The following is a 66,566-nucleotide window of genomic DNA, read 5'->3' on the forward strand; positions in this document are numbered from 1 at the left end:
ATTCCTGAGACAGCTTGCTGACTCTGTACGTAAGTTTGTTTGTTTGTTTGTTTGTTTGTTTTTAATAAAAATTGTATTTACTTAGAAGCATTCAGAATGACAACAAAACAGCCACAATTTTTTTTTGCAGTTGCAGAGTGATATTCAGTTAACAGAACAACAATTATCTTAGCATAAGCTGCTTCAGAGACAATGGAAGATGAAAAAAACAAACAAAAGAAAACCAAAAGCCAAAAGCCAAACTACTGTCCCCATATATAACCAATTTGTGCTGTGTACCATCAAAAATCTGCCTTAAATTTCCATGCCAATTTATAACCCCCAGCCTGTACCAGGCAAGATTAGCGTATATTGAAAATACCACCAGGGCAGGGCTAGCTAAAGACACATTTGCCAGTGTGTTAAGTATACCAAAAAAGACACCTACAGTTTAAAAAACAAATCTTACACAGCCTTTCAATTTTTTTTTTAGTCTAAAAGGAGTGAGTTGTATACAGGGGGGTTAAATGCTTTATAGACAAGAAAAAAACTGCACTAGAACCAACTTATTCATCATCATCATCTTCATCATCATCATCATCATCTTCATCATCTTTGTCTTCCTCTTCTTCCTCCACTTCCTTATCCTCTTCATCCTCCTCATCTTCTTCTTTTTCTTTCTCTTTTCAGCCTTGGCCACCCCTTTTTTGCTGCATCAGGTTTCCTTTAGCTCTGTAGGCAGCAATCTCCTTCTCATACTTCTCCTTCGGTCCGATAGCCTTCTCACAGGGCTGCTTGTCACCCCCTGCAGCCTTGTTCCACATCTCTCCTAGTTTCTTTGCACCATCACCAATGGATGAGCCAGGCTGCTTGCCTTTGATTTTGGGGTGGTACCCAGAACAGAACAAGAAGAAATTCCGAAGGAGGCCTCTTGGGTGCACTGGGGTCCTTGAATTTCTTTTTGTTCTCCCCTTTGGGGGGATGTAGGGTTTCATTTCTCTTTCATAATGAGCCTTGTCAGCCTTTGCCATATCTTCAAGTTTCCCCTTTTCTTTAGCAGACATGGTTTTCCACCTCTCTGAGCACTTCTTGGAGAACTCTGAGAAACTGACAGAAGCATCTGGGTGCTTCTTCTTGTGTTCCGGCAGGTTTGCACAAAGAACGCATATGAGGACATTTTGCCTCTCAGCTTCTCAGGATCTCCTCTGCCCATGTTTAGTTGATTTTCCTCCTCAAGGAACAGAGTTGCCCAGTGCCTGTCTGCCTCTCGCTTGCCCCGGCGCTCTCTGTGGAGCTCAATGGACTGCAAAGGCTGTGAGAGCGCGGGAGCCAGATGCGGCCTCCTCACTCTCTCCTCTCTGTAACATTAGTTACTCTGTACGTAAGTTTTAATAAAAATGGTCATTCCATGACACAGGATACTTGTTTTAGTGTAGAATGCTTCTCCAAGCCCATACACAAGGGAATCCCCTGCCCGCGTCTCCCCTCACACGCCTCTTGTCATGTATTCGTTACCTCTCGGACATGCCTGATGGAAGAGCGGGCACACACGCTCTCTGCAGTCACACCCTCTGGGTTCAGGTCTCATTAGCAATAACAGAATGACTTTGGACAAGTTACAGAGCTTCCCTGAACTTCAGGGGTTTGGCCAGCATGGGAGGGTATCAGTCACGGAACATGGTGGAAAGAGTCGTGAAGGCGGTGTAGTGAGCCATGAAAATGTACAGGGTGGGCTGGGGGCTGGGGGCTGGGGGCTGGGTAAAGCGCCTGCCTTGTGAGTGTAAGGACTTGATTTTGGACCTCCAGGACCCATGGAAAGGTGGACAATGCTGTCCATGTGTTGGGAATCCCAGTTGGTCCTGTGACAAGATGGAGGGGAGAGATGGGCGTTCCTGGAAGCCCCTGGCCCAGGCACACTCAGGGTGACCAAGAGACCCTGTTCAAGTGGAAATGATGAAGACTGAGGAGCTTGCTCCTTCTCTCTCTCTCTCTCTCTCTCTCTCTCTCTCTCTCTCTCTCTCTCTCTCTCTCTCTCTCTCTCTCTCTCTCCCTCTCTCTCTCTCAAGTGTTAGAGTAGAAAACCCATCCTTCTGGACAAGAGATGAAGAGTCTCTGGCCTGGGTGGAGACTGAACACTATTGCTGAGCTGGTCAGTTATGTGGTTAACAGGCCCCTCCTCACCCCTGACCCCGCAACCCCTGCCAGCAAGACAGGTTCACCCTAACTAAGCCACGCTTAAGAGTTAGGCAGAAGAATTACTCCTTCACTGATACCCTAGTTTTCCCTCCTGGAATCCCTACCCAGCACCACAGCTTAGCAGGCCATGGTCACACAGCTTTGTGAGTCTGCCCGCCCCTTTCTCCTTCCGTCTCCTTTCTAGGCATGTTCTCCTCACACGTTGGTTCTCCCAACATGCCAGGCTTCCTTACTTTTCCTCTCGCCTCTCCCTTCCCGCCATGTGGCCTCTCGATTAGCACGTGTGTGAGAGTTTGAATGGTACGACTCTTTCCTTCTCCTCTCATTTCTCCTTCTCCAGAGAGCTGTCGAGATTTTCAGATTTGCCTTCCCTGGAAGTTTTTCTTTTAACCTCTCATAGCATTGTCTTCAAGCTTCTGTTTGAGTTGTCTTAAGTTGTTTAATTAATGAGAAGAAGGAATTCCCTCCTCCTCAAAAGGGAATCCGATTCCTTGGTATCAAAAGGGTCCTTGTGAACTGTGGGTCAACCTGAACTAAGGAATTCCAGGACCATCCTCATGAGGAGATAGGAAAGGATAGCGGTTAATCATTCCTGGCTCTGACAGGGCCGGGTGAATGAAGCCTCATGGCAAATATTCTGTAGAAACGTTGCTGAACTTCCAGAGAGAAGTGGAGGGAAGCTAGGACTTCTTCAGGGAGCTGATCCGAACTCTTGCTGAGATGCCCTGCCTTTGTGCTCAGTCTGTGCAGAGCTGCTAGTGCTGAGCCTTTACCCACCTTTTCCTGATCTCTGCTCTGAAAGCCATGCATTCTCTTGGGTATCTGTTTGTCATTGTCACTGTTGGCCTCATTATCCAAACTGCACAGCTTTCGTGTGATGAACCTAGCCTGGCACCCCATGCAGTAGTATTGGGGATCAACACCTTTCTTGATTTGTCTACCTTGTTTGGTCCAATATGGGGCTGGTAACACTCAATCTTGGTTCAAAGGTCATGGGTCCATATGTTCTACAACACTAAGATAAAGTGCATCCTTTTATATTTCCTTAAGTCTTTAAAGAAACCCACAACAAAGGAAGTTAGAAAATGCAATCATATTGTGTGCCTGCAAAGAGGACAGCCTAACCAGCCTTGGGCAAGTCTTGGTGTCCCAGGATATCGGGGCACATCTAGCCCCAAGACAGAGGCTGGACTGGCTTGCCCTGGGAAGCATAGAGAACTCTTTTACTATGCTCAGAAGTTTCCATTTACCAGCTTGGGCCAGTGAGCTTAGCTGTCTGTGATGAAATCTATATAAAGGGTTTGAATAAGGGGTGTCATCACCCATTCTCTCTTCAGCGCTCTCAACAAATATGTCACTATCAACATCACATGTGGACCAGGAACTCCAGCCACAAAGACAGAAAGACTCATAATACAAGATCTAAAAATGCTCTTGGGATAGAATATGAGCCACAAAGACAAAGCAGTGTCTAGGAAATGGTGTGAAATATCTGTAAAGGTATAGGATTCTCCTATAGTGCTGAGCGTGGACCCTGGAAAAGTGGGGAAAGTCTCACAGATCTGTGTGTGATGAGGAGAAGGAGCAGAGGTGGGGATAGAGGATGGGAGGTTGCAAGTTAGTAGAACTTAAGGATGTTGATATTTATTACAAACAAAAAAAGGATTTTGAATAGTCTTGAACATCTGAGCCAGTCAGCTTTGGAGAAAAGTGGTGTCTCCTCATCACTAGCCTAGAGCATTGTCTTGCAAATGCTTCCTTCTAAGAGAAGGGCCCAGAGAAGGAGTGTGGATAACTTGGGCTCCTGAACAAAACAAAACAAACTTGGATCTTCCAAGGGATGCAGTTGGGGCAGATATAGTAGACTATTCTTCCTATAGTTGGTACCTTTCCCTCAAGGACCTGCTGGGTTTAGAAAACTTTCCACTGACCTCTAGTGGTCAAAATGGCGTCCAAACTGTCCCAAAGTTTCCACTCCTCAAGTCCACACCAAGTGGCAGCTGTTGAAAGCTTGGCTCTGAACAGAGCCTCTCTTCTTCCCACTTGTCCCGCCTCACTCCCTATGGGCTTTCCTCCCTCTGACCAGGCTACCCACGCTCACTCACAAGGCACAAGGGTGCCTTGGCATGGTGACTGCCCACAGATGCTGCTTCCATACCCTGAAGCCTCCTGGCTCCCAGTGGAGAATGTGTGCATACTGAAAGCCCCATCGCGCTGAAGACGGTGCTAGGGGCCTGGATCCTAATTTTGATCACGGTGCTTCATGGGTATTTGTGATGTGCCAGATGCCACAACAAGCACTTCACTTAAAAAATATTCCTTAAGAGTAGATCCTGTGGCTAGCCCTCATTTTAAAGATGGGGACTTTGAGGCTCCAGAAGGTGAAGTCAATAGCACAAGACGGCAAAGCATGCTGTGATGGATAAACCATCCAAGCCAGCCTCAATCTTGAGCTCTTACACGCCCCATCATGATCACCACCACCACCAGAATATCACTCCTTCATGGGACAGTTTGGTAAAAACTGGGAAAAAAATGACGCTGGATATTAGACCCATAGATTTGTACATGTCTGGTAAGTGTTCTACCACAGTAATATATCTTCCAGTTTTCCCATATTTATTCTAACTTTTTTGAGGGAGGGTCTTATTCTATAATCTAGGCTGACCTCAAATTCATGGAAATTCTCCTGCCTCAGCCTCCCAAAAGTGGAATTACAGATGTGAGCCACTGTGCCTCGTATTCATTCCTTATTTTTATTTTGAGACAAAATCTTACTAAGTTGTCCAGGTTGGTCTTGAACTTGCTGAGTAGTCCAGGCTGGTCTAGAACTTTTGACTCTCTTGTCTCAGTCAGTAGAATAGTCAGAATTGTAGTAGGATACCATCATGACTGGCAGTAAACTCTGATTTTTAATGTTTGTGCCAGATTTCTGTGCCCCCATGTGCCTTGTCTTATTAGAACTCACTGCTATTAATTCTGTGACAAACCCTAAGAGACATGAAATTAAGGTTAACTCTTCAGACTGTTGACCCACAGATGACTTTCTGTCATGTCCCTAGTCAGCAATGAGCAGGTGTAATGCATGGGGGAGGGTCTCCATCTTGGAAGACTTCAAGGGGTCAAGAAGGAAGTGGTCCATTTTTGTGCAAAAGTGAGGTGCTCATATACAGGAGCATCCAGGAGGTGAGACTGCTAGGAGAAGATGAGCCATGCTCACACCCAGTACTATAAGACCTTTCTTTGGAAAGGAAATGTCTTCCATGCCAACTTGAGGTCGTTATACCTGGCATAGCACACTTGGACTCCATAGAGTAAGACTTTAGTGTCTGTGGCTGCGGAGTGCTTTGCCTACTGCTGTGTACAAGGCCTGCTTTAATCCCCAGAGACCAAATCCCCAAATTCAAAGTCCAAATTAAGTATATTGGTGTTCTAACCATTGACACACACCCTCCAACAACTCCAGTCTGTTTTTCTTGGGGTTTGTGGCTCAGAAAGGCCAGGTTTTATCTAGGATTTAGGCTTCACTGGTGTTTCTGGGACTTAGCACACTGTACTGCTAGAGAGGCACATTTCAGCCATTCCTAGCTAGGAAAGGGAGAGAGAGCACAGCTCATGAAGTATTGCTAAATACCAGTTTCCTTCCAGTATTTGTCCTGATTCTTGGATAGACGTGTCAGCTGAACAGAAATCTCAGAGGTGTGGCAATGGTCTTTTGAGGGAGAAGTGTACCAGGGCACAAGACTAGACTACAAGAAACCTGGGGTTGAAAAGGGGACAGAGTAGAGAAAAAGGAGAGTCAAGATTCAGCATGCTTGTGCGTGTGTGTGTGTGTGTGTGTGTGTGTGTCTGTGTGTGTGTTACAGTTTCTATATTTACTTAGAGCCCACCTGCCTGAGGTCTACCTCTTCTGACTTAAGCTCTCTGTTGGGGAGGAGTGCACATGTGGACCCTGAGCACTCACGTCTAAACTGGGCCATGGGTGGAATCTCTATCTGAATCCATCTGTAGAGGTCAGCCCTCTGGTGACCTTGGCCTCTTCCAAAACCTGTTTGGCCAAGCGGGACTAAAGGTTGAGGGATTGTCAGGAGGCCAGATGGTGAGGCTAAAGCTGGGGCAGGAGTTCTACTGATGGGTTCAGAGGCCCTGGCTGGACTTCTGTCCTTGCCCTTAGCAGATCTCCCTGCTTCTGATGTGGGGGTGGGGGGAAGCAGTTGGCTATGGGGAATTAGTAATGAGATATGGAGTCATTTACCTCCAGGTCACTAGTTCAAAACCAGGTCACTGGTGAGGCAAAGTTTCCAACCAATGGAGGCAGAGCAGGGTTACCTTTGAGTGGCTTGGAGGCAGATATTTGCTGCCCCACCCCAGAAGCCTGCTTAGGCAGGCCAGATTGGACCACAAGGTAGGAAACTACATCCTACTGACATTCTGTGAAAAGCCAGGGAGGCATCAGAGTAGGGGGTATAGGTTCTTCCTTCTGGATCTGTTCTCTCCCAGACCCCTGTGCCATTGCCCCCAGGCCAGGTCACACACTCATGCTGGAAGACCCCAGGTATGGAACAGTTGCTCAGTCAGATCTCATTCCTTAGAGTTGTCTGCCTGTGTGAGGTGAAAGCCCCTCTTCCTCACTCTTTCAGCATAAAGAAGGCATCTGCTGTCTCATCCCTGCCCACCTCTGTTTTTTTCTCATCATTACATAATTTTTAAATTTGATTTCTTGATATGTCTGTTGCCTGGACCCTAGCACTCTAATCACTTAGAGGCTTTGAAAACAGACACCTTACCTATGTACCATCTTTGTTAAGAATGTCTATTGAATGAATAGGCAAATCGAAGAAGTAAGGACGTATTCACTGAACTCTGTGTTATATCTGTATACATTTCTATCATGTGTACCAATTGTCTCTACTTGACAAATGAAGCATAAAAAGTCACATTGGTTTAAAGCTGATTATCATCCCATGATAGTGAGGCTAGGGGGAGAAGAAATGATTAAACGGTATCTCACAGCTCAGAAGTATATGCTGAGTGAATGAAAGAATGAATCGCAGAATAAAAGTTCTGAGCGATACCAGCTCCCAGCACATAAGTGATATTATTAAAAACTTGGGGAATCACAGGGATTTTCTTAAACACAAAGCATAGGGCTTGGCTCAAATATATGGTTAGGAAGTTTATCTTGATCAAATGAATAAGAAATAGATGTATATGTATATGTATATGTGTATATGCATGCATAGATGGATGAATGGAAGGATGGATGGATGATAGGTGAGTCAGTTGGATAAATAAATGAGTGAATGGATGAAAAGATAGACAGATGGGTAGATAGATAAAGTGTACAAATAAGATAAAACATAAAGTACTTAAAATAATAAAATTTTCATCTTCATCTCAATTGATATCTTTTGATTTATTTTTTTCTGACTCTATTTTGTTTTTGAGATACTGTCTCACCAGGCACACCAGACAGGACTTGAACTCACAGAGATCTGTCTGTCTCTGCCTTCTGAGTGCAGGTATTAAAGACATATACTATGATGCCCAGTCTTTCTTGACATATATCTGAGATTTTATTATGTGTTTAGTCTCCACATACTTACATTCATTCATTCATTCACTATCACTTACTGGATATGGTTACAGATCAAGTAATAATGAGTCCAACACAATCCAGATTCCATTCCAAATGTTGGGTTGTGTTCACTTAGAAGTCAACTGGGAAACTGCTCCATGCCAGTTACCATGCTGTTGGCTTACCACCAGTGAGATAGGAAGCCTGGGTGCTGGTGTTTCTACCTGTCCATCTATCTGTCCATTAATCTATCCATCCATCCATCCATCCATCCATCCATCCATCCATCCATCTAACATCCATTTACCCATCCATTCACCCATCCATCCATCCAATCATCCATCTAACATCCATTTATCCATCCATCCAACCATCCATCTGTCCATCCATCCATCCATCCATCCATCAGTCCATCCATCCATCCATCCATCCATCCATCCATCCACCCAACACCTGCTCATCAGTCACACAGCCACCAAACCATTGATCTCTGTTTTAAGCTCCTTGGTGAGATATAGAAATGGAATGTTGTTATAAATAAGGTGAAAACTGCAACCATTTAGTCTCTTTGATCTGTGACTAAAGCAGAACCACTGTTCAAAGCTTTGTGAAATCCATGAACATTTTGACTGCTCATAACATGCAAAGGTTTGCTCTCAAGCTGCATTTCTCTGGGCCAGAATCAGGTAGCCTGACAATTCCAGGCAATCACCATAGCATTTATGACTGTGATGTGCCAGAGAGACACTGCTGTGTATTGGAGGCAACAAATGGAACCTTGCTTCTGTCTGTGCAAAGATTAAGTCTAGGGAAAGTCTAAAAGCAAAGACTACACTCTGTGGCAAGTGCTTTCCATAAGGTTTGTTCAAACTTGAGCACAGGCTTGCTTCATTGTATTTGGGGATGCTGAAAAGGGTTTCACAGAGAAGCCAACATTTGACATTTGCTTTGGTTGAAGAATGGAAATTTGTGAAAATAAGGACCTAACTGGTAAAGGGCTCTGTGTAGCCTGAGTCTGTGAGACTGCAGAAGTTGGTAGATGTATAAGTTATCTGTGTGGTGAGAATGTGGGGTGTACAGAGTGGACAGATGGAAATGGGACAGGTGGACAGACATCACTTGGGCTTGCTGCTTTTATTTGTTCTTGATATGCTAAGGATCAAGCCCAAGGCCTCTTGCATGCCAGGCAAGTGCTTTGTCACTGAGCCTTACTCCAGTCCACCCAGAACAGGCCATGCTAAAGACATTATCTTTCGAGATATTCTTTTTTTTTTCTTTTGTCAAGACAGGGTTTCTCTGAGTAGCCCTAGCTGTTCTGGAACTCACTCTATAGACCAGGCTGGCCTCAAACTCAGAAATCCACCTGCCTCTGCCTCTTAAGTGCTGGGATTAAAGGCGTGTGCCACCACTGCCTGCCTAAGACATTATCTTTGAATGTCCAGGTAATAAGACATTCAGGTATGAGTACTTAGATGCTTATATCTGAGTGGAGGGTCTTAGTTCCTACAGTTTGGCAAGTCAGGCAACCCGAAAACTGTCCTATTAAGTGAAGAACAAACTGATATATATATATATATATGTGTGTGTGTGTGTGTGTGTGTGTGTATCTCATGTATATCTATCTATCTATCTATCTATCTATCTATCTATCTATCTATCTATCTATCAATCTATCTACCTACCTATCTATATCTTTTTTCCTAAATCCTCATAAGCACCTAAGAAAGTTTTCTCAAGGAATTGAAATGAAACCAGAGAATGAAGAAACCTTGAAGTTTTCTCAAGAACCTAAGAAAGTTTTCTCAAGGAATTGAAATGAAACCATCCAGAGAATGAAGCGATGAGAGGCAACTTAGAGTTTTAGGGGAGAACTAATAAGGTTGAGTTTTTAGGTTTTTAGGGTTTTACATTTGTAAAATTCCAATAGGATTTCTGAAGGCATGTTTTGCTTGCAGCACTGGGATGGAGATCATGGCCTCACACACAGCAGACAAATTATATTCCAATGCCAGATTGAGGTGTTTAATCCACAAGACTAGTTAATGTGAGGTAGATAGCTATGGTTAAAGCTGTCACCTGAAGCCAGGCAAAGGTTTAGAAGGAAACTCTCTTCTTACCCACCAAGGGAGACACCAAAGATGCCTGTGTGTTAAGCCTGGCCATTAATAGAAATATCCCTAAAGCCTCGTTCCTGTCTAACCTCGTTCTGTATGCCAGCAGTTCGCAGTGACATCGCGATGTTAGTTAAACAATGGGAGATACTGTGGAGGGGGAAATTACTGGGGCACTGTGCAGAAGGACAAGCAAGGCAGAGCCATGCAGTGGATGAACAAGGCAGAGCCATGCAGTGGATGAACAAGGCAGACCCTGCAGTGATGAACAAGGCAGAGCCATGCAGTGGACAAACAAGGCAGACCCTGCAGTGGACAAACAAGGCAGACCCTGCAGTGGACAAACAAGGCAGACCCTGCAGTGATGAACAAGGCAGAGCCATGCAGTGGATGAACAAGGCAGACCCTGCAGTGGACAAACAAGGCAGACCCTGCAGTGGACAAACAAGGCAGACCCTGCAGTGTATGAACAAGGCAGAGCCATGTAGTGGATGAACAAGGCAGAGCCATGCAGTGGATGAACAAGGCAGACCCTGCAGTGGACAAACAAGGCAGAGCCATGCAGTGGATGAACAAGGCAGAGCCATGCAGTGGATGAGCAAGGCAGACCCTGCAGTGGACAAACAAGGCAGACCCTGCAGTGTATGAACAAGGCAGAGCCATGCAGTGGATGAGCAAGGCAGACCATGCAGTGGACAAACAAGGCAGAGCCATGCAGTGGATGAACAAGGCAGAGCCATGCAGTGGATGAGCAAGGCAGACCCTGCAGTGGACAAACAAGGCAGACCCTGCAGTGTATGAACAAGGCAGAGCCATGCAGTGGATGAGCAAGGCAGACCATGCAGTGGACAAACAAGGCAGAGCCATGCAGTGGATGAACAAGGCAGAGCCATGCAGTGTATGAACAAGGCAGACCCTGCAGTGGATGAACAAGGCAGACCCTGCAGTGATGAACAAGGCAGAGCCATGCAGTGGATGAACAAGGCAGACCCTGCAGTGGACAAACAAGGCAGACCCTGCAGTGGACAAACAAGGCAGACCCTGCAGTGGACAAACAAGGCAGAGCCATGCAGTGGATGAACAAGGCAGAGCCATGCAGTGGATGAACAAGGCAGAGCCATGCAGTGGATGAGCAAGGCAGAGCCATGCAGTGGATGAACAAGGCAGACCCTGCAGTGTATGAACAAGGCAGAGCCATGCAGTGGATGAGCAAGGCAGAGCCATGCAGTGGATGAACAAGGCAGAGCCATGCAGTGTATGAACAAGGCAGAGCCATGCAGTGGACAAACAAGGCAGAGCCATGCAGTGGATGAACAAGGCAGAGCCATGCAGTGGATGAACAAGGCAGAGCCATGCAGTGGATGAACAAGGCAGAGCCATGCAGTGGATGAACAAGGCAGAGCCATGCAGTGGATGAACAAGGCAGAGCCATGCAGTGTATGAACAAGGCAGAGCCATGCAGTGGACAAACAAGGCAGAGCCATGCAGTGGACAAACAAGGCAGACCCTGCAGTGGACAAACAAGGCAGACCCTGCAGTGTATGAACAAGGCAGAGCCATGCAGTGGATGAACAAGGCAGAGCCATGCAGTGGATGAACAAGGCAGACCATGCAGTGGACAAACAAGGCAGAGCCATGCAGTGGATGAACAAGGCAGAGCCATGCAGTGGATGAGCAAGGCAGACCCTGCAGTGGACAAACAAGGCAGACCCTGCAGTGTATGAACAAGGCAGAGCCATGCAGTGGATGAGCAAGGCAGACCATGCAGTGGACAAACAAGGCAGAGCCATGCAGTGGATGAACAAGGCAGAGCCATGCAGTGGATGAACAAGGCAGACCCTGCAGTGATGAACAAGGCAGAGCCATGCAGTGGACAAACAAGGCAGACCCTGCAGTGGACAAACAAGGCAGACCCTGCAGTGGACAAACAAGGCAGACCCTGCAGTGATGAACAAGGCAGAGCCATGCAGTGGATGAACAAGGCAGACCCTGCAGTGTATGAACAAGGCAGAGCCATGCAGTGGATGAACAAGGCAGAGCCATGCAGTGGATGAACAAGGCAGACCCTGCAGTGTATGAACAAGGCAGAGCCATGCAGTGGATGAGCAAGGCAGAGCCATGCAGTGGACAAACAAGGCAGAGCCATGCAGTGGATGAACAAGGCAGAGCCATGCAGTGGATGAACAAGGCAGACCCTGCAGTGTATGAACAAGGCAGAGCCATGCAGTGGATGAGCAAGGCAGAGCCATGCAGTGGACAAACAAGGCAGACCATGCAGTGGACAAACAAGGCAGAGCCATGCAGTGGATGAACAAGGCAGAGCCATGCAGTGGATGAACAAGGCAGACCCTGCAGTAGATGACGAAGGCAGAGCCTGCAGTGGTCTAGTGGGATACAGCTCAACATAGTTCTTCAGGATGACCAAACCAGAGATGTCTCAATTCTCAAGTTACAATCTTACTGCAACCACTTGCCAACAACCACAAGTTCCTCGGTAGACAAAGACCATCAAACACCTCAAACAGCACAGCGAATGGAGAAGTACTACAAATTAATACTTTAAAAAAGAAATAATTAAAGATATATAAAAAGAATTATTTCTACATCTCTATAATCTCATTCATACATATTTCTAGTATATTTATATAATATGTATGTATATTAAATATATAATGTGAAAATATTTTAAGAAGAAATGGGGTGGGGCAGGGGAAAGGCCAGGCATATTTGAATAAAAAAACACAGGTTTTCAAAAGTACCCTGTGAGAGTTGACAGAACTGAGTTCAGAGTTTCAGACCAGTAGACTTGAAGGAAGTACCCAACATACAATTCAGAGACAAGAGACAGTATAAAAAACAAGATAGAAGGGTACAGAGGCCAGAACAGAGGTAAACATAACTGAAAGGAGTCTCAGTCAAAGAACATTGAGAGAATGGGGCTGGGGCAGGGGAGGGCGGTTAACCAGAGAGAAAATGTCTGAGAATTTTCCAGAACTTATGATAGTAATGGGCCTTCAGAGGTAGGAAGTGAGTCTTAGGCACATAAATAAAAGTGAAATAAGTATCAAGTACCATCATAGAAAACCCTGTAAAGGGCAAAACAAAACCAACAATCCCTTCAAGAGATCTCAAGAATAACCAGGGGACGGGGAGAAACAGTGAGAGAAAAATGTGGATTTCCTCGGTAAGGAAGCCATAAGGAGGCTACTGATGACAGAGTCCTCAAACGCAGTCTCAGTGTGGTGGAAGGCTACAGGGAGTGTGGGCCTAGCGCTGAGACAGGGTAGCTAGCACTCACTTGTACCCGATACAACAAACATTTAACAATAATGTTATTTTTAAAGAACTAACGCCTGAGAGTTGTCTTTCATGTGTCATGGTACATGGGTACATGCTCACTTCCACATATTTCACAGTGCACACGCGCGCGCGCGCGCACACACACACACACACACACACACACACACACACACGCACACACACACTAAAGAAAACAACAGTTCAAAGCACTTCAAATTAATTTGATGGTCAAAGAAAAACTGTAGAAATCAGTCAATATTTAGAGAGAACAAAATTTTAAATCTCAACTCATAAAGACCAAAGGCCACAACACAGAAAGACCAAGTATTCTCAGGAGCTGGGGGTGGGAGGAGCATTTGGCGAGGTGTGGAAGCATTTTGGAATCTCCCAACTGTGGGTGGCCAGTGTGCTCTACATAGAATACTGGAGTATTTCCTACAACACAGTGGACAGTTCTGCGCAGTGACAGTGGCCTAGCCCCAGGGGTGCTGGGATTAAATTGTTCTGACAGAAAATGTTTGAATTATAAATGTTTGGGTGGATGCCAACATCCCATGGCTCCACTTACGGTCTTACAGCACTCGCGGCCTGAAAGCGATACACATTCAGTAGAAACTGCATTTTGAGTTTTGATTTTCCCCAGGCCAGCAACATGCAGTACGAAGCTCTCTCAAGATGCGAATAGGCTGTAGGCCTGATCTAAAACTCCCCCTCTGGCCTGTGGTCACAAGAGTAAATGGTATTAATTTTTAACCTAATGGGTACTACACTGAAGACATTTCCCCCAGATATAGCTATTCAGTAAATTCCGAGAGATAATTAACACTTTTTAAAATTTTTTATTAGATATTCTCTTTATTTACATATCAAATGTTATCCCCATTCCTCATTTCCCCTCCCAAAACCCCCCTATCCCATCGCCCCTCCCCCTGCTCACCAACCCACCCAATCCCACTTCTCTGTCCTGGCATCCCCTATGCTGGGGCATAGGACCAAGGGCCTCTTCTCCCTTTGATGTCCTACAAGGCCATCCTCTGCTGCATATGTGGCTGGAGCCATGAGTCCCTCCATGTGTACTCTTTGACTGGAGGTTTAGTTTCTGGGAGTTCTGGGGGTACTGGTTGGTTCATATTGTTGTTCCTCCTATGGGGCTGCAAGCCCCTTCAATTCCTTGGGTCCTTCCTCTAGCTCCTCCATTGGGGACCCTGTGCTCAGTCCAATGGTTGGCTGTGAGCATCCATTTCTGTATTTGTCATGCACTAGCAGAGCCTCTCAGGAGACAGCTATATCGGCTCCTGTCAGCAAGCACTTGTTGGCATCCACAATAGTGTCTGGGTTTGGTAACTATATATGGGATGGATCCCCAGGTGGGCTCTGGGTTAGATGGTCAACTGTAGCTCACAGGAATGCTCTAATATGTAAATGGGCTAGGAGTAGAAAAGATATTTTTTGACTTGTGGTGATTTAAACTTTTTATGGACTGGTGGGATACCACCCACCCTAAGGTGAGGAACGACATTATTACTTTTTTCTTTTTCTTTTTTCTTTTTTTCCAAGACAGAGTTCTGGAACTCACTCTGTAGACCAGGCTGGTCTCGAACTCAGAAATCTGCCTGCTTCTGCCTCCCAAGTGCTGGGATTAAAGGTGTGTGCCACCACTGCCCGGCTAAGGAACAACATTATTAGAAGAGAGGAAGAAAACACTGGGGAAGGTTAAGGTAAACCAGAAGAGAGGGAGAGGCAGGTAGCACAGAGAGTTAACAGGGTTGTCATCCAGTAAGGTGGATAACCAGGAAGACTTGGGATGCAGGAATGGAGGGAAAGATGCTGGGCAAAGCTACCAAGCATCCCTAGAGGAAACCAGATGTTGGCAGAGTAATTGATCAGTTTCAGGAGCCCTCTGGGCTGCCCTTGAGTGGTCTGCATGGGCAGAAGCCCCATGGGACAGGTCACCAATGTGGTGTTGACTCCTACAGATCAAAGAAACTGGCCGAATGGTCATGGTTCCCAAAGGAGGAAATGAGTTTAAGGCTATGTTCAGGAAGATGGGAAGGCTAGAATACACAGAGAGGGAGAGGGGGGAGGAGAGAGACAGAGAGACAGACAGAGAGAGAGAGAGAGAGAGAGAGAGAGAGACAGACAGACAGACAGAGACAGAGAGACAGAGAGACAGAGAGACACAGAGAGAGAGAGACACAGAGAGAGAGAGAGAGAAGGAAGAGAGAGAGAGAGAGAGAGAGAGAGAGAGAGAGAGAGAGAGAGAGAGAGAGAGAGAGAGAGTTCTTTATCACTTATCAGACCGTGTGGGTGTAAGTGAGCAGGCCCCAGATCCTTACCTTGCTCACGTGGCTATGACGCAAGACCCTGCAGAGCGGTTTCCAGTTGCTCAAGGTGGAAAGAAAAACACAAAACCACACAGGCTGCAGCTCGGAGTCTCGGAGACCACATTTAAAGCGTGCTTTTAATAGATAGTGCCGTGCCTGAGCTCAGCCCAGACCCTGTCTGTTCTATTTACAGTCTGCCACCTAGAAAGCAGGCCTCTGGCTCTTCTCTCACTAATAGCATCAGTCTGTGAGGGGCCCACAGCAGTTAGTGCCCCAAGTACAACTCCTGGGGCCGCCTCTGCCACGCCCTTTCTCTAGGCAACTGCATGGAGCCACATTTAGCAATGCCTTCATTGAAAACCCTCAGCTTCTCCTCCTCTGAGAAGCAGGAAGATTGCAAGTTCAGGGCCATCCTCAGATACACAGTGAGGTTTTGTCGCAAACAAAGATGAAATAAAATAATGCTTATTAGCAAGTTCTGTGCCTGTGTATGCAGCTCACTTGCCTAGTGTTCTGGAGGCTGTGGATTTATCACCAACATTGAAACTATATATGTACATGGACACTGACACACTCACACACACATGCACACACAGACATACATACTCTGATATACATACATACACACGTACATATATGCATACACACAGATATACATTCACAGAGACAGACGTGTATACATATACCAAATGCACACACAAACACACGTGCTGTGTTGCTGCTGTTGTTGTTGTGACTGCTGCTGCTGCTGCTACTGTCTGCCCTTGTTTCTCTCAGTGATGGAAGTGTAAACCAAATAAATCTCTTCCTCCCACGTTGCTTTTGGTCAGAGTGTTTTATCGTAGCGACAGAGATCACACGACCTCTGTCCCTGTTAGGCTTGTGTGATAAAGCGCTGCTCCCCAGCCTGAGCACTGTTGGAAGGGAGGGGTTGCTGGAGACGTGGGGCATTAGGGAGAAAGGCCACTTCAAGGTATGTCCTAAAAGAGACAATGGGACACACCTTCCGCCCACTTTGTTTGTATCCTGGCCATGAAATAAACAGCTTTATATGTGCTTCCACCCCAATGTGCTTAAGCCCAACCTAGCCATGAACTGAAATCTTCAAAATGGACCCAAAACATACCTGCCACCTTCTTGATTTGACTATCTCAGATATTTTGTTACAGCATTAGAAAGTCAATCTGAATGCCGAATCTGGAATGTCAGTTATGTGGAGGCTGAGTAAGAGAATGTCTTTGATAATCAATGCTGTGAGAGCAAATACCTGATCAACTCGGGTGGGTGGATGGCATCACGGGAGGAAGTGGTAACTTCTGAAAATCAGATGGGTAGAAGTCATAACTTAGACGCTTGGAAAGGCATGTTGTAGGTCTAGGAACAACATCTGCAAAGGGCCTGCGTGCACACATGGTATGCCCATATATGTACATGCTGTGTGTGTGTGTGTGTGTGTGTGTGTGTGTGTGTGTGTGTGTTTATTTAGTTACTGGGAAACCAGGTTCAGTACAAGTGTGTGATTTGCCAAAATCATGACAAGTACTACAGCTACAGCCATCTCTCAGACTCCTGGGATGGTTCATTATGGGTAAGAAGATGACCTGGCAGTGCACCTGTCTTTCCAAACCTCAGTTTCTTTAGCTTTACCACATTGGCCAAACAACCAGTCCTGTGTTAGTGGCAGTTACTAAATGTCAGTCCTTGTGTCTTCCTTATCTAGTGACAGGAGTGCTCCCCTTCATCCTTTCTCCAGAAGGAGAGGCTTGCAGGAGGGCCAGTGCAGAGGACAGAGAAACAAGGCTCCTTTGGCTAGAGAGAGACAGGCTAAGGGAAACAGAACTCACTGACTGCTGAGAGTAGAGGAGCCTTTGCTTAGCTGCCTTCCAGGGAGGGCAGCAATGTCTTGCTGTGTGCTTCAGGTCATTTCAAGTCCTCAAGACTCCTCTCATTAGCATTTCAGAGAGGCATCTAGCTGCCCCAGTGAAGTGCAGGCTCCCCTGGCCTCCTCAAAGCACACTGGGCAGATTCCTGTGATGAAGGGTCATTGAGCTGCGTTTCCAAGGGTGACCAAGTGGGAAGGAGGCTGTTCCCTCCCACACCCCATACAGTGCAGAAAATGCAGCTCACCTCTGGCCCCCTGGGCCATGGTCTTCCATTGCAGCCTGAAGATGCTAAATTAAGCACAGGGGGTGAAAGCATTTGGGTCATTCTCTTGGTCAGCTAGTTCTTCAGGAAGTCTGTTATTTCTCCAGTGCTGTCCTGGCTAAGAACAAAGCAGTCTCTTATCAGCCTGAGCCACAGCATATGTGGAGAGTTACTTGGAGTCTGAGGCTGGGTGAAAGCTTGGGGTAAATCGTTCTTTTAAATCCTGTCTGATGCAGAGTGTACAGTTTAAAACCCTATAGGCAACATTTGGCTTCTCCTACCCATTGGGCTTTTGTCTCTGGTTTTGACCTGGAACTTGAAGATGATTCTGCACATGACTGAAAAACTATTGTCCAGATAACTGAATCTCAGCAATAGCCAGAGGCTCTGTCCCTGCCAGATGGGGGGCGGGGGGGGGGAAGTGGAGTCACAGGGCTGATGAAATTCAGCTTGTGAGAAAGGTTAAACTAACAACCTCAGATAAGATTTGAGGAAGAGAGGACACCCAAAACCTCAGAGACGTCCAGCATCATTGACCTAGCTGTTCTCTGGGGGTCATCTTCTTCAAAGGTATCTTTTATTTCTGTCCTCATTCCTGCCTGCCCATTCTACCTCACTTAGGTTAAATTCATCTAATCTTTTTTTAAAAAATCAATCAATCAATCAATCAATCAATCAACCAATCAATCTAGTTAGTATCGAGCAACTTTTTAAATCAAGCAACTTAGTATCTCCTTTCCTGGTGGTTATTAGGCAGGATCCCACATTGAATTTACAATTTAAATATCCACATAAGAACACCATCTAGTGTATTTACAAGGAGGAAACTCTCAGCCTTCTCTTCTCACGTGTTGTTTTCTATTGTGCAATATTAATTTTTTGAATGAGCCAATCAGGGCTGGAAAGAATGGCCAGTGGGTAAAGGCACTCGCCCCACCAAGCCTGATGACCTGAGTTTTATCCCCAGGATCCACATGTAGAGGAAGAGAACTGCTTCCCATAAGTTGTGTTCTGACATCCATATGGGGCACCATAGCATGCTTCTACCTGTGTGTGAATGCGCGCACGCGCGCGCGCGCGCACACACACACGCGCGCACGCGCACACACACACACACACACAAAACACTCATGTACACGTGCATGTAATACAACACACATACACAACTAAGTAAATAAATGTAGTAAAACTTAAGAAAATAATTAACCAATTAGTTACCAGACCTGGTTCCTGATTGTGAAGAGGTTCCCACTGTATCACTGTTCTATCTATCCATCTATTTATCTATATAAATCTTGCCTGCATTTACTCTGTTAGATTAGGTGTAGAATCATTTTTGGAGGAGATGCTTAAAATTCTCTTTCAGTTTTCACTGAGGTTTGATATATTTTGGGTCATGGGTCAGGACCTGAAACTTTGTATCATGTCCTTGGATTTGATTGGCCAGTGCCAGTTAGGATTTTGTACCTGATTCCACGTGAGACTGTATATGCTTTTTATTAAGCATTGTCTTTGGGGCTATAGTAAACTTTTAGGATGACATTTATGTCTTTCCATCCCTTTGTGGTAAGCAATTCATGCTCCTAAGCAATTGCGTGTACCTTTGAGTTAGGTAGAGTTTACCCAAATACACATAGGCCTAATAATGTGAGTTAAGAAACTAAAAATGTGGGCTGGAGAGATGGCTTAGCAATTAAGAACACCTACTGCTCTTCTGAAGGTCCTGAGTTCAAATCCCAGAAACTACATGGTGCCTCATGACCATCAGTAACAAGATCTGACACCCTCTTTCTGGAGTGTCTGAAGACAGCTACAGTGTACTTACATATAATAACTAAATAAATCTTTAAAGAAACTAAACATGTTAGTTTGGGTATGTCAGACAGAGGGATAAGAAACGTGTTTCATATATGCTTGGACACATGGGCTATCTCCATGCTTCCCACCGTTCATGCTCAGAGACCGTGTACCCCTGCTCCCTGTGATGTCCCCCTCCACCTTCCTCTTAGTTGGTACCTCCAACTTTCCTTCAAGTCATGTTTTAGCCCCGAAGTGGCCCACTAAAGGGCTCATTGTTCTGAGCTTGGGCCCCAGTCTGTGGTGCTATGCAGGGTGTTACCTGAAGGCAGAGGGTAGCTGATGGTGAGCTGGGCCTCCATCTTTCTCTTCGTTTCCCACCATCCCTGAGGCAAGCAGCCTCCGCCACATGCTTAGAATCGATGGAGCAGAGGACTCTAAAAACTACTGTCCAACCTCTCTGTCCCGGGACCCTAACCTCAAGCCAGCTGCTGCCAGCTCCGAGGAAGCAACTACGAAGGGAGCTGGGGGTAAGGACCGAAGAATCAGACAGTCTGCTTGATCTCCTTTATTCCAGTCTCAGTCCCCGCCTTGGTCCTCTTCCCAGGCATCCAACTGCATTGAACTGGTTCACTTCTGGAGAAAGCAGACTGTGAGTTGAGAAAGGAACCAAAGCACTTCTCAGAACTACAAAAGCCCCTCTGTCTGTCCAGAAACCCTGTGTGATATTAGTTGTTTATTAGTCATTTAAAAATGTTTGCTCACTCTTCATGAAAAAGCAAAATCCTGTGAGTACCGTTGACTTTGGGCACGGTGCTGTCTTGGCTAGGACAGTTAAATGCATACATGTTCTGCCAAGGTCATGGAAGAATTGTTTTGTATCACCGATTACAAATCAATTATGTGTGACTGAGGACAACAAGACTTTTATTGTAAGAAATGGAAAACCCAACCACAGCTTTTGAAGTAGAAAACAAGCAAGCAAACCAAAACGGCGGTCAGAATGAATTGCTGAGGGTGCTGGCTCATGCCTATAATCCCAGCAGTCAGGGGGGGCTGAGGCAGGAGGATTGGAACTTTGAGCTCAGCCTGGTCCACAGAATAAGACACTTTAGGAGAGGAAGAGAAGGAAGAGAAGGAGAAGGAGGAGGGGGAGGAGGAGGAGGAGGGGGAGGAGGACGGGGAGGAGGAAGAGGAGGGGGAGGAGGAAGGGGAGGAGGAGGAGGGGGGAGGAGGGGAGGAGGAGGAGGAGGAGGAGGAAGCCAGTGTATAATTCACTCAGAATGGGGGTTTTGCTGGGCTGATGATCTAGGAGTGGAGGTTTTTTTGGCACCGTGGTGGGCCAATAGCTTCAGTGGTGGCTGTTAAGGCAAATGATGGACTGACACACAATATTTGAGACTGACAGCTTACAGGGGATCCAAAGGAAAGCTCCAGAAGAAATGAACAGACTATGGTTGTTTGAATAAAAGTAGTTCCCATAAGTCCTTAGGGAGTGGCACCATCAGGAGGTGTGACCTTGTTGGAGTAGGTGTGGTCCTGCTGGAGGCAGTGTGTCACTCTGGGTTGGGCTTTGCTTAGAAGCTCAAACCAGGTCTAGTGGCTGTATTCTCTTTTTTCCTGCCTTCAGATCAAGATGGAGAACTGTCAGGTCCTTCTCCGACACCATGTCTGCCTGCACGCCGCCATCTTTTCCTCCATGACTATAATGGAGCAAACCTCTGAGACTGTAAGCAGCTCCAGTGAAATGTTTTCCTTTATGAGAGTTGCCATGGTCATGGTGTCTCTTCACAGCAATAGAACTCTAAGACAGGCTATGGAATTTTCGAAAAAGGGACTAACAGTACTTATAATATAGTAGGTGACATATAATGAGAGGAGAGGACAGTTGAGAGGAATTTGAGGGTAGGAGCAAGCCAGTGGCCATGAGCCCACTGCTCACTGTAGTCTGTCTGCTCTTGTTCAGAGATTGTGTGGAACCATCTGCAAAGCAGACATTTCTGAGCAGAACCTCCAGCTGGATTCTAGCTCAGACTTAACTGGGAAGTAACCTCAAGATGATCAACATCTGAATGTATATATCTTTCCTAGAAGCAAGGGTACAGAGAAACCATGCCCCCTCAGGATAGCTGTTGTAAATTTTTCTGCATTGAGACTTCCTGCAGTGAACTGAATACATGCCCAGGTGTGGGGGTGGCAGTGTCAACTGCTGAGAAAGATCTACCCATGTCCTGCCTGCCTGTCTGAAAGCCTTTAAAAGTCCCTCTGCATGGCTCTCTCAACGGCTGAGAGGAGACAGGGCACTGAGCAAGTAGGATTTTATGGGTAAGGGGTATAGACAATTCCAAGTTCTATGGAAGGTGACTGTGGGGGAAACGGCCACAGGGTGTCCAGAACAGCATGTTCCACGAGGAAAGCAGTAAGCTACATACCATGTTTGACATCTTAGTGGTCCGGCATCGGCACTTCTATGAATGGTGCTTTTTCGTGTGGTGTTTTGTCCACTGTGAATGGTTCTCCACATGTTCAAATGCCTTCTCCAGACAGAAACACCTTTAAAAGCACTTGACGGCTTCAAGTGTCTTGAGGTGGTGGATACCCACACAGTGTTTATCCAGGGATCTCTTTCTCTCCCCTCCCTTCGTGTCCCTTCCTTTTCCTTTCCTTTCTTTCTCCCTTTGTTGTTCATTTTCCTCACCTTTCTTGAGTATTCCCACCATGTTGGGGACTGAACACTGGTCCTTGTCTCTGAGCCACAACCCCATCTGCTTCCTTCCCTCCCTTGATCTCTATTTATTTAAAAAAATTTAAACAATTATCTATTTGTTTGTTATTATTATCTTTTAATGTGCATGAGTGTTTTGCTTGCAGAAGAGGTCACGAGATCCCCTGAAACTGGAGTTACAGGTCATTATGAGACATGTGAGGATGATGAAAATTGAACTTAGATCCTCGGCAAAAGCAACAAGTGCCTTTTTTTTTCTATATTCTTTGTTTACATTCCAAATGCTTTCCCCTTTCCAGGTTCCCCCCTCCCCATCGGTCTCATAAGCCCTATTCTCTCTGCCCATTCCCCAATCACCCCCTCCCATTTCCCTGTCCTGGTACTCCGCTACAATGCTGGATCAAGTCTTTTCAGAACCAGGGCCTTCTTCCCTCTTCTTGAGTATCATTTGATATGCTAATTGTGTCTTGAGAATTCAGAGCTTCTGGGCTAATTAATATCCACTTATCAGTGATTGTATTCCATGTGTATTCTTTTGTGATTGGGTTACCTCACTTAGGATGATATTTTCCAGTTCCAACCATTTGTCTAAGAATTTCATGAATTCAAATGCTGAGTAGTATTCCATTGTGTAAATACACCACATTTTCTGTATCCATTCCTCCATTGAGGGACATCTGGGTTCTTTCCAACTTCTGGCTATTATAAATAAGGCTGCTATGAATATAGTGGAGCATGTGTCCTTATTGCATGCCTGGGAATCCTCTGGGTATATGCCCAGGAGAGGTATAGCAGGGTCCTCCGGAAGTGTCCAGTTTTCTGAGGAACTGCCAGACTGATTTCCAAAGTGGTTGTACCATCTTGCAATCCCACCAGCAGTGGAGGAGTGTTCAAAAACTCAGGAGACAGCAGGTGTTGGCGAGGATGTGGAGAAAGAGGAACAGTGCTCTTAACCATAGAGCCATCTATCTCTCCATCTTCATCCTCCTCCATCTGCCTCCTCCTCCTTTCTCCTCCCTCCTTCTCCTCCCCGACTCCCATTCTACCCCTCCTCCTTTCTGCATCCCTCGCCCCCATCTTTTTTGAGGCAGGACCTTACTGGGTAGTCCAGGCTGCCCTCAATTTACGATCCTCCTGCTTCAGTCTCCGGAGCACTGGGATCACAGCATGCTTTGTAGTGACCTACCCTGGCTAAAGAACATTTTACATTTATTGTAAGGACCATCTACAGGCTCTAGATGCCTTTTCAATTTCAATGATAACCATCCTGCTAGACTTGGTGGCACTGCCTTTAATCCCAGTATTTGGAACCCAGAGGCAGGAGGATCTCTGTGAGTCTGAGGCCAACCTGGTCAACCTAGCAAGATCCAGATTAGTCAGGGCTGTGTATAAAAAGCTTATCTAAAACAAACAAACAAGCAAGCAAACAAACAAATCTTTACTTCTTACTTTTGAGGGTTACAAAATTCCATCCTGGCCAGGCTTTTCTTCAGTGACGTTTTATCTGCTCCCTCTTCCCTTGTATACTTTTTTTTTTTGGTGAGAATTTGGATTTAAATTTTGTCTTTCCTCCACTACAGGTAAGACATTCTCCCTCTCGGCCTCTTCCAAGATTTCCCTTTCACCCTGAGTGAGCTCTGTTTGTTTAGGACATTTCTCTCACTTGTATTCTCTGTACTTTCTGGAACTGTGGTTTTTGGTGCCTGACCAAACCCAATTTGGGGAAATTCCCAGTCATTATATGTTCAAACAGCTCCCTGCCCCTGGGGCGTGTGTGTGTGTGTGTGTGTGTGTGTGTGTGTGTGTGTGTGTGTTCACTGTGGGGCTAGGGTTGACCAAAAAGCTGGTCATGCTGAACCACTGGTCTCCCAGGAGTTCCACTCCCAGCCTCCCTTGCTCTATTCTTTCTTACTCTCTCGTGCACCCCACAAATGTTACGCTTTTTTATTCTTGGGTTTCTCTTGTCTTTATTTTTCTTTCCAATCATTTTCCTTTTTGATTTTCCACACTGAAAGTTCCTAATGACATACCCTAATGCCTAGGGATTATTTCTTCAGCCCCACCCAATGTGCTAATGAGTCCATCAAAGGCAATCTCATCGGCTAGTGTTTAACCCCTTGTGCTTCCTTTGGACAGTTTGCTGCTTACAGGACCCATCTCTGATCACAAGGCCCATCTATTCCAGCAAGCTGTCTCCCTTCCTTCCTTCCTTCCTTCCTTCCTTCCTTCCTTCCTTCCTTCCTTCCTTCCTTCCTTCCTTCCTTCCTTCCTTCCTTCTACCCTTGCATATGAATCTGTTATTTTAAAGTCCTGTCACATCTGAGTTTGGTTCGAATGCTCTCCCTGCCTTTAGCCCTTCACTGTGCCTTTGCCCTAAAGATGGACACAGGGGAGTGGGTGAAAGATATGGCAATCCACAGGCCTCTGTGGGGAGGGGGACATGAGCAGGCCACACTGGGATTAGGGCTCAGTGGTTTTGTGAGCTTGTACCCTGACTGTGAATTCCACCAGGGCTTCTCTGGTCTCCAGTCCCCTCTGGAAGAGACGAGATAGCAAGAAGAAGCCGGTGTTGGGTATTTCCCTTCTCCCAGGTCAGGGAAAGGTAAAAGAGGAATTCCTTTCTTCTAAAGGAAGAAAATAAGGGTTTTCACCATAAAAACAAAAGGAGAATCAGGCTATCATCACCCCCCAGAGCTGGCCTTGCTGAGGACACTCTGGTAGTCCCTGCAATAACCAGAAAGAGGTCCTGAGATCAAAGCTAGGAAAATATGGCAGCCCCACATAAGGGACACACTTGACTTGAACTCAGATTGGTTCCCACAGTCCCTGCATTCGCTGTCTGCTGGGGTCTGCCAGCTGCTGGCTCTGGAGCCTCCAGTGGTTTCTGCTAGTCCATTTCTGTTGTTTCCCATGTTCGGCAATCTTCTTCTGCCATCTTGAGATCAACTATTTATTGACTCCGTGACTTCACTTCTCCAACAGAAGAAGAAGCAGGTTTTCATTTTATTCATTCTTTCGTTCTTTTCTTTTCCCGTGTGGATCAAACGGTAGCTTGCATGCTTCTTAAGCACTGCACAGGAAACCAGGAGGAAGTCTAGGGTGATCTACCCTGAAGCCGGGGTTCTCCTCTTCCCTTCACATGGTGACTGCTGCTTTGAACCTGGTGTTGGCAGAGGCTGAGAGGGAAGCTGGTGTCCACTCAGGGAGAGATATCAGCTGCCAATGTCTGAAGACTTTCTTTTTGAAATCACAAATGTGGAGGTGCCCCCTGGTGCCCCATAATCCACAGGCTACTGATCACTACCCTACCTATGGACACCCCCTCTCCAAGAATGGTTTTGTCCCCAAATCCCAATGCTGCAGGGTTGCAACTCATCCAAGGTCAACCTTGGGTATGTGGAAAACAGGCTCCAGCTCCGGCTTCCTATCCCCTGACTTCAGTGTTGGACTGGTTAATGCTTCCAATCTTTGAATTTAGCTTGTCACTGGATTCCTTCTGTGATCTTAGCATGAGTGGTTAATGCTCTACAGTGTCGACTGCCCATCAGGCGTCAAGCTGGCTTGCTACCTCCCATTGGCTGGCTTCATCCCTTCTCAGCAGATATTAACCCAGTCTCTCCTGTGAGCCAGGTACACAGTATAGCTGGGATGTGGGGGCCGGGGGCTGCCAGCCTCGCTTTTTATACTGACTCTGCTCTGAAGCTCAGAAAAGTTAGGTGACATTCCCAGTTCAACTTGGTGGCTGGTGTTCTTTAAGCGATGTCAGCGACTACTACATGAGCCAGGAGAAGCCACCCTAACTGTTTCCTTTGCTGGGGACTTGGGGATGCCCAGATTCTCCATTGTTCTGTGCCTAACAGTCAGGGTCTGCCAAAAGTGGAAAAGTGAGGCAAGATTATGGGTGGACCATCAGGGCAAAGGGGGGACCGGAAGCACTGAGGTCCAAGCTCCCACCCAGGTGCTCAACAGGCTTCCCAGAGAGGGAATGGATCTTGGTGGTGATAATAGTTCCTCCAAAACGACGCCGTGCTGGCCTTTCTCATTGAGCCGTTTAGCTTTCAAACACTTTGCTGCACAGAGCAAGGGATGGGTGTTCCTTACCTCCCCCCCCCAAACTCCCTGCACGCCTTTTTTCTTTTTTAGGAAAAGCAATTTTCTCCTTTCTGATTGAGAACAAGATCTGGCAGGGAAGGGCTTGTTTTCCCCCACTTCCCTCGCTCCCCCCAATCTCTCCCCACCCTTGAGTGAAAAAAAAAGTTCAAGGGTGGGTGGGGGAGGAAAGAGGGAATAAGAACACAGGACCCATGCTAAGCAAAACTATTTGCATAAACTGTACTCTCTCGCTTAGAGCCCGGGCCCATCCAACCTATGACGAATTCCCCGTCTCGGCTACCTGCCAGCTGCGTTTTCACGGGGCTGGCAAGGCTACGCGCTCTACATTCTACACTGATTAACGACCTTCAGGGAGGAGACCACCAATTGCAATGCCAGCACACTTTGCTTGTTAAAGGGGACAGGGGGCCTTGTTGGACAAGACCCAGGCTTTTTTCTTTGGGTGGTGGGCGGGTAAGCAGGCCAGGAAGGGTAAGGGGTGGGCAGGAGGGGTGCATGTGTGCAGTAAATAGACCAGAAAGACAAATCTCAAGTGGTAGGAAGAATCTCGTGCCAGGTCTTTGCGCTGAACCCTGGGCTTCTAGGTAACTCTAGCTAGCCAGAAAGGGCTAAGGGTGAGGGGAATTCCTGTATTCCCGAGAGTTGCAGGGGTGCCCATGTTAAAATGAAGATAAAACACCAGAGCTGCCTTCCCCCCTGGCTCTGTGCTGGGAGGGCAGTGCTTCTAGCCATACCTACAGCTCAGAGAGAGGCATCTGAAATGGTAGCTTTTTCCTCCAAAGATCAGAGATGTGCCACAAGTCACTCAGGGAGGAAGGCTCCCTACCCCCCGCCCAGACCCCACTGTCAAGTTCCTTTACTAGTGGGTGTGTGGTGGGAAGAACGCAAACATGTTTTCCATGACCACTTGACACAGGAAGCCTGGCCCGTGAGCTCACCACTTGCCTGACTGCTGACATGACGTACTGTCACACCTGTCTGTATCTCTGGCCATGGTATGAACTGATGGAATCTCCTGTCTTTTCAATTCCAACTGCATCTTGTGAGGGCTTGAAGGGTCTTTAAGAGGGCATCTCACTGGCTATCCTGACCCCTAATGGTTTGAGGATACCAGGTGGTTTTTAAAGAAGCACTAGCACTCTCCAGTAGCCTTGTTGGAGGTGTACGGATTAGGTAATAATATATCTTCTCTGCGGATGTCTTAGTTGCTGAGCTCCCGGGGGAAGAGCAGAGCTCTCTGTTTCAATCGTCAAAGCTTCGACCTCTCGCTTCCAGATACATTGAGAAGCGAAGGGAGAGGAAGGTAATGGTCCTGCCCTCGAGAAGGAGTCTGATGTAGAAATATGGGGTGCCCCTCTGCTCACTCCAGCCTCTGCAGGCCCCAGCCACCCCCGTATCACCAGCCCCATGCTTCATTAAGGCAGCACAATGTGTCCCCATGGGCGCTTGCCAGCCGGGATGTCCTGTGTGACAGCAGATGCAAAGAGAATGAACAGGCGGCTGAAAGGCTTGGGGACAAAAAGAGCACATTGTCCAGCGCTCTGAAAGGGCTGCCTGAGAGGGGACATATGCATGTGAAAAAAAAATACCCCAGTGGGTCCCCCCTGCTGGCCCCAGCCGGCCCTCACCCAAACCTTCCCTTGATGCTGCACCAGGATGTCTCCAGGCTGGTCAGGGTCAATCTAGCTTGGGCTAACAGCATGCAAGGAGTGAGGGTAGAGGCCAGGCTTTGGGCACAGTTGCTCAAGGGAGCTTCCCCATCCACAGATGGCCTGTCTGCCACCAATACATAGGGTTATTGCATTATAGCTATCCACACCAGCCAGCTCCTCCCATTTGACAGGTGAGAAGACTGAGGCCTGGGATAGAGGGCTGACTTGGTCAGCAGAAGCTTTCTGCATGTAGCTGTCATCTCCTGGGCTCATACTCTTCGGGGTACCATCCTTGTCCAAGCAGATGGGATTGAGAAAGGGGTTCAGTATTTCTTCTGGGTTACACTACTGCTGCTCTGCCAGGGTCTAGAGCCAAAAGCCAACTAATCCCAGGCTCGGTTCGGTGAGTCTGGAGCTCCAAGGGGTGGGGAAGGGAAAGCTCATGTGCTCCGTGAGCTGCTGTTCTGTGAGAAACAACTTTGTCCTTCATGGTTTCAGGGAAGGGAAAGTGCCTGGGGTTGCAGGTTGGCCCCATACACCCAGTTCTCTCCTTCCTAGTAAACACGAACAATTTCTGAACAAACATCTTCCCCAAACCCTAAGCCTGGGCTTCGAGAACCCAGGACTAAAGGGAGGGCAGGGGCCGCAGCCATAGCTCCAGCAGCGACTCACCTGCTTCTCCCACAGGGCCACTTGAGGGTCCGATGCCATGGAAGGCCCTTTGCACATAGTTGAACACTGTCAAAGCTAGATTATATCTTTTTTAACACTCAAAGGGTTGGGGCAGGGCTGCAGGGGCCCATGGCCTTCTTTATAGAGGTGGCTACATCAGCAAGTGCTCCTGAACTGGGATTTTGGGAGGAAAGGAGGAGGATTTGAGGAAAACCAGGGATCTTTTTAAAAAATCAGTTGTCACCTAGGCAGTGGAACACACCTGAACTGCTTGCACTCTGGAAGGGTAGGAAGGATCAGAAGTCCAAGGCCATCCTTAGCTACTTATCAAGTTGGAGGCCAGGTTGGACTATTCAATGTCCTTTCAGCTAAAAATCAAGTAAAACAAACAATTGTCACTGAAAACAGAAAGGGGACTGTGAGGGAGAAGGAAGATTATAAAGGGAGTAGGAGGGAACAAGAGGAGTTAATGGGAGGAGAAAGACAAGGTAGCCCACATTTTCTCCCATATGCAGATTCTGCATACAGACACATGCACAAGTACACACACATACACACATGCTCACACATGTATGCACACCACATACATGTACACACAGGCATGTGCACACACATGCACATATATGTGTGAACATGTGCACATACATATGCATGCATGTGCACACCTACACACATAGGTATGTGCACACACATGTTGACAAACACATGTTCACACATATGGACAGAAACATATGCATGCACATACACTATACACACACATATACACACAAACACTAATGCGCACAAACAGAATGGGGGACTATCTGGGAGAATGAATAAGACCAAGGAGTATGGAGGGGCAGGAAATGGTGAGGGGGACAAATATGAGTAAGTTACCACTGATACTGGGTATGAAACTATAATAAACACATTATTTAAAATGCCCATATGTAAAAATCAATAAAAATGTATTATTAATAATTACATTAGAGAAAATGGATAGGAACATGTGAAAAATAGATTTATTTTTTTTTTATTTCCAAAATACATTTCCACTTGAAACCATTTGTCAGAAAGGTAGCATCTCCCTGTAACTATCACAGGCTCCAGGGCTTTTCTAGAAGGACACTGTCTCAATACAGGAAAGACTTCTGCAGGACGGCTCTCCCTGTAGCTGTTTCCAAAGGATTTCTGACAGGAGGAAGCCCCCCTCCCACCCAGAGCCATTTCTCTTCTGTCCCTGCCAAGACAGGCTGTGTTCTGGTGGCGGACCGCACAGGTTGACTCTCTCCCAGGGACATGAGCTCACCACTTGCTAACACTTGTGAGGAAGTCTGTGTGATCTCTACTGACAGCTGTGCAAGACTCTTTGCCCCTAAACGTCCCCAGCTGCCAATGGGGAGGTATGCAGGAGGGGACAGGCAGGCCAGGAGAGAATATGTCAACTCTCCAGGCTGTGTGAGCGTTCGTTGGTTTCTGGGGTGGGGGTGGGGGCAAGCTTGTCATTTGAGATACACACACCACAAAGGGTAGAAGATGCCATTAGGGAGTTTAAACCAGGAGCTCCAATTTGCACACACACACACACACACACACACACACACACACACACACAAACACACACACATACACACGTACACGTGGGCACGCACGCGCGCGCGCGCGCGCGCGCGCGCACACACACACACACACGTACACACACAGGCACACATACATGCACACACACATACACATGCACACATGCACACACGCATGCACGCGCAGTTACACATATAATGTTCCAAATTGGGGCTTAGCCACTAGTGAATAGGTGAATTTTATTTTGTTTGTTTGTTTGTTTGTTTGTTTGTTTAGCTTTCAAAAGACTCTGTTACCAAGAAGTCAGATAATTGTTTACTCCTGGAGTCCCGGTGAGTGCCCTCAGACCCCAAAGAAGGAAACTTTCTTTTGGACCAGGCTGGCCAGAGAGGCTCTGTGGAAGAGAGGCACGCTTGAGTTGGCTGGTGGGGGGCACAACTGGACCAGGAGGGCAAGAGCTAGGAATCCTTTGCTGGGCACAGTGGCACGAGGGAACGTCAGCCAGCTCTTCATGCTCATGAGCCCCAGTGAATGGCGAGTGGCTACAGAGCGTTCCTAGGCCTCGGGAAGTTAGATGGTAACCCAGGACGGACTCCAGAGTCTTAGGAAGTTACTCAGTGGCTGAATTGCCCTAATAACCAGCCGATATCTGCTCACATCTGCTTCTGTTTCCTTTGGCAGCAAGGAATTCACAGTTGAAAAGCAAATCTCTAAGTTCTGCAACTCCAGGCCACCAAGAATTCTTACTTGCTTAGAACGATTAATTTTTATTTAGATGTGTGTGTGTGTGTGTGTGTGTGTGTGTGTGTGCCTGCAGGAGTTTGTGTGTACCACATTCATGCAGATGCTCATGGAGGCCGGAAGAGGGAGTTGGAGTCTCATGATACTGGAGCTACACACAGTTGTGAGCTACCTGACGGGGGCACCTGCAACAGAAACCAGACCTACAGCAGTAAGTGCCCTTAGCACAGTCTTCTTTTCAGTCCCTCAAAAACAACAACAACAACAACAACAACAACAACAATCCATTGAATGCCAACTATGTGCAGTCTCCTAGAATTTGTAGGTAAATTTGGTGTTCCTTGTTCAAAGCGTAGGAAGCAACAAAAATACAACGCCAGAAAGTCTACCGTAAAATACAGGCAGAAGCAACCAATCAAGCAGCTCACAAGAAAGTGTTATTAAATCTTCCTCCGAGGCCAAGAAATACTGAGACAATTTTCAGAGAAGGTGACAGCTGCTCTGGGCGTTGTGGGATGCATAGGAGTTTTGCCGCAGTGAGGCAGAGAATGGTTTTCACCACAGCAGCCAGCATTGCCAGGTGGAAGAACTGCCCCCCCTTAGTGTGTGCGACTGCAGGGAGAGGTGGATGAGTATCCTCCTGGATCTTACTCTCACACTTAACACAAAACCTAGCATAGTAAGAGGGGTTTGGGCAGAGCTGATGGGAGCCATGTTTGTCCTGCTGTGCCCGAGGCTGTCCTTCGGTGTTTCTGTCCCATCACCTCTGTTCACTTTATCTAGTTCTCAAGCACTGAAAAAGAACCCAAGGCCCAAGGAGTGTGGGTAATCCTTGTAGGAACAGCAGAAATGCCACATGAGTCAGATTCGCTCTGGCCAGGATTTCAGATTTCTTCATTCTAGTCTCAGTTCTGCAAGGCAGGTGGTGTCAGACCCTATGCTCCAGAAGGGAAGGGAGAGCCGGGCCAAGCAGCTTGCCCAAGGTCACACCACTGCTGACTACCAGCGGAGCCCAGGGTGAGTGGTTCCGAATTCTAGAGCCAGGGATAGAGATCCACCCACTTGGTCATCTAGTAGGGACACAGGCTGAACCGGAGCTCACCGTGTTCCTGCCTCTGTGTTCCCGCCATCTTGCCTTTCCCCTCTATCAGGATAAAGCCAGAGCAGAGCAAAGCAAATATATATTCTGGGAGGATACTGTGTGCTACAGATTGTTAGGTAACTGAGAGAGGGTCTCAGGAAACCCAATTCATAAACATCCTGATACCTTCAGTGTTATCCCTTATTATCAGTGTTATCAGAGTTATCCAAAAGGCTAAAAGAAAAATATTTCATTACACAAATGAGAATCAAAGGTATAATTACAGTGGGTCACAGTATTTACGGCATGCTGAGATCCCACGGCGTGAGTGGACAGGACTCCTGTCAGATGCCCTGCCTACCACGGGGGTCTAGCTAAAGCACCACGTCCAGAGCCCAAGACAGGCAGCCTTGTTTGTTGTGATCATACGAGTTTTTCTTCTCTCATACTAGGACTCTGTCATGGTCAGAGCCTCCTTTACCATCCACTATCCTTGTTCAGGGCTTAGCAGCTGAGAATATGAAGCACGAACTGAACCTTGTGACCTCCTGGGGTATGCTGGGGTTAGAGAATCGTATTGATAGCTGCTGCTTTTGTCTCAGGGGCTTCTGTAGCCGAGGCTGTCTTCCAACTCAGAAGGTGTCTGAGAATGGCCTTCAGCTTCTGATGCATGCCCATGCATGTTTGCAGGCAGGCTCCACTACACCCAGTTTCTACAGTGCTGGTGATAAAACCCAAGGCCTTGTCCATGCCAGGAAGCACTCTGCTGACGGAGCTATACCAACAGCCCTCAAGGGGGACTTCTTAAGCTCCCTACTTCTCTAAAATCACATCTGACCTCCAAAGGGAACATAAAGTCATTGAGTTAGCTACACTGTCTTTCTTCTTAGGTGACCAGGGCAAGAACAGAAACAAATAAAGGCAGTTAGTTTCCTTCTACCGGATAAAACAGTTTTCCATTGTGTTCCACACCTGCTTAAAAGCAAGGTTCAATATTCCCAAAACTTAGGGTTGTGAAGGATGTATCAAGACTACATTGTAAGTTCTTCCTCATGGAGTTGGGCATGGCAATCAGTACAGCTGTCCCGTAAGGCCCTCACTAGCCCTCCCTGTTTTAGTCTTGTCTCTGTTGCTGTGACAAAACCCTAAGTTTGTTTGACTCATACTTTCAAGTCATAGTGAACTAGGGGACCTGGGCCAGGAATTTGAAGTAGATAGCGCCATAGAGGGATGCTGCTTGCTGGCTTACTTGCTGGCGCATACTTAGCCAGCTTTCTCAGAGAGCCCAGACCTACCTGCCTAGGAATAGTGCTGCCCATAGTGGACCAGGCACCCCACGTTGATCATCGATCAAGACAATGTCCCATAAACACACCCACTGACAAATCTGATCTAGGCATCGCTTCAATTGCGGCTTCCTCGTCCCAGGTGACTCTAGGTTGTGTCACGATGGCAATACAGAATAGCACATCACCTTTGAGCACCTCAGGATGTCTAATTAGAGTGGTCTTTAAACAAAAATGCCATAATATACCCCATGGCAGACTTCTGAGGATACACACAGAAGAGAAAGAAGGGGCTGGGAAGACAGCTAATGCCCCTAAAATCGGGACAGTAAGGCAGGAAAAGGGGAATTCAGGACAGGGTGTCAAGCTCACGGACAGCAACTCAAGGGAAAAGAGAGGGATTCAGGAGCTGCAGCTCACCAGGGCTGCTCGGGCTGCCTGGGAAGGCAAGGTCCCCAGAAGCCACCATGTACAATGCAGAAGGGAGATGAGAGATCTGGGGTCTCCCAGCCACACCCCAAATCCTCAGTCCCACAGTACCTCAGTGTGTAAAGGGGAGAATAACAATCTCCCTCCTGTTCAAATGAGTCTGAGCAGGAGGTCTGCTGGGCCTCCGGGTGGATAGGAGCTCTTCCCAGAGGCCCCAGGCTCTGTCTGTGCAGACAGAATGGAAGGTTTTCAAACTGGCCAGTCTGGCTTCCAGGAAAACCCATGACATGTGAGGAATAGGCTGCCAAGTCGGTCAGAGGTAGGGCCAGGGCTCTGAGGCTCTTTGTCCTATGCGGTGGTCAGTTCTCTGTGGAAACCAGAGGTGTCCCAGGCCTTGATGCTTCTTCGTCTCAGCTGAATAGAAAGACTATGTCTTGGGTGGGTAGTGAGAGGGAGTGGGGATGTTCAGAGACTGTGCTTTTCTTAAGGGAACCCCTGTAGAATAATCCACTCACCTCTGACAGGCTTGTCCAAGCTCAGTATTCAAGATTACAGAGGGATGTGCCCACTGTGCTGCTTACAGCTGTCATCTTGGGGTAGGGGTACAGAAAGCACACATAACCTTAAGCCACAGGCTAAACCATGGCCAGCTACTGTGGTTCACGATGCTTGTGCAAACTAGACCTGTATTCGTGGTCACTGGTGGTTCACGATGCTTGTGCAAACTAGACCTGTATTCGTGGTCACTATTCCAGAAGCTTCTATCTCCATCCCTTGCCTTGAGTAAAGTCCAGTGTCCACACTATGGCTGAGGAAGGTCACGTCTACCTCCATCTGACTGACTGTAGTTCCTCTGCCAGCAACAGCTCGCAGATCCAGCCCCTCACACCCCGTGCTGAGCATCCAGTTGGTCCACTTCCTCCCTCTGTCTATTGAAGACTCAGCTCCTACCTCCTCTTTGCTCTATCTCTGCACACCTACATCCTACTATTGTAGGTTTGAAAATAAAATGAAGTTCAGTCATAAAACTTACCAAATTAAATTGTGTGTGACTGGATTGTTCCTTGGAGATCAGGAAAGGGAAAGGGAGGGGAAAGGCGGGAGGAGACCAGGACCCCTCCATATGTGTGCGTGTGAAAACAGGGGAGAAAACAACCTCAGGTGTTGTTTCTCAGATGCTCTTTACTTTTGGGGGAAAAGACCTCTCACTGGTCTGAAACTCACCAGTTAGGTTAGACTGGCTAGTTGGCATGCAACACCACACCCAGATATTTTTTCAAGTGGATGCTGACACTGGAATTTGAGTCCATCCACAAGCATTTGTTACTGAGCCATATCCCTAGTCTAACAGTGATGTTAATTTCTAGTGTCAACTAGACTGGATTAAGAAATGGGGCATAATGAGGCATACCTTTTGGGTTTGTTCTTGAGGGTTCTTCCAGAGAACCTTAACAAGGTGGGAAAACCAACCCTGAATGTAAGCTGCACCCACCCCATAGGCGGTGGAGAAAAAGAAGAGAGCTAACTGAGTGTTAGCCTTTATGTCTCCCAGCTTGCTGGTTGTAAGTGTGATGTTGCCAGCTGCCTCAAGCTCCTGCTTGCAGGATATCCTCACCATGATGAACTGCAACCTTCGAATCATGAGCACTCTGGACCATGGGACTTATGGCCTGTGAGCCCTTTGAACTGTGAACCAAAATAACCTTTTTCTCAATTAAGGTCTTTCCCATCAGGTGTTTAATCACAGCGACCAGAAAAGAAACTAAAGCAGAAAAGGAGGATAGGAGGGAGAGAAAGATGAAGGAGGTAGGAAAGGAGAGGCTAGGAAGAACTAATAGATGATAGGAAAGAGGGAAGAAGGAAGGAGGGTGGGACGGAGAGAAGGAAGGAAGGAGGGAGGGAAGAGGGGAGGAAGAAAGAGAGGGAAGAAAGGAGGAGGATTTCCTTGAAAACGATACCTACGAGATGATTTCTTATTTTTCTAAAGACTTACTACTTTGTGTGTGTGTGTGTGTGTGTGTGTGTGTGTAAGTTTATGTGTGCCGCATGTGTGCAGTTGTTCTTTGAGGTCAGAAGTTCTCTGACCCCCTCATACTGGATTTATAGGCACTTGTGAGTCACCTGGTGTGGGTGCTGGGAATAAGACCTGGGTTGTCTGCAAGAGCATTAGGTGCTCTGAACTGCTGTTCTTGAAGGCAGACTGGACATGTGTGCCTTCCTATGTAGGTAGAGTAAGTCCCATCTGAGGGAGAAGTGCTGCAGGCATGTAACATGGGGCTGTATGGCTGAATATAGTCACAGTACTAGAGGTTTTAAAACAAATCAGTCGTTGTTATCTTGCAATCGTGGTGTCTCAAGCACTTACTCCACGACAGCTTTTTAACTCTCAACCAGGTATTCAACATGGAACCCAGAATGGATTAGGAGGCACGGGCCCACTATCAAAGAGTAAGAAGCCGTGTGAAGTGCTGGGAAATGGCGAGGGCACTCTATCTAGAGCTTTCCCATTGAAGGCCTGGAGCTTATAAATTATTTGTCCATTGGCAAAGGAGTTTTGCCTTGGAAACTAAAGAGACTCGAGACTCAGACCTCGTGATGAACTGTCTCTAAACTGGGTCAGGGACAAAGGCGAAGGATAGGCAACACCATAAATAATGAACTTACAGGACAGATGGTGTCAACCCAAGCATTTAGAAGCTCTCTGCAAGGGACTTGAAACCCAGAATGTAATGAGCTGCTGGGAGACTCAATGTCAATCCATTGACTAGTGATTTAGCTCAGCACTTATCTATCCTATTAGAACTAGTTTGAACAGAATCTTCAGACTTCATTCTGTCTTATCTGGCCTCTGTAGATTTCTAAGATGGATCTTTCTGGAACAAGATGGGTGTTTAAGGTCATTTTAACTTGTTCTGCTTTAACAAGCTCTCCAGGACAATTGCCTTGTCCTGAGGTTGGAGAGTTATTCCAACAGGGACTAGCTTGTCTATAAAATACTCGTGTTCTTCCAGGATGAGGGTCTTTCCAAATGCATCTGTGAATCCTCTTGCATTATTTCAATAAAATATGGAAAATATTTTGTTCAAGAAAATATGAAAAAATAGAGTGTGTCTTCTGTACAGAGGCTCCTATCTGGTGCTGTGGGAAGAACAGTTAGATGCATTACCACGTACAATTGTTTAGAATGAGTTGAGAAATGGAATCAGGGCACAGAGCAAGCCAGAATAAATGTAGTTACTAACAGCATCATGAACACAGTAGAGGTGCCAGGAGTTTTAATTACCTATTCTTATGTGACTTCCTGAGGACCGCTCCACCCATCTATAGTGATACACAGTAAACTGGAATATGAAACAAGGACAGCAATGATTGTGGTGGTTTGGAGGATGACATTGATGATGACAGTAGTTGTGATGGTGGTGGTGGTGATGACAGTGATAGTGATTGTGACAGTGATAAATATAATGATGGTGATGACAGTGGTGGGGATGATGGTGGTAATAATAATGATGATGACAGTGAAGATAGGATGATGGTGGGGATGATGGTGATGACAGTGAAGATCGTGATTTAGATGGGGATCATGGTGATGACAGTTAAGATAGTGATGATGGTGATGACAATGAAGATAGTGAAGATGGTGGTGATGATGTTGGAGATGATGTGGGAATGATGGTGGGGATGATGACAGTGAAGATAGTGATAATGGTGAGGATGATAGTGATGACAGTGAAAATAGTGGTGATGGTGGGGATGATGTTGGAGATGATGGTGTAGATGATGGGGATGATGGTGAGGATGATGGTGGGATGATGATGGGGATGATGGTGAGGATGATGGTGGGGATGATGATGGGGATGATGGTGTAGATAATAGGGATGATGGTGAGGATGATGGTGGGATTATAATGGGGATGATGGTAGGGATGATGGTGAGGATGATGGTGGGGATGATGGTGAGGATGATGGTGGGGATGATGGTGGGGATGATGGTGTAGATGATGGGGATGATGGTGGGATGATAATGGGGATGATGGTGAGGATGATGGTGGGGATGATGGTGAGGATGATGGTGGGGATGATGGTAGGAATGATGATGGGGATGATGGTGTAGATGATGGGGATGATGGTGGGATGATAATGGGGATGATGGTGAGGATGATGGTGGGGATGATGGTGAGGATGATGGTGGGGATGATGGTAGGAATGATGATGGGGATGATGGTGTAGATGATGGGGATGATGGCAGGATGATAATGGGGATGATGGTGGGGATGATGGTGGTAATGACAGTGAAGACAGTGATGTTGTAGGGATATGATGATAGTGTGTTGGTGGATGATGATGTAAGGATGGATAGTGATGATGATGATGGTGGAAAGGATAATAGCAATGATGATGGAGATTGTAGTGGCAATGGTGATGGTGTTGTTGGTTGTTGTTGAGAATGGAGAGACAATCTGCAAAGGACAGCATGGAGTTTTTACAACAAACAAGAACATTCTGAATAAAATTGCAGGACAAGTTCTTCTGAATTGCCTTCCCTGAGCATTTTGGGTCTGTGATTAGCCTGGTCTCTCTCCTAATGTGTATGGCTTTGATTTTACCCCACCGTCTTTATGGCACATACACCTCTTGGAGTGACACACAGCTTCCTTGTCCCTAATTTAGATGGACTTTTCTGTTACACTAAGGATCTTTGAGTCTGCCCTTCACCCCAGAACATTCTTTTCTTTTCCATTCCATAAAATCAGACAGGCCACTTCACAAAACAGACACAGAAAAAGTTACAGTGCAATGTGACACCAGTGCAATGTAGGCCAATGCTCAGAGGCTCACAATGACTAAGAAGTGTGTCGTCTCTGACTTACTGTGTGACCTTGGGGCCAGCCACTTGCCCTCTCTGTGTCTCAGTCTCCCGTGGTGGGATCATAATATCTACCGCCCAGCAGAGCCGGGAGCATTGAATAAATGATTATCTCGAACGCCCTCTGAGCTTCTGGGACAAAGGTGCTATGTAAATGCTCAGTACCCTTCTTCGTCTTCTTCTCATTAGTATTATTCAAACCCAGATGGCATTATTATTGTTGTTGATTGACAGCCCTGCATAGCCCCATTCACGGGTGTCAGAGAGCCAGGCGGTAGTTAACACAAGCAAAAACCATGTTTAAAACAAAGCCCAAGGAACACTCCAATAGTCTGTGCCTTGGGTTGCTATTAAAGCCACAGCAGCTGCGGTGGCAACACGGAGGGACAGGGCAAAGGAAACGCATCCCAGAGCACAAAGAGGGGAAAGTGGGTCTTGACACTGATCATATAATCGTGCTGGGCTTTTATAGACACTGGGAGGCCTCAAACAGAATAAATGCTTGAACTTGATCCACGGTTTACAGGCAGCGGCTGTGAAGGTCTTTGTTGCTGTCGCTGCCATGTTAATGACCCAGCTTGGGGCTCTGCTGCCACCGCCACCGCTTCTTCCAAAGAAAACAAATCAAAACGAGGAACTCCATGTCCAGCAATGAGTTTTCCATTATACAAAAATAAATATAACCCTTTCGTAGCCGGGCAGTCACCTTGCCATCGTGGAGGCCAATGAAGGCATCAAGGTGTCTGTAATGCTTTGAACTGCTTTAACCAGTTCATCCAAAGGCAGGCCTCGTGTTTTTAATTGCAAATAAGCAGAAATCCATGATGGTGCCTTCCAGCTCTGAGAATGGTGTGGCTGTTCTGAGGGAGCCCAGAGCAGCAGCTGCTGAGGGAGGATAGGGGCATTGGCTGGTTTCTTTACACCATTCTCTCTGTCTGTATGGATAAGACCCTCCCCAGAGCACACACTGACCACACAGGAGCTTCAGCATGTGACACTAGAGGACTTGAGTCCTATGGGTAGTCAGGGGACATGCAATTCACAGCCTAGGGCTTTGTTCATTTGTTGTTGACACAAGATCTCATGTAGCCCAGGTTGGCCCACCTCGCTATGTGGCCAAAGATGACCTTGAACTCTTGATCCTTCTGCTTCCTTCTCCCAAATGTTAGGATTCTAGGTAGTACTGTGGATAGAAGCCAGGGCTTCATGCATGTAAAGCAAGCACTATCTAAACTACCTCTCCCCTGCTCCTCTACACTACAGGGGGGGGGGTGTAATGCACCTTTAGGGGGGATCTGGAAAGGTGGTAAATAATGTAGATCTCTAAGGATATGGACACATGTACATGGGAAGGTGGGTGGCTGTTGTAAAATATAATGAGGCAGAAGTAGGGAAGGAAGTGGGGATGGTAGGGCAAGAGAGAAATCTTGGAGCAGATCACCATTAAGAAGGTTTAGGAATGCAGAAGAGGGATTGAAAATGAGACATCAGGTCCAGGAAGGTTTCCTGGAGGGGGCAATTAATGGGTCTTTAGAGATGCTGGCTGTCTATGTCCCTCCTTCCCTCTCCATTTTTTCTCAGATACAGCATCAGAAGTCCAGTGTGTTTCTCCATAAAGCAGAAGGCACTGATCCTCGTCAAGGTAACATTTCTTTGAGCCAAATATTTTGCAACTTTGCTTTCAACTCATCTCTGTATTTCATCATGCTTTACATTTGTATCAAACTCTTCTCCCTCCCTGGATTCTTCGTGGTGGTCTTTTGTTTGACACCAGGAGGGCATCCACCCATCCTTCCATCTACCCATCCACCCATCCACCCATCCACCCATCCACCTATCCAACCATCCACCCATTTAACCATCCACCCATCACTTATCCTCCCATCCACTCATCCACCCATCCACCCATCCACCCATCCACCCATCCACTCATCCACCCATCTACCCATCCACCCATCCACCCATCCACCCATCCACCCATCCACCCATCCACCCATCCACCCATCTACCCATCCATCCATCCACTCATCCACCCATCCATCCATCCACTCATCCACCCATCCACCCATCCACCCATCCACCCATCCATCCATCCATCCATCCACCCACCCATCCACCCATCCATCCATCCATCCATCTATCCATCCACCTACCCACCCACCCATTCACCCATCCACCCATCCATCCACCCATCCACCTATCCACCCATCCACTCATCCACCAATCCACTCATCCACCCACCCACCCATCCATCCATCCATCCATCCACCTACCCACCCACCCTTCCACCCATCCATCCACCATCCATCCACCTATCCACCCATCCATCCATCCACCATCCACCTATTCACCCATCCACCCATCCACCCATCCACCATCCATTCATCCACCCATCCATCCATCATGCATCCATCCATCCATCTACCATTCATCCATCTATCCATCCACCTACCCACCCACCCATCCATCTTCACACCCATCTTATGGGTTCCCTTCCCACATCTTCCTTATAGAAACTGTGTCAGGCATACCAGATGCTAATTCTAGGATCTCTCTTCTAGAGCTGGTTTCTTTCTTGGGTTGGGAATGACACCCTGGTGGGCACAGGGTGTTAATGCAGAACCAAGCCCAAGCATGTGGAGTAGCTTGAAAGGCATGAGGATGAGCTAAAAGTTCAGAGCTGGGACCAAGAGCAGGTTTGGCAGGCAGTCACTGGAGATGTAAAGGGGCGTAGTGTAAAGTGAGGGGTGTGGGAACTGAGAGGCAAATGGGGTGCTTGGATAATAATGTAAGCATAACAGCAGTGCCTTTAGAGTGGTGTTAGCAGAAACCAGCAGGAAATATAAGGAAATATTAGTGGAAATACACAATGTTCTATATCAGCGGCTTTTCTTGTCATGGTGACAAAATGCTCAACTCAAGCAACTGAAGGGAGGAAGGCTTGACGTGACTCATAGTTTCAGACAACAAAGTTTATCATGTCAGGAAAGAATGGAGGCAGCATCAGCTTCATCTTGGTGGAAGATGAGAGAGCACAAAGCCTGAAGCCAGACAAGGTGATAACCCTCAAAGGCCCACCCCCAGTGGCCCATTTCCACCAGCCTGGCCCCACAACTTTCCCCAACACACCACCAACTGAGAAGCAGATTTTCAAACCTGTAAGCCTGTGGAGGCACATTTCACACCCGGACTGGAGCCGGCTCACAGAGTGTTGATAGATACCTGATGTCTACCACACACTGAAGAAACGTGTGCAAAAGATGTTTCTGGAACTTAGAGAGAGGAAGATCCAGTATGGGGTGGCAGCAAGTTTGTCCACAACCTTTCCTGCAGTCGCGTGGGAAATAGAAGCTGCCCCTAGCAGACAGGGTGATGTAGATAAGGAGATCTCCAGGGGGCTCCGGCTGCTGCTTGTAGAGTAGATCTGAAGGCAGGGAGATAGCTCAAACTAGAGATAGTAAGTACAAAGAAAGAAGGTTTTCCAGAGTTTGAAAACCTCCTGTCCTTCCAGATAGAAGAAGGATGGGTGAACAGATGGCTCTAGACAAGATTAAACCTAGGGAATGAAGAGGAGAACCTGGTCCAAAGTTGGAATGAGGGTGTGACTGAAGCATCTTCCCTTTGGACCTTAGAAGAAGCTGAGGGAAATCCCTGGAGAATGAATGGCTCATTCAAAAATAAAAAGGAGAACAAGATAGCGGGACTTTTAAGACTCCTGAGCACCAGCTGGGGCTGGAGAGATGGCTCAGTGATTACGACACTAGCTGTCCTTGCAGAGGACACAGGTTCAATACCCAGCATGTATGTGGAAGCTCACAACCCTCTGTGACTCCAGTTCCAATGGATTTGACACTCTCTTCTGGCAACCAAGGGTACCAGACACATATGTGTCACAGACATACATGCAGACAAACACTCTTGCACAGTGTATTGTGTGGATTCAACAGGAGCCCATGGTTCAGAGTGGTTTTCCAGGGAGAGAGGCATTGTGTGACTTTTTTCATGCTGTGAGCTAAAGGATGTACAAGTTTTTGTTTTTATTTGTTTATTGCTGTTTCTGTCATGTAGTATATACTAAAAAACATCTTCTAAGTTGACTGACATACCAGAAGAGGAAGAAGTAAGAATGTTCTAGATGCTTTCTAGTGATGATGTTTTTAGTGAGTGTTTTGTTTACAGAGTGGTGTCATTGGGAGGGTGGTTTGGTAGCATCAGGACAAGACCTCTAATGGCTGTGTTACAGATGCCTATCCCCAGATGGCCCCCTCCGTCTGGGGGGACGGTCCCCCTCCTGGGTCTTGGGATCATCCCTGAGAGAGCACAAGACCAAAAGCTGCAGCTTCCCATTGTCAAGGAAACTGCGCCTGAACATCAGGGAGCAGGCCATGAAAGAGATGGCCCACTGTGGCTGGAAACAAGATTCTACCAAAAATGTTTGCTGTTCTCTTTCTAGTCCTTCAACAAAGCCTCAGAATCCAGACCTAAGTCTTACCATAGGTGTGCAATCCCAATCTACACAAGACATGTACAAAGACAGTACAAGGTCCTGCCTACAAAATGTGTTTAAGAGGAAGAGGAGGCCTGCTTTTTGCTTGGAGGACCTGGCTCTGTGGTGGAGTTTGGAAGAGTAGTGTGACAGCAACTTTACAGTCTCACTCCCAGCCTTGGTGTCAGGTGTCATCTGTAGTGTCAGTCCTGTTGTTCTGGAGGCCATCATCTCAGAAGTGGTTCTGTGATGTACAAGCTCTCCTGGGTACTCATGAGGATACACTCAGCTCCTTTAAGTGATCGACACACCATATATTACCAAATGACAGTGACCAAAGAACTACCAAAGAAGTAGACACAGAGTGTTGCTGTTTCAATCTGAACTGACCCCCTCTCGTTATGAGCTCTTGTTTCCGTGGCTGGCAGGGATGTTTCGTGAAGGAGGTGGCAGAACCATTGGGAGGTGGGAGCTAGCTGCTGGAGCTATGCTGCTGTGAGTTTGTCTCTGGGGTCTGCTCTCTCAGCCAACTTCTTGTGACACAGTGTCTCTCTGCTTCCTGGTCCACCATGCTCTGAGAAGCCTCTGCTGTGCCTTCCTGTCCCCGTGAACTGAGCTGTCACACCAGGGTGGACTGAAAACTTTTAAAACTGTGAGCCAAAGGAAACCTTTGCTGTTTGTGCCAGATTTTGGTGACAGCAAGAAGCATGCACATGGAGGCAGCGTCACCCACTGAGGCAGAGTTAGTTAGGCCACCAGATGTCACGGAGAACAGTGGTCACAGTAAAGGAGAAGAATGTTATTTGACAAGTCTTAGATCCACCTTAAATCTGAGAAAGGAGACACAGGTGTACAGCCCCAGAGATTTCTTTTCTGGAGTTCGTTACTTCCTGGCGTATCTCTACCTGGCCGTCTTATTCCTGAGCCTCGAAGCCCGACCCTGAAGTTTCTACAAGCTCGGGCCTATGAGCAGGTGGCAGAGAGGGCTTGGCATTGGAAGCAGAAACAGAAAAACAACTGTGGATGAACAGGGCGTCTAAGGTGTATGGGAAGGGTTCTGAGCTGGGCGATTCATAAGTCTGAGAATGCTCTGTGATTTGTAAAAGTTGTATGTGGTCCCTGTGAATGTAAACCCTTTGCTCTTGTCGGGCAAAACATCGCTGTGGGGTGTGGGGATTGGGAAAACCATGGTCTGTGACGACTCGGTGTACTATGGTGTTAAGGGAAGTAACTGCCGCCTTTCCCCCCCAACCCCCGTCTAGCAGGTAGAAACCTGTGGGTGCGGCGAGAGTGAGACATTACATTGTGCTATTGTGATGGACTTTCAGAAGCTGAGGGTGACAGCACATCTTTATAACGCTAGCACTTGGGACCTGAAGAAGTTCAAGACCAACAGGATACAAAGGAAGTTTGAGGCCCCTCTGGACTAGAAAACAGGACTCTTTACAAAGCAAAACAATTTTTAAAAAATATTTGTTTTTTTTCATGAATCATCTTCCATTGTTGCCACCCACCTCTCCCCCACCCCCCCTTTTTTTTTTGACAGAGTTCACATTTTGCTTCTTACATAGCAGGCTGCCCACGGGATCAAGGCTCCCAACAAGATGGAAATTGGAGCATCACGAATCCCTGTTCACTGCCCCAGAACTGGTATGTAGGACCTGGGCTGGGGCAGCAGCTCTAAAAGCCACCGTTCCCGCAGGCCTCAGGCAAGATGGCTGCCATTATGGGGGTGATAAGCCAGCCACTCCCTTGTGGGCATCTTGTAGCATGAACACCGTGCTTTCATTCCTATGTCCTATAGAGTCCCTGCTCCTTCCTTAAGGCTCTGGTTCTTAGATGTGAGCCCATAGGAGACTATAACTGGCAGTGGTGGAGCTACTGCTAACTCTGGTGCTGGGTGTCCAGTATGGTAGCCAGAGACGCAGCTGGTTCCTGGACCCTTGACTCTGGGTTAAAACAACTTAAGCTGTGCTGTCTATAGTATCCAATAAACTGGGAGTGACGATGCATGTCTCTATCCTAGCACTTAGGGTGTGGGAAGAGCTGAGGCAGTAGAGCAGCCATGAGTTTGAGGCTAATCTGGGCTACAGAGTGAACTCCAGGCCAGCTATCCCAGGCTACAGAGTAAGATACTGTTTTGAACAAGCAAATAAACAACTGTACGCATGCACACATATGTGTGCATGCATAGGCGCATGTGCACATACACACACATCTTCAAAATACCTTGGGAATAAAGTAAATAAGTTCATTATTTTTGTATACATTAAACGTTGAAATGATAATGTGCTAACATTTTGGTTGCAATGGGTCAACTACAAACCTCTATATTAATTTCATATATTTTCTTTTAAAAATGATTATTAACTGGTACCAGGGATGGACCCTTGGTCATCCTCTCTACAAAGCACAGGTTCTAGTGCTGAACTATATACACTCTGGCCTAACTCTTTCTAATGCATTAAATATATATAATTTTTTAATGTAGCCAATAGAAACTTTAAATTCACACAGCTATTCTGCATGCATTGGTGATGAACGTGGCTGCTCTAGAACTTAACTCTGTTCCTAGTGCATGGCGGAACTACTAAGCACAATGTGACAAGAAGCTAAATGTCAGCGTTTTTTGTGGAGCTGTGACTGGTGTCTTTCCTTAAAGCTATGGTCTTTCCTTAGTGGTTATTATTTTTCACCTTTTTATTCTCTCCCTTGCCCCTCCCTCTCCATCTCCCTCCTCTCCTCCCTCCTCTCCTCTGTCTTTCTCCTCTCTTTATAGACCAGGCTGGCCTTGAACTCTGAGAGCCCCCTGCATGTGCTCCCAAGTGCTGGAATTAAAGGTGTGAGCCATCACTTCCCATTTGAACATACATTGTTCAAATGTATGGTTGCTTAGCATTAAAGATCACAGTGGTAAGCCCAAAGCATTTCCAAGTTGTTTTTTTTCTAAGAGCCCAAGCTCTCTTCCCTCTTCCTCCTGCTCCATACTCTGGGTGTGCCCACTCTCTCCAACTCAGCAGGAGAGATGACCGCCTTGGAGGAAAAGAAGCTTGCTGACTTTGGTGTTAAGTTGGTGTTACACAGAGTATGCATTATGTAGAATGTAGAGGTTGGGTCTCCACATTCTAAGTGGTCTTAAGTAAAATTCTAAGTTATTCCCAGGGACTTAACCATGGTTTCAAAATCTGTGTCTTGGAAGTAAAACATCGATTGGGGGCAAGTTATTAATAATTATCTATTAAATGTGGTAATGTGAAATAAAGCTAGGGGTTTTGATTAGACATGTAGAGAAATAGAAAATTGGAGGATTTTAAGTCTGGACTTGTTAGATCGTCTGAGAGGGAGACAGGATCTCATGAGTTAAATCCAGGTTTTCAGAGAAGCAGGCTCCTGGGAGCCAGGAGCAAAGTTCGACCGAGGATGAGAACAGCGCACTATCTTCCCTTCTGTCCAAGCTCCGGCATGGAGGCTCTGCCTGCTGCATCCCATAGGGCATGCTCTCCCAGTAAGCCCACTAGGCACGGTGGGAGTGCTGGCGGGGGCTTGCTGGCCAGGCCACTCTGGGACGAGCCTTTAGAATGGATGCAGACAGGCACCAGGAGGGTGTGGTTTTAGGGGATTTGCTTCTTTGTTTACTTACTTTTTTGAATGCATTAAATTTCTCTCCCCAGAAGACTCACAAATTTGAGATGAAATTAAGATTATTATTATTATTTTTATTATTATTATTATTTTTTAGAGCAAAAGTCTGATTCAGTTGACTTGACTATGATTGTGTGTCTGAGCCAGGAGAAAAGGTGACTCTGGTCACTCTCCGAAGATAAAAATGAAAAACTCTTCCGTTTGTTCCAGGCCACCATATCTTCTTTAGCTTCTTTTGCTGTGAGGGGGAAAGTGCTGGAAGGATTCAGGAAAAGTTGGGCAGTTGGGAAAACACTGCTACTTGCGCACTGCATGCCATTGTCCATGACAACCGACCTCTCCTTATCCAAAAGTACCCCCACCCAACATCAGACTCTAATCTAGAGAGACACATTGGGATTTCACAAATATCAAAGCTATTAAACACACTGCAGCCTGGAGCGGCTAAATGCTTCATATTTATATCATATTTTCATATCATATTTTGAGCTCTCTGAAAACAGGAGAGTTGGTGCTGACATCTGTCTGTGCTTCCATAAAGCACACAGCACCGTGAGCCTGAGGAACAAAGTGGCACTGCCTGCTCTTGTGCCCCAACAGCTACAGACACTGCACTTCTGCCAGGAGCTCCTTAAGCGAACACAGCTGGCTTTGTGCCATCTGTTGACTGTCCAGAGGCTAGGAGAAGTTTTAACAGGGAAACCATGTTCTGTTTTGTGTCCTCGTTTCTTTTCTTTCTTTTTTCTTTCTTTTTCTTTCTTTTTCTCTCTTTTTCTTTCTTTCTTTTTTCTTTTTTCTTCCTTCCTTCCTTCCTTCCTTCCTTCCTTCCTTCCTTCCTTCCTTCCTTCCTTTCTTTCTTTCTTTCTTTCTTTCTTTCTTTCTTTCTTTCTTTCTTTCTTTCTTTCTTTCTTTCTTTCTTTCTTTCTTTCTTTTTTTCTCTCTTTCGATTTGTTTTTTTTCGAGACAGGGTTTCTCTGTGTAACCCTGGCTGTCATGGAACTCACTCTGTAGACCAGGCTGGCCTCAAACTCAGAAATCCACCACCTGCCTCTGCCTCCCAAGTGCTGGGATTACAGGCGTGCACCACCACCGCCCGGCTCTGTGTCCTCATTTCTAAGTGCAGTGGGTAAGGGCAGCCTGTTAGCAGAAGCATAGTGGTTGTTACCGCAGAGACAACAGCACAGCAATGGAGAGTGTTTCCTCTATTTTCCATGCACTTCTGCCTGTCACTCACTCACTCACTCACTCACTCACTCACTCACTCACTCACTCACTCACTCACCTGCTACATCCTCACAGAGTGTCTAGCTCCTGCCAAGCCCTTTCCTGACCTCCAGTCACGTGACTGTGGCTTGAACAGCATTTGACTTCAGGAAGTGCTCAGCCTAACTGGGGAGACATTAAGAACTAAAATGTAAAGCTTGATGACATGCACAATGGGAAAAAAATTAACAACAGTAGACTAGGAAAAGTGCCGGATGGTAGTATGCAACAGGGAGGAAATAAACAAGTCTATCCGTAGGATCAGGAGCCAGCTTCCCTGCTGAGATGACTACTGATGAAGGGCTTAAAGGTCAAAAGTCCAGCAGGAGAGCCATCTGGTAGAGCAGCTAGCACATGCAGAGTCATCCCTCAGTGTTATCCATGGGGTGGCTGCTAGGAGCTTCTGCAGATGCCTAGTTCCTTCTGTAAACCAGTGCGCTGTTTTACAGACCACTTCAAGTCATCTCTAGACTGTGAATGGCACCATGGGAACGCTGCTGGAATTAACTGTCATCAGCATTGCTCTGTGAATCAAGACAAGGGAAATATGCGGGGGCTGGAGTGATGGATGGCCTGTTGGTCTTGCACTTGTGGATCTGGGTTCAATTCCCAGCACCCACTTGATAGTTTATAATGATCTCTAACTCTGTTTCTGGAGAACCAAAGCCCTCTTCTGACCTCTGTGGGTACCAGGCACATAATTGGTACTCATATATACAGACAAAACACTCATAAAATACACATAAAATGAAATTTTTTAAAAAATTTAAAAATAAAAAGTATGTGTGTGTGTGTGTGTGTGTGTGTGTGAGAGAGAGAGAGAGAGAGAGAGAGAGAGAGAGAGAGAGAGAGAGAGAGAGAATTAATAAATTAATAATCAAGTACTCAGGTATAATGATCAGGCCTCTGCTGAAATCATATCTACCGATGTCCCCTGGCCAAAGGAAGTCTCACATCAAGACCAGAATAAAAGAGGGTGAAACAGACTCCAATTTACTCTGATATATCTATATTTATGGCTATGTCTTTGTCTTTCTGTCTATGTCTATAGATAGCAATAGAGATTGTGTGTGTGTGTGTGTGTGTGTGTGTGTGTGTGTGTGAAGCACATGGCAGTCACATTGCAAGGGATGTGCTGGCAGGGATGGGATGAATTTTTGGCAAACCACACAAGATCAGGATGAGTGCCTGCTAATAATGAAGGCTGGGGTCATCCAACAAAGTGAGCAAAATCCAACCACGCCGCAGACCAGACCCAGAGCCACCCTCTGGGACAGCAGTACAACCAAAGCTTTAAGATCAAGGATAAGAAAAACAAATTGCAATTCCCAAAAGAATGTTGAGGAGCAACATTCATATTTGATAAAAATGTTAATTTAACTAAAAGTAGAAACAGGAGGTAATAAAAAATGGATCCTCCAAATTAATGAAGCAATCATGATATTGCATGTACCTAACAATTCTTTATTTTTGGTTTTTCAAGACAGGATCTTACTAGGTGGTCTGACTATCCTGGAACTAACTTATTCTGTAGTCCATGCTGGCCTTGAACTCACAGAGATCCACCTGCCTCTGCTTCTGAGTACTGGGATTAAAGGCGTGTGCCACCACTGCCCAGCTCTAACAATATATTTTTAATTATATAATAAATTAATAAAAATATTCTTGATATTTCTTTACCAGAAAATATGAGCCCAGTAATCTATAATTTTTGGAAAAGATAATCATAACTTTATTAGATTTATATAGACTCCTGCATGCAACACATTAAGATTATAAAACGTTCATATTGAGACATTTGTAAGATTGGTTTTCTTAATAATTTATATGACACACATTTTGACCATTGTACACTTACTTGGATATCTACAAACAAAACGGAGAGTTTTAAAATAAGCAACTGAAACAAAACATGAAAGAAAACTATATCTTTAAAAACAGAAATAGATTCACAGTTGATATATATAAAACTTAACTGTTTGAAAGACAAGAAGTTTCTGCATTTGCCATCGATTGGAAAAGCAAGGTAAACTGAGTGTGGCGGCCCTCACCGTGCAGAGGCAGGCCTCAGGGCATCCGCCATCCCCTTGCTTTTACAGCCCCACAGTAGATTTCAGCGAGTGCTTCTTCTTGACAATGGAAGAGAGCATGGGCAGCGGCTCGACTGTGGCACCGCCTTACACCCAGAACTGCTCACCTCAGCATCTGCAGGGTGACGAGTGAGCTTTCGCCACATGGCTATGGCAATTCAGCCTTTGTCACACTTGCAACCAAGCCTCATCCCGCCAGGACAAAGAAGACACATTAGTCTAATGAAGAACATTTATAAAAATTATATTGCAACATTGCTTGCAATGCCCAACACCCGTGCTATGTGCCTGCTGAACTCATGCCAGGATGGTCTAGAATGAACATCTACACCTAAGCCAAGAAAGTCGAGCTACAGCACTTGAAGTCTTCACTGGTAATAAGACAAGGGAATGAGTAGTAAGTATGAAAATTTTAAAGTGTTAGGAGAACTGCCCTATTTATAGGTGATACGACATCCTATACTGGACTTCATAAATTATTAGCATCAAGTGTTCTCTAAAACTTAGTCTTAGACCAACAAAGAAATCAATACTTTACCTGTCTCCAGAAAAGGACAATTACAAGCATGGGATAAAAATGTCTTGATTACAAAAATGGACAAAGTGCCGCTATAAATAAGTGGTGACAGGTTATTGAAGAAAATGAAAAATATCCGACATGTTAATTAAGATAGTTTTACATGTATGGTAACGCATTCAACAGGAAATGTCTTAGAGAATATTTTTAGGTCTAGGTATAAGATGTTTTCCTGGCTTTTGTGAGGTTCTGAGTTCCAGCTCAACCTATGTAAGATCAGTCAATCATCAATCAGTCAATCAATCAATCAATTAATTGATCAATCAATCACTAACATACACACAGCCTGATGGCCCAGCAGATAAACATGGTGGCCGCCAAGTCTGATGACCTAGATTCAAATTCTGGACCCACATGGTGAAAGGAGAGAGCTAACTAACTGCCAATGCTGCCCCCAATCTCTAAATCCACGCACATACATACATACAAAGAAATAATAAGTAAACATAACAACTGTTTTACATAGCAAGAAGTCTAATCTAACTTATCTGGGTCCCGGATCAGTTATTTTGGCAACTCAGTTATGCCATCAACCTTTCAAGCTGTCTCTAACTTTATTTTCAGTCACTCCAACATGATTTTATCCCCAGGTCTGTCCTCCCAGTGGGGTGGGCTTCATGTGCAGTCCTCTTCAAGTGGATCTTATTGTCACGCCTCCACCCAAATTTAAGCCTTTCCTACACAACTCTCCTAGTATCTCACTGCCCTGGTTTGAGTCTGTCATCAAGAGACGCTGAAGAGTACCTCAGACCTGCACAGTATCTATTCAGAGAGAAGAGTTTCCTGCTGTTAAGAAGAGGGCAGAGTGGAATGGCTGCTGTGGGGTAGACAATCCCCAGACCCTGCAAATAAGAGATGACGGACTCATTCACTGTCACGGTCACTCCCTGTAATCTATGGCTTAAGTCTAATCGCAGCCAATAGGTGAAATGAGATTTCCTCGAAGATGTTTATAATAAAAATAATATATGAGAACAAAAGGCCAAGAATAGCTAAGACAGGGGGCAAACGAGGGGCACTTTGATCAATCAGAAATCAAATATCTTGAAGAGCCATGCTGGTTCAAATGGTAGGGCTTTTGAGCAGGACACAACAGGCACAGAGCCATGAATATTTGGAAGTTGGCATGTGACAGAGGTGACATTATCTTATTCCTTAGGTCAATGTTTCTGTGATGGCTAATCCTTTTAGTCAGTTTGACACACCTGGGAAGGGGGAACCTCAGCTGAAGAATTACTTCTACCATGTTGCCCTGCGGGCATGACTGTGGGGAATCTTCTTGATTGCTATTTGATGTAGAAGCACTTAGCCCACTGTGGGCGGCGCCATCCCTATGCATTTTGCCTTGGCCTATATAAAGTAGCTTACGTAAATCTAGCAGCAACCAGAAAGCAGTGTTTCTCCACATTTACTGTTTGCAGCTCCTGCCTTAGGTCTTGGCTTCCCTTCAGAATGGGTTGAACTCTCTAAGAGACAAAGCCTTTTCCTCCTCAGTTGGTTTGCTCTGTGTTTTATCATTGCAACAGAAAGCTAACTGGGAGAGTTGTGCAAAGAAATACAACAGCCAAACCTTTGACTCCACTGATCAGAAGGAAAATCCCATGTATTCTTCCCAAACTTCAGAATACTGTGTTCTCCCACAGGTCATGAGTTCTAGGACTGCCCCAGACCCCCGGCATTTTGGAAGGAAATGCATTTTGGAAGCAAGTACTTCAAGCTTTCCTTTCAATGCTTTTCCTTTCATCGCTTCTGCTGTTTCAGCCCATATTTCATTTCCTCCTAGGATTTGGAAATGGACACCAATCTCTTGTTCCCAGTTCCCATTCAACTGGGTTAAGAGTCACTGTGGGAGGGATGGAGAAGTTAGGAAGAATTCAAACCAGGAGTCTGGCAGGACCAGATCTGCCTTTTATACAGATTGTTGGACCACAAGAGAATAGGATACAAAAGCAAAATAACAGATAATCCTACCCTCAAGGGTTTAAACATCTACCTGACTAGGTTCTGAATACACCCAGGAAGAACAAGAAGGCGCGCTTGCTGGCTAAACAAAGGCCTGGGACTCAGAGGAGGAGAGGGGCTTGCTTCATGGCAGCTGCCAGGGAGGAGCTCAGGACTAGGCTTGGCCAATTTACTCAGCACTTTGGAGCGCAAATTTCCTTTTAATTAATTAACTATTTTATGAGAGAGAGAGAGAGAGAGAGAGAGAGAGAGAGAGAGAGAGAGAGAGAGAGAGAGAGAGAGAGAGAGGAGAGAGAGAGAGAGAGAGAACATGTCACAGCATGTGTGGAGATCAAAGAACAAGTTCTAGGAATCTGATTCCTCCTCCCATCTTGTTGAGACAGGATCTCTTTCGTTCCCGCTGAGTGCTGTCCCCCAGGCTGGCTGGCATCTGAGGTTCCCAGTGATTCTGTCTCCCACCTCACTAGAGCATGTCTAGGATGACAGAGGCACACCATCAGGCCCAGCATTTTATGTAGGTTCCAGGGATCAAATCAGCTAGGCAGGGTTGCACAGCAAAAGACTTTACCTGCTAAAACTTCATGCCATCCTTGAACTGGAAATTCTTACCTGTAAGAGTGGGATAGTGTCCATTCCTAGGTCCCAAAGCTGTTCTAAAAATCAGATGATGTGTCTTGCATCTCTGAACTATAACGCTTACTTATACCAACAGTAAAATGAATGACGTTGGCATCTTTGCCAGTTGTCAGCCATACATTCTTCATGACCCCTTTATAAGCGAGAGAAGGAGCACCCAGTCTTCCAGCTGGAAGGGACATAGGAGTTTCTACACACATTCTTCGTCCAAGTGGACATCTTATCTCCAACTGTCCACTTTCCAGGATTGCATCACTCCTCCACTGTAAGGTTCCTTAGTCTGCTGCTGAGCTGCAGGAATTTGTTATCTGTGGGGATGAACTCAGGCTTCCTCCCACTGCTTCTCTGTCCGAGTTTGACCTGTTAGAGCCATACAGAATGAACTCATTCCCTTTCCCATTTGACAGCACTGTGGCTGAATAGTACTTCATTGTGTATATATACCACATTTTCTGTATTCATTCCTTCATTGAGGGTCATCTGGATTCTTTCCAGCTTCTGGCTATTATAAATATGGCTTCTATGAACATAGTGGAGCATGTGTCCTTATTGCATGCTGGGGAATCCTCTGGGTATATGCCCAGGAGTGGTATAGCAGGGTCCTCCTGTAGTATTATGCCCAGTTTTCTGAGGAACTGCCAAACTGATTTCCAGAGTGGTTGTACCTGCTTGGAATCCCACCTGCAGTGGAGGAGTGTTCCTCTTTCTCCACAACTTCTCCAGCACCTGCTGTCTCCTGAGTTCTTTATCTTAGCCATTCTGACTGGTGTGAGGTGAAATCTCAAGGTTGTTTTGATTTGCATTTCCCTGATGACTAAAGATGTTGAACATTTCTTTAGGTGCTTCTTGGCCATTCAATATTCCTCAGGTGAAAATTCTTTGTTTAGCTCTGTACCCCATTTTTAAATAGGGTTATTTGGTTCTCTGGAGTCTAACTTCTTGAGTTCTTTGTATATATTGGATATTAGCCCTCTGTTGGTTGTAGGATTGGTGAAGATCTTTTCCCAATTTGCTGGTTGCCATTTTGTCCTATTGACAGTGTCCTTTGCCTTACAGAAACTTTGCAATTTTATGAGGTCCCATTTGTCAATTCTTGATCTTAGAGCATAGGCTATTGGGGTTCTGTTCAGGAAATTTTCCCCTGTGCCCATGTGCTCAAGGCTCTTCCCCAGTTTTTTTTTTCTATTAGTTGTAGTGTGTCTGGTTTTATGTGGAGGTCCTTGATCCACTTGGACTTGAGCTTAGTACAAGGAGATAAGAATGGATCAATTTGCATTCTTCTGCATGCTAGACGCCAGTTGAGCCAGCACCATTTGTTGAAAAGGCTATCTTTTTTCCACTGGATGGAATTAGCTCCTTTGTCGAAGATCAAGTGACCATAGGTGTATGGGTTCATTCCTGGGTCTTCAGTTCTATTCCAGCACTGTGGGAGTTGACAGATGGCTGTCAGGGTTCCTCCATCGGCTCAGCCTTCACAGGTGTTGGAACTGCCCCTCTTGTGACATGGTTTCTGGGACAGTTCACTAACCCAGCATCCTTCTTCGTTCACCCACTGCTTCATCAGTATCCTCTTCAACATGAGGATGTCACCTTGCCACCGCTACTTCTAAATGGAAAAAGTATAAATGTTCAAGAGGGAGGCATTTGAAACCAAGTGTGTTCATAACACAGAGTAATGCAGTCTATCAAAGCTGTGTTTTCAAGGACTATATAGTGACATGAGGGAGATGGCCATTGTCTAATGAGGAAATGATTTATTCTACAGTGCAAGGGAAAATCAACTCCAGGCTTTTCATGTTCTAGGCAACCTATTTCCTTCTGAGCTATACCCCAGCCCCAATGCCAGGTTCATTAGTACAGAACGTAAGTGCATACACCTCACTTTAGACAGTTCTCTCCATGTAGCTCCTTGAGGCATGCAAAATAAAAAACTAATGAACCAACCAAAAACCAACCAAACCAACCTTCAGGGATATATAGCAGGAAGACAACGGTCGTTTACACGGTGAAGGTCAGTAACTTTTCTCTTCTTTCTACCACTCTGACCTTTGTGATGATGACTATATTTTTCTTTCATGATTTAAAAAGAAATACAGATTTGACAGTGCAGGGGAAACATGGTGCCCATAACGAGCCATGAAGCTCAAGTGTCAACAAGGCCAACAGCAGCCCTGGCCTCACCGCCCTCGCTCTGAACAGATTCCTAGCAAACCTTAAGGTTTGTTCATTTTTTAGTTGTCTGTTCATTTGTCTTGCATCTGGACCAAAAATTGTTTCTTTGGTCATGCTGAAATTTTCTTAATAAAATTCTTGAGATTTTTTTTTTCATGTTCTTTTGCTTTGGTGCTTCAAAGAACTGAGATTTTTTTTTTCGGTTTGTTTTTTCTTTTTTAATTGCAGCAAAGAACCTTTGTTTCTTTCCATCCCACCGCACTGTTTCTGTTGGCTTCTTGCTGGTGGAAGGCCATCCTGTCTCTGAGGCACGGCAATGTGTTAGTCATTCTTCTAGCTTTGTGCCAGTCCACATGTGCAAGATGACATACTGTTTGTGTCACTGGGCCCAAACAAGGGCCGGTGGCATCCTGTTCATCCCTTTCCTGAGTTAATGAGACTCTGTTGACTTTCAGGACACAGTGGTTGGTCCAACGACACCTTCAACCAGTAGGTCCTTCAGTCTAGCTACCCAGCTTATAAAATGTGTTGTCCACAGCCTTGCTGAGAGACTCGCTAAAAACAACCTTGCGAGTTTTGGATGTCTTTCAAAGGAGGAAAACATGAGACGATGATAGCATGGTGCGGTTTGTTCTACATCACTTAGCCTGCCTGCTGGAGATCACCACTTCCTTTGCTAAGTGATTACAATCTCTTTAATAATGCAGGTTAGAGTTTGCTGTGGATCAAAGCTAAGCTAAGCTAAGCTGTGCAGTGCAGCATTTCACTAACCTACACATTCCTAGCTTTCAACAACTCGGAGAGTTGCCCATCACTAATCCGTTGGCATGAATACCAAGACTCCTGCAAAAGTCCTGATGATGGCTCTGTGATTAAATCTCCGAGTTCTTTCCATCCCCAGGAATTTGCCTTAGATCCAAGGTGGGTATTCATTTTTCACGAAGCTTCACACTCAGGACTGCAATTTCCTCTTCCCCATGTTTATACCATACTTCCCCTTGGAACATTCTTCTTGGAGACAGAGTTGGTGGAAGCCAGGTAGGTCTTGGGTAACTCTGGCTGTTTGTCATCTGCTGACATTACACCATCTGCTCCGAGCACTGGCCCTGGCTCTTATGGCTTCTTCCTGTTCCCAACCCACTTGCACAAAGTTGCTTTTGCTGTCACTGGGAAGTTTCTGCAAGTCTCAGGCTTGTTTTGAGCTCCAGCCTTGTAGTGCTACGGGTCCGGGGCACCTTCCTTTTCCCTTTAGCTTTATTTCCCTCTGTCCCCTTTGAAAACCCAAGAGTGTGGGTTCTGGAGAGCTTCACTTTCTAGTCAGGACCCCTGGTGAATACATTGCCAGAATTTAATTTTGGAAATGTTGTTGCTTTCACATGGCTAACCGTGCTCTTTGGAAGTATGCATCGGTAAGAAGAGGGAAAGAACCTCTTTAGGTTTGTGTCATATGACCACTCCAAGTGGTATCAGGCAAGCAGCTGCCCAGTACTGTGCTGTTTAAGATGAACATGCTAATTTTCCCTAGAAAGCTACGTGACAAGTGATTTTTTTAAAAAGTGTCTCTTAGCTGCCTTAAACAAGGATGTGGAAAAAGGGTTAGTTTCAGTATGGACCAGAGAAAGAAGAAGGTTTCTAGCTGCATCATTTTGGGATCAATCCTTGAAGCTCTGTTCTCATTTTAAAGGAGGGAATGAAGCATAGGTTAAGTGACTTTTGATAGCCTTGCTCAAAACACAGTACCTAGAGCCAGGAGTCAGCCCAGGAGGCATGATTGGACCATTCACTCTCACAGGCAAGCAAATAGGCAGCTTTTGGGACCAATCATCCCAGAACTGTGGCTCACTGTAATCATTTAAGAATTCAGATTTTTCATCAAGTTCTAGATCGGTAGCTTGTTTTGAACATTTCAAGACCCACATTTTTGCTTGGTAGGAACCTTTAACATCACGCTCAATCCCTTCAGAGAGTGGGCTCGCTCTAGCTGCTAACATTCACTCCCCAATGACTTTGTTTATTTACATTCTCTACTGGGCCTTGATAGACATCTGAGTGTTGCTTCCCCACTTCCCATGGACAACTGGTTGTGTTTCCTGGTTTCCAAGAGAAAGCCTTCAGCCTTATAGAAAAGAAGAAAACAAGGACAGCAAAAGTCAACTCTATGACTGCTACAATACACTGAGGTTAGCCTTGTTGTCACCCTGGAAAATGGCATCCCAGAAACTTGAGAGGTTCTGAAATGACTGGGCTTCCTTTCTTCAGCTCTCCTCTGGCCCCTTCATTTCCAATGGCATATCCGCTTTCCATACTGTGCTCTCAAACCACAGAGTCTAGTGAGAACACCACCGGAGACCACAGACCTTTTTTTTTATTGGTAAAATGTGGTAAGTGTAAAATGTTCACACCACGTCTTTATTACAGGAGTTACTCCCCAAAAATGTTACTCATAGCTGGATTGAGAGAGTATTTGGGAAATGTGGCAATGTGGTTTACATAAGTATTCCACATTACAAGTCTACTGGGGATCCGAAGGGATTTGCCTTCGTGGAGTTTGAAACAAAAGAACAAGCAGCAAAAGCCATTGAGGTATGTGCATCTTCTGTGGGACCCTGAAAGGTAAAGAAACAGACACAGGATTAGCAAGAATAACCTGAATTTTGCCATCATTTCAGTTTCTGAACAACCCACCAGAGGAAGCACCTAGAAAGCCTGGAATAAGACCGTGAAAAACAAACCCATCCCTTCCTTACGAGTAGCTGGTGAGTGCTTGCTTAGATTGGCCAAGTAACTAAAAGTTTATATTTACAGCGGAGTAAATAATAAACTATGATGTTACAGAAGAGAAGAAAAAAAAAGAAAAAGAAAAAAGGCAGAATAAAGAAGGAAGAGAGTGTGCAAGCCAAAGAGTCAGCTGTAGACAGCAGCAGCTCGGGGCCGTGTAAAGCCACGAAGAGACCCAGGACTGAGTCCGAGGGCTCAGAAGCAGAAACCCCAGAAGCGCCAAAGCAACCTGCAAAGAAAAAGAAAAAGCAGCGGGACAAGGCGGAAGCATCTAGCTTACCTGATGTCAGGGCGGGGAAGAGGGAGAGGAGCGGTGAGGAGGAAGACTGCCTGCCCCCAAGGCCAAAAGCAAAGAAAAGGGCTCCGAGGGATGGCCTCGGGCAAGCCGCCTCCGAGGTCTCCAAGGAGAGCAGAGGTACCAGCTACTTCACAACAGCAGTCTTAAGGAGTCTCTTTTTTTTTTTCTTCTAGACTTATGCTCTATTGCAGAGGAGAAGGAGACGGGGGACAGTAAAGGTGACTCGCTCTCAAAGGTGAAGAGGAAGCATAAGAAGAAACACGGGGAGCGACATAAGATGGGCGAGGAGGTTATCTCATTGAGAGTGCTGTCCAAGTAAGTGCCTGTCCTCCGCGGCCACCGACACAGCTCTGGACCACAGACCTTTTACGAGTGGATTCTGGGACCGCAGAGCACCAGCCAGGAGTCCATTTCTTGTGGACTCTTGAAGATGTAAGATAAATGAGGTTCTGTAGAATGAAGAGGACAGGTGGGATCTGAAAAGCCAGAGTGAAGGGAAACACCGTTTATCTGTTCATTCTCTGATATCCATTATATATTGCTGGGTACTTTTTATTCTGTTTCCACTGTCGCATGCAACTAGGCAATGGTGTCTTGGGTAATTCAAGTGATCTTGATGGTAGGAATTCGTATATGAGCAGATAGACAAATGTCTTTACCACACAGGACACGCATGTTAGTAAAGAGGCTAGAGGAGAGGGCTGGGATGAGGGCAAGGATGCTGTGCTCAGGTTTCCTAGGTGGTTCTGGTGGACTTCAGCAGATCAGAGTGCCAACAGAAACCTGGGCAGTAAAGACTGTTCTTGAGGAGCTCACGTCACATTTTGTAGAGTCTCTGGGTGTTTTAACAAACTGGGAAGACGTCCGCCTCTCTTGAAGGTGAACTAAGTGCATTTTTACATTCAGAGGGTGGAATGTAATGGTTTGAACTGAAACCATTTCAACAGGCTCACGTTATATGCTCAGAATCCGGCTGTAATGCTCTTTTAAGGACTATGGAGCCTATAGACGGGGCACTGGGAACTGGAGAGGTGACTCAGTGGTTAAGAGTACTTACTGCTCTAACAGAGGATGTGGGTTTGGTTCCCAGAACCTAAATCAGGCATCTCACAACTCCCTGTGACTCTAATCCTAGGGGTTATGACACTGTCTTCTGGCATCCATGGGCACTTGTATGAACTTGATACACATAAACTCATATAGGTGTACACACACACACACACACACACACCACAAAAATAAAACCAAATAAATAAGAAGAAGGTGGGGCCTGCCTGGCAAACGTAGACCACTAGAGGTGAGCCTTTGAAGGGTATGTACTTCTGGTTCTGGCTTTCTTTCTTGCGAAATTCGACGGACAAGCCCCACACATTCTCCCTAACCACAACCTCAACCCCAACCCTATCCCTAATCCCAATCCCAATCCCAACCCCAACCCTAAACCTAACCCGTTCTAGTAGCCCCTCCTGCCATGATGAACTGAAATCTCTGAAATCACTAGACAAATTAAAAATGTGCACCCTTATGTTGATTTGTCAGGTGGCTGCTCATAGTAACACCCCACACACCTTGTGTGTGAGCATGTGTGTGATGTCTGTGTGTGTGAGTGTGTGTGCATGTACACATAGGAGTGAAAGAGGCAGTAAAGACAGAAATAAGGCATTGGGCTTGTGAGTCCCCTACCCCTTTGTGTCCCACAAAGAAGTGAAAACAACTGAACGTGTATGGAAGACTAGGATGCAGAGTGTGTCCCAAAGGACAAAGCCATGAGCAGAGAGCAGGAGAGATGGCTCAGTACTGAAGAGCACTTACTGCTTTATCAGAGGGTAGGAGTTCAGATCCCAGTACCCACGGCTGGAGAGAGAGCTCAGTGGTTAAAAGCACTCTCTCCTTTCATAGGGAACCCAGGTTCAAATCCCAGTACCGACATGATGGCCCACAACCATCTGTAACTCCAGTCCCAGACAATCTAATGCCCTCTTCTGGTCTCAGCAGGCACTGCATGCTGCATAGCCATATATTTCAATAATACACATAAAGTCAAAATTAAATTTAAAAAAAAACAACCCCAAAAACGAAACATGGGCAAAAAGCCACATGCTTATGGAAGCCCAGTGGGCAGTTGGGCTTAGAACCATCATGAGATTTAGAGAAAAATCCCTGATTTGTAGAGAATAGGAGCAGTGGAGGATTTGGAGCAGGTGCCCAACCCCAGGGGCTTGAGATATGATGGATGGAAGGAAGGAGAGGAAGTGAGTGTGAGGTCTTACAGTTTATGTTATGTTCCCATGACATGAAAAAGCATACAGTGACCCTAAGGAACAAGCACATAATCCTGAGGAAGTCCAGGATGCTATCAGGAAAAGGACCCACAGAGAGGGATGGGCAAGCACTTGGGGGTAGCAACGAACCTGTTCCTCTTGGGTCTTCTGTCCAGATTTTCCTAGAAGCACAACTGTATACCAGGTGTGACAGGCCAAATGATGTTTCTAGAACCTTTGTTTGCCCAGTTGACTCTTTGAAAGACTTTGTAGAGTAAGGAATGGCAAGTTGAGACTTTGTATCTTAAAAATCTTCACACACTCCCATCTGCCAGGGTGGGTACCTCTGTGGCTCGAGGACACTGAAAGGGGAGTGTAACTATCAAGTCTTTACATCTTTTGCTTCTTAGGAACTTTTCCGAGGCCCACAAAGTCTGGATGCACATGCTTCTTTGAGACTTGAGCCAGCGCTGGTCTAGTTGGTGTGAGATACTAGCGTCTCCTGGTGTCAGTGGGCTCTGAAACATTTCCTTGGACTCACCAAATAGAAACATGTTTGAATCCTCAGAGGCCAGATCTTTACCCACAGCATCCTTCATTTCACGTTTCCTACTGTTGATCCTTGCATAACCTTAGACGAGATGTAGGAAGTTCTCAGAGCTACAATATCAGTAATGTGGTTTTTGTTTGGTTGACTTTTGTTTGTTTTGTTTTGTTTTGAACTCTGGGGGGAGGGAAGAAAACATCCATCTTTAAAAAGCATAAGATTTGTATAAATTCTTTGGGGATTTCCCATCATGCATCTTATCACACTCATTTCCCAGTCCTGCCATATCTGGCCCAACCCTTGTGGCCTCTTCCCACACCTCCCCCCAAAAAAAACCAAAATAAAAATTAAAAAACAAAACCAAATCATAAATACGTCCGATTTGTGTCATCTGTATATTCTCTGGAGCATGGTCAAACTCTGGCCATCCCCAAATAGAGCTGAGCCGTCCCCTCCGTGCTCTCACCAGAAGCCATCAATTATGCTCACTTCCTTATCACCTCAGACAAGGATAAGAGCAAGCTCATCACACTTTACAGTAGTTCCCTGTGACGCCTTCCTATTTAGGCTGTTATTTTGGGGTGGGAGTGGGGGAGCAGGGGGTTGTCACTGAAGCCTTCCATGTCCCTCTTCCTCAACTATGCGCATCACTGCAGTCAGTGGGCACAGGGATCGCGGGCTTCCTCATGGTTTCTGGCTACAGCACAGACTACGACCATGGCCCCTGACTGCAGAGAAGACCCTCAGACATCTCCATGGCCTCACAGGCAGCACAGGCTACACACTTTGATATGGCTCCTTGTGGCATTCAGCCCACATTGCAGCAAAATGGCTTCAGACTTCAGCATTCACCAGGATGTCCACACGGCCTTCAGTGACAGCAAAAGTTATGGATGTCGACACAGGGCCAGGTCGCAGCAGAACCTCAGACCCAGACCTGGCACTCAGCAACAGCACAGACTTGGGCATCACTGACATGGCTTTGGGTGGCAGTGTGGGCTACCCACATCAACACAGCCCTCAGCAGCAGCAGTGCCAATGGAGTTTGAAATGGCTTCAGGGGGCCAGTGACTCTCACCACTGTCCCACCCTGTCCTGGCTTCCATTCCGCCTCTCTTCACAGTACACGTAGGTACCCCACGGCTTTTCTGTCTTTCCCATCTTTTCCATTTTAGCGGTGCCTGTACCTGCACCACAAAAGCGGGACAGCCTTCGTCCCATTTTTTCTATTTCTAAGGATATATACATTTTATTTAGTTACTTATTTGTAGATGTATTGATCCACACTTAATGTGTAGGAAATGGAATTTTAAGAATCAGACATTCACTTAGGGAAAAGATCGTTTTGTGCCATAAAATAGATATTGTTCAATGTCAGCCATCAGCCCATGTGGCTGATCCTCGTTACGGGATGATTAATGGCTGATCCTCATTACTGTTTAAGACAAATTAGTATTTGTCAGCTAGATTTTTTAAATATAGAAATGAAGCCTTTGAAATAGTAATAGACTGGAGACCCAGAGCTGGAAAGTGGCACTGGATTCAGTCCGAATCCTACTCGGCAGATGCCTGTTGCTATGGAGATGAAAATGTCTGTTGCCATGTAATGAGGTTGCTTTTGGTTTGACCTCAGCTGCTCAGTTTTCTGTCGCTATCACAGATACCTGAGAGAATGAAGTCAAAAGAAAGGAGGTTCATTTTTGGCGCACAGTTCTGGGGATGCTGGTTCCTGATGGGTTGGTTCACTGGTGCTTTGGACCTGTGACGGCCCACCACGGAAGAACATGCAACAGAGTAAAACCTCAGTTCACAGCTGGTGAGCCAGACTTCATGGCTGGGGCTCTGAGACTTCCCACAGGGGCTCAGCCCAACCTCCCTCAAGATCCCTGAATCTACAAACCTCTTACTAGGCCACCTCTCAAAGGTTCCATCGCCTCTCAGTAGCTCTGCTGCTATTTGGCTGAATATAAAGTGTTCTCGACAAGTCTGTGTGTTGGAGCACCTGGTCCTCAGCTGCTGGTGCTGTGGCCAATGGAGACAAGCCTTGAAGGCTATTGCTGTATCTATTCTCTATTCTTGTACGAGGATGGGAGTTTCTGGAATAAAAACTGGGTAGGACACGCCTCACAGTAACAAATGATTTTCTCTTACATTTTAGTGGCAGCCAGTCCTGGTTATAGAGGATGCAAAAGCCTCCGGGAAGGTATGACCTGTTTACCTGACTCTTCCTTAACAATGCCAACATTTTGTGTCAAGGTCTGTGGATCTTTACAGGGTCTTTTGGGTTTTTTTTGGGTTTTGTTTGTTTGTTTGGTTTTTGTTTTGTTTTGTAGCTGATTTTTTTTAAAAAAAACAAACATTATTTTACGTGTATGGCTGTTTTGGCTGCATATAGGGCATTAGATTCTCTGAAACTGAGTTAGTTACATATGGTGTGATGGTGGCACTGGGAAACAAACTTGGATCCTTGGCAAGATAAGCAATTGTCCCTGACACAGAGTCCTCTCTCTAGTTCCCTAAAGCTGAAATTTTTTGAACAACTTTATTTTTCTTGTCCTTGAGAATTTTTCTTTTCTGGTTCTGGGAGCTGGACTTAGGGCCTCACACAGTTAGTCAGACAAGTACCCTGCTACTGAGCAACATGACCAGCTGCACCCCCTCACCCCCCCCCCCCCCGTGCTAAAGTCTTACTGTGATTCCCCATGCAAAGTTACAGCAGTGGGGGGAGCCTATAAGTGCTCTGTTCAGAGTACTTATCGAGGCTGAAGAGATGACTTAGCTTTTAAGAGTATTTGTTGCTCTTGCAGAGTACCCAGGTTTGGTCCCCAGCACCTGCATGGTAGCATACAACCATTTGTAACTCCAGTTTCCAGAGGGCCAGTGTCTTCTGAACTTCACAAGCACCACATGCACACCTAATGCACATGGCAAGCCTGTGTGTGTGTGCAAAACACTCAAAAATTTTAAAAATTAGAAAAAATTAAAGCTGACTTAAATAAGTTATAATTTTATGAATGTTGTGGAGGCAGTGGAAATTTCCACTTTGTGTGCATTAATATAGTTATACATTCCATGTTTGCTGAGAGCTATACATGGTATAATATAGGACACTGGAAAGTCATTTCTCCTTAGTAGTAATAATTGTAAGTAGGTTAGGAATATAGCCCATGTGATAGACCGCAGCTTCAGAATACACAAAGCCTTGGTTAGATCTGCAGCACTGTATAAAACCGGTAGTGACGGCACATGCCTGTAATCCTAGCACTAGAGAGGTAGGAGGGGCCATAACCGCAAGGGCATCCTTGGCTACATGATGAGCTCATGGGAAGACATGAGAGACTTTGGCACAACTAACTAACTAAAACACCACTCACTAAATAAAATACAGGTTTGGCCTTCAGTCTACAGACTGAAGCTACTTTGATGTTAGGTATTCAGTGCAGTGGAGTGCGCACTTGCTTACTGTGTGTAAGGTTCATGTTTGATGCCCAGCTCTGAGCAGAAGGGGGTGGATGGGGAGAAGATCACTCTGCTTTGACCCTACAGGAAGGCTAGTTGGGTGAATTTCCAGTGAGTTAGACTCAATACCGAGTCTGTTAATATTTTGGCATATTCTGGAACACTCTTGGGTCCCTCTCATAGGGAGGGCAGTGATCCAATTTGATATTTGTTTTCCCTTGTATACTAAAATCCTTTCCTTGCCTTCAAATAAAACAATTTTGTTTGTTTTGTTTTGTTTTGCTTTGCTTTGTTTTGTTTTAGGCTTAACTCATCTTGCAGTGGCTCTACTTTCTATGAAACCTAAGATGAAAAATACAAAAAAAACCTTCTATGTGTTAATTACTCAAACATTCCAATTAGGAGGGAAAAACCTGATAGTGCCTTCAAATTCATGCCATGTTCCTCCATGAACTTACTGAGTGTCACCCAGAACACTGACCCATGAGGGGAAAATCTGATAGAGCATCCACACCTAAATGGCACTAGGTATTATGATGAGTTATCAGGGATGTGCATGGAACATGGATATGTGGGGTAAGGAGACTGCTGCAGCTCAGGATGTCTACAAAACACCTCCTATAGGAGGATTAGAACTCCCTGGGGCCTGAGCGCAGGGTTGGTCTCTGGCCGAGAGACACGGCTGCTGAGATAGGTCCCCTTAGGGAGTTGAACTTAGCACAAGGCCCCCAGAGTACCATGCACAGGACACTCATATCCGGGGAGTGATGCAGGGCTGTGTCCTGCAGAGTAATGGAAGACATAATTGTAATGAATCAGGGTCCAACTTATATGGTCCCCAAGTGCCAAGTAAGGTATCTGCATTCTAAATCAAATGGTGTTGTTGAGGTGGATTGGCAGGACCTTGCCACCATGCCTGACAATCTAAGTTCAGTCCCTGACCCCACATGGTGGAAGGAAAGACTGGCTTCCACAAGTTGTCATCTGACCTCCACAGCCTTGCTGTGTGGCATGTTAGAACACACACACACACACATACATGTACAAAATAAATAAATGAATGACTATAAAATAATGGGTGCTTAGGATAAAAGAGAGAAACAATTCTATTGAGAGGACATTGAGAGCCAAGATAAGTAAGAAAAGTTAGTAGGAAAATGTTTGCTGACTCGGGACACAGAATCTATTAGACCTTGATGTGACCTTCCACTTCATCTGCTCCAAAAGCCTTATTTCACAGATGGGGCCGAAGCAGACTAAAACAAAATCAAAAGCTGCCTGTGCTCTCTGGGCTAGCGAATGGCAAGGCCGGGCTGGAAACCAGTGTGGCGCGCTTTGCACCCCCCTTAATAAATTCAAATCTCCAGACTTAGACAAATCACGTCCCAGGTTGTTCAAAGAACTCCCAGAACCATTGTCAATAACCTTTGAAAAAGCATGGAGAATGGGGGGACTGTTAGCAGACAAGACAAGGACAAAGTTGTCCCCGTTTTCAAAAGGGGGAAGGGGCATATTATAAAAACTATAAGCCAGCCAGACCGACAATTACTCCTGGCAGAATTCTAGAACAGAATTTTAAAAAGCTATTTACTCCACAAACATTATTATAATAATAGAAACGGAGGGGAAATAACCCACAATTTCACCACTTTTAACCCATCAACTGAACAGACTATTAAGTAGACTCTTTGTATGTCTTTAGAAAAGCAGAGATCACTCTGAGCCAACCCCAAATCTTTGAAACAAAACATGTCTTCATTTATTCCTTTTTTGATAGGGATATTAGATTGGTAGAGAGAAGAGACATCAAAACTATCCTTGCTTTCAGCCTGGCCTTTGGCAA

General features: G+C 46.0%; 1 long non-coding RNA gene and 1 pseudogene across 3 annotated transcripts; one reads left to right on the forward strand and one right to left on the reverse strand.

The window, feature by feature from the left end:
- Nucleotides 1-545: 545 nt before the first annotated feature.
- On the reverse strand, nt 546-1,192 carry LOC127678109 (high mobility group protein B1-like; annotated as a pseudogene).
- Nucleotides 1,193-56,118: 54,926 nt separating this feature from the next.
- On the forward strand, nt 56,119-59,981 carry LOC127679240 (uncharacterized). Of its 3 annotated transcripts, XR_007976705.1 has the most exons (6): nt 56,119-56,301; nt 57,422-57,560; nt 57,799-57,963; nt 58,050-58,136; nt 58,216-58,471; nt 58,630-59,981. It is a non-coding gene; the product is annotated as an uncharacterized LOC127679240 (long non-coding RNA). The 3 variants fall into 3 exon arrangements; XR_007976704.1 differs by lacking the exon at nt 57,422-57,560 and having other exon boundaries at nt 56,123-56,301; XR_007976706.1 differs by lacking the exons at nt 57,422-57,560; nt 58,216-58,471 and having other exon boundaries at nt 56,131-56,301.
- Nucleotides 59,982-66,566: the final 6,585 nt, after the last annotated feature.

The sequence above is a fragment of the Apodemus sylvaticus genome, chromosome 2 (genome assembly GCF_947179515.1).
Source record: "Apodemus sylvaticus chromosome 2, mApoSyl1.1, whole genome shotgun sequence".
NCBI classification, from domain to species: Eukaryota; Metazoa; Chordata; class Mammalia; order Rodentia; family Muridae; genus Apodemus; species Apodemus sylvaticus.